Source organism: Melanerpes formicivorus, unplaced genomic scaffold, assembly GCF_026170545.1.
Source record: "Melanerpes formicivorus ecotype bairdi unplaced genomic scaffold, bMelFor1.0.p_v2 SCAF_8, whole genome shotgun sequence".
In the NCBI taxonomy this organism is placed as follows: domain Eukaryota; kingdom Metazoa; phylum Chordata; class Aves; order Piciformes; family Picidae; genus Melanerpes; species Melanerpes formicivorus.
The window spans coordinates 26,866,124-26,936,744 of record NW_027142360.1 but is presented as its reverse complement, the minus strand read 5'-3'; the positions used below and the strand labels follow the sequence as shown (position 1 = coordinate 26,936,744).

Genomic DNA, 70,621 nt, shown 5'->3' with positions numbered 1-70,621 from the left:
AGGGAGACCTTAGAGCAGCCTTCCTGTACCTGAAGGGGTTCCAGGAGAGCTTGGAAGGGACTTATTATAGGGTCCTGTAGTGATAGGACAAGAAGGAATAGATTGAAGCTTGAGAAGGGCAGATTTAGACTGGAGATTAGGAAGAAATTCTTTCTAATAAGGGTAGAGGGACACTGGACCAGGTTGCCCAGGGAAGCTGCCCCCTCCCTGAAGGTGTTCAAGGCCAGGTTGGATGGAGCCTTGAGCATCACACATATCTATGCTATACAGACAACTGAGCATTCAAAACTTACAGTGGGTGATTAAAGGGTCTCTGCAACCTCTCACCACACCAGTGCTCAGCTCATGTCTGATCTGAATCTGTCTTGCTGCAAAAGACCCCAGTGTCTGTGTGTCCTCTTATCCATGATGCAGGAATCCCATCAGTCACTGTCTTCTGTGGAGCTCTCTTGGCATACCTGTTATCATCTGCCTTTCCAGCTCCTCCCTTGCAGACTAAACAAACCCAGCTCTCTCCCTCTCAGCTTTTCCACACAAGTCTTATTTTCCAACTGTCTGTTTTGTAGGAAACCACAGGGCAGCTTACAGGCTTAACTTGGAAATCCTGGAGCAAGCCACTACCATCTCTATACTGCAAGTAACAAGGAAATATCAAATAATGCCAGACAACAGACAAGGCGTTTCAGAAGGGGGCTTCATAGCTTGATAGCACCTGAAAAAAGCTCTTGTGTGTAAAGGGTTTTGGTGCTCTGGATACTCTCAGGCTGGAAGATGGTAAACATGCAAGGGAACTCTGGAAATACCACATTGGCTAGGCTGAAAAATAATCTCCCCTTCCAGATTGCTGCCCAGGCAGCTGCAGCTGCACAAAGCAAATTTAGGTCTTCAAGCAGAAAGCTGCAAAGTTAGAGGATCACACAGGTTCCTCCCCAGCCTGCCCTGACGCTCTGCATGCTGCAGCAAGCACCTTGCCCAGCGTTTGAAAGGCTCACCTCACCCCTCATAGAATCACAGAATGGTTTGGGTTGGAAGGCACCAAGGTTGGAGGAGGGCTTCAACAACCTGTGTGCTCCTGGAAAGGGGCACTGTTAATCTGAACTGGTTTTGTTTTCACGTTCATAGATTCGTAGAATGGTTTAGGTTGGAAAGGACCTCAAAGATCATCTTTGTTTCCTATGGTTTAAATCCACATGGTTTAGCCTCTTTGTCCTCTTCCCTAGCCACAATTTCTGACTACACTGGAGACAGGATGAGGGCCCCATTGACCCATGACCAGGTTTTCTAACCCAGAACACATCTGTAAAGGAAGAGCAAAGCAATCTCTGATCCTACCGCATCTGATATCCCCCTGCCTGTGACCTTCTTTCTACTGCACTGGGCTCCCAGCCCCTCTTTGCCTTCAAACTACTCCCTGACTTCTTATTCCATTCATTCTACTCTGCCTCTCTGCAGTCTCTCCCTCTTTCCCAAAGCTGCTGCTTGGTTTCCCCCCACCTTTCCCACCCAGCATGCACACGTTGCACTTTCTGGTTAGCTAGTAAACCCTGATTCCATTTCTGACACACACCCCCCACCTCCTTCAGCCAAGCTGCATTTTAGTGAAGTGCCTGCAGACATTTCTCATGTTTCAGCCAAGAGCAAGCTCCAGATTTACATTGCTTGGGTGTGACATGGAGTCAGCAACCAAAGTATGTTCCCTTGAGCAACTGAGTTCCTATAACCCCCAGCTCATGGGCAGGTACTTGCTGGGATATTCTGCCTGCCAGTGCTCACTTTAATTCCACTGATGCCTGACAGCTAGGCATGCCTCTCTGCACAGACTAATATCTTTCCCCTTTCCCTTCTCCTCTTTTTCCCCTCACTTTTAATTTAAACCCACACACCTTACTCTTTTTTTTGTTTCCCACCATGGCAGCAGCAGGTTTGCAGGGATCACCTGAGAATACCCAGGCTTTGTGACCTTCCACAGGGAGTTTCACAGCTGCCCACATGTCCACAGAGCAGGAGGTTTCATCTAAGAAATGGTGTGGGGTTGTCTGATTTTCCAGAAAGATGTTTCTCAAGAAGCTCTTGGCTCATTAAAGCCAGGATCTGGACCACAAAACCCATCCTGCATCATGAGCAGGCTTGTGCAATTCTAGGCAAGACCAGCGAGAGTTTATGGTCTGACATGATAAAAACCCCCTTAAAAGTTTGTATACAGAAGGAGTTCTTCCACCTGAGCTACAACAAAGCTGGCAATGTGCTGTAATACAGCACTTGAGGGCTCTGGCAGTCCCAAAGCAGAACCATAACTGCAGTCCTGCTTTGCTAACATGAGCACTTTGAAAGCAGCTCTAGTGTAATGGGTAAAAGACCTGTTAGAAGGGAGTGCCTTTGATCAAGAGATCTCAGACCACATCAGTCTACCTCACTGTCTCCTAACAACTACCTCTGGAACACTCAGAACAGGGCCAGCTCATGCCAAGTGCAACGCTCCCCATGGCCAACCACTGGCACTGCCTTCCCTTTATCATCTGGAGGAGGCTGGGGGCTCAATGGAAGTCTCTCTCCTCTTAATGCCTCACAGATGACTTTGCTGGCATTTCTTGCAGTTCCTCCCAGAAGAAGTTTATGAGGTGCTTAGGGTTCAGTTCTTGCTGAATCAGTGCATCTTCATTCAACAGCAAGAGCAAAATGCACTTCCATTAGCAGCTTCAACTGAGGTCAATTAAAAGCAGCTCTTCTGCTGCTCATAGCCTCTTTGCCACTTTGATTTGGACTCTACTGCCAGTGATATCTGAGGGCAATGGTTCTGCTTCTTTATCAGGGCACACTCCTGTATCTGGCAATGGCAGCCCAGCAGAGCAGAGTTTAAAACAAACACCCATGTCACAGAACCATGGCACTGGTGAGGCTGGAAGAAACCTTTGAGATCCCCAAGTGTAACAGCTCACCCAGACCTCACAACCCCACCACCCCTGCTAAGTCACCACCACTAAATCATGTCCCTCAGCACCACAGCCATGTGTGTTTTAAATCCCTTCAGGGATGGGGACTCCACAGCCTCCCAGGGCAGCCTATCCCAGTGCCTGAGAACCCTTGCTGGGAAGAATGTTTTCCTAATCTCCAAGCTGAACCTCCCCTGGCACAACTTGAGATTGTTTCCTCTTGTCCTGTCACTTGTTGCATGTCTCTTCTCTTAGGCAACCAGCACCTGAACAAGAGGACACAGTCTCAAGCTGTGCCAGGGGAAGTTTAGGCTGGAGGTGAGGAGAAAGAGGAGAAAGTTCTTCCCAGAAAGAGGAATTGGCCATTGGGATGTGCTGCCCAGGGAGGTGGTGGAGTCACCATCCCTGGAGGTGTTCAAGCAAGGCTTGGATGTGGCACTTGGAGCCATGGTGTAGTTGTCAGGAGGTGTTAGGTATTAGGTAATACGTTGGACTTGATGATCTCTGAGGTCTCTTCCAATTTGGTTGATTCTATGCTTCTATGTGAGGAGAGACCAAACCCTACTTCAGTCCAGCATCCTTTCAGGGCTTTGTAGAGGGTGACAAGCTCTCCCCTCAACCTTCTCTTCTGAAGGCTAAACAGCCCCAGTTCCCTCAGCTGTTCCTCATCAGATTTGTGCTCCAGGTCCCTCACCAGCTTGGTTCTGTGTCTCTGAACACACTGCAGTGCCTCGATGTCCCACTTTGAGTGAGGGACCCAAAACTGACCACAAACCCAGGAGAAGCTCTCTGTGTGTGTACAGTGGAAATGATCAGATTTGGCATTTAGTGGCAGAAAAACTCTGAATCATTAACCACTACCAACAGTGTTTGGTGTCAGTGATGGAGCAGTTCACTTCCTATGACACCAGGCCTCAGAATGACAGATTGGGGCAGAGCCCTACACCCATGGAGAGGCCAAGTCCTCCTGCTGATATCCACATATTCCAAACTACCCCCTGCTGGGAAAAGAGGACAATGGAACCTCTCCATACTTCTGGCTTCAATTTAAATTCATTTCTTTTCTTGTTGTCCAATTTCCTGGCTGCAGTTGTGTTTGTATTTATACTCTCTCATGCGTAAATTGCATTCCCCTGCTAAATCTTGAAGCAACTGCCATGCTTCCTAGCTGCCTTTGATGACTCCCCATGGTTGAGGGGAGTAAAAACTGCCTTTCCTTTTGCTGCTACTGGTTCCCACGTTTCTAGCTTTAGTTTTAGCTTGTCAGCTCTCTGTTCTACAATGAGTTTGGAGGGGGCACACAGAGTGCTAATATGAACTTAGCAAATGCAAACACTAGTGAGTAAACTCAGACAGTTTCCTTTGCTATCTCTTTACAAAGGTTGCTTCCAGAGATTCAGTGGGCTTAGCAACAAAACATTTCCAGAGGAAGTTTGTGATGGTTAAAGATTGCTTTATGTTGGAAGGGACCTTTAAAGATCATCTGGTTCCAACCCTTCTGCAGTGAGCAGGGACATCTTCGTAGACTCATGGACTCCTAGACTCATAAAGTCATAGAGTCATAGAATCATGGAATCATGGAATCAGAGAAACATGGATTCATAGAATCATGGAATCATAGAACCATGGACTCATAGAATCATAGAGTCATAGAATCATGGAATCATGGAATCATAGAATCATGGAATCATAGAATCATGGAATCATAGAACCATGGACTCATAGAATCATAGAGTCATAGAATCATGGAATCACAGAATCAGAGAAACATGGAATCATAGAATCATGGAATCATAGAATGATCTGTGTTGGAAGGGACCTCCAAAGCTCATCCAGTCCACCCCCTTCTGCTAGATCAGGTTGCCCAGAGCCCTGTTGAGCCTCCCCTTGAATATCTCCGGGGGAGCCACCTCCCTGGGCAACCTGTTCCAGTGTTCCACCACCCTCATGCTGCAGAACTTGTTCCTAACATCCAGTCTCGATCTACTGTTTTTTAGTTTGAAGCCATTGCTCATGCTGTCACTGCAGGCCTTTGTGAACTGTCTCTCTTCATCCTTCTTGTAGCCCTCTTCAGGTACTGGAAGGTGAATATTAGATCTCCCTGGAGCCTTCTCTTCTCTGGTTTGAACATCCCCAGCTCCCTCAGGCTGTCCTTGTAGCAGAAGTGTTCCAACCCCCTGATCATTTTCATGGCCCTTCTCTGGACTCACTCCATCAGGTCCATGTCCTTCCTATATTGAGAGCTCCAGAGCTGGACACAGTACTCCAGTACTCTTCCACCAGCCCAGGTTGCTAAGGCTTCATCCTGCCTGGCCTTGAACACCTCCAGGGAGGAGGATTCCACAACCTCCCGAGGCAACCTGTTCCAGTGCCTCCCCACCCTCACTGGAAAGAATTTCTTCCTAGTATCCAGTTTAAATCTCCCTTTTCCCAGCTTAAAGAGAAGGGGAAGAACCTTTATACTTTACATTGGATGAAAGGGAAATAAAAGACTCCCCAAAGTAATGCTGGAGAGGTTTTACTCCAGGATTAGAATCAGGCTGGATAAAAACCCTGGGCAGTGATTTGATTTTTCATGTTGATAGCAGTATTTCTTGTTTAAAACATCACACAGCCTTTTCCTTACAAACTACTGGGAAGAAAAATGTCTTTTTTTTCCCCCTCAATGTTTTCTCATAAAGCAAAAGAAGTAGAAGGGAGGGAAAAAAAAAAAAGGAATAAAAGTCAAGAAGCCTAAAGAAAAAAAGAAGTGGAAGAAGAAAAATTAAACCAGCCTGGAGTCAATGCAGGGCAATAATAATAATAATGATATTCAAACCATTTTCATAGCTCAGCCTATTAATTCTGGCAGTTTTCTCATGACCTCTCATATAATCTATTTATACTGTGTCTGCCTGAGTAATATGTGACTGAGAAGGGGGTTTGTTTTACTTCTACATCATACTGGGAAGCGTTCATTGCCCTCCTTTAAATAAGCATTTGAGAGCTTCCTGCTTCTGCTGAAAAATCAGGGGAGGGGGGGAGGAAATGAAAGCAAGCAGCTTGCTTTCAGATTATGTGCAAAGCTGAATGAGTTTGGGGGGCGGGAATAGCCACATTGAATTACCTACTCAACCACACACTGAATTATTTGCTCTGCCTCCCATTGAAGGAATGGAATGGAATGGAATGGAATGGAATGGAATGGAATGGAATGGAATGGAATAGAATAGAATAGAATAGAATAGAATAGAATAGAATAGAATAGAATAGAATAGACCAGACCAGGTTGGAAGAGACCTTTGAGACCATCCAGTCCAACCTATCACCCAACACCATCTAATCAACTAAACCATGGCACCAAGCACCCCATCCAGGCTCTTCCTAAACACCTCCAGTGATGGTGACTCCACCACCTCCCTGGGCAGCACATCCCCAGGGCCAATCTCTCTTTCTGGGAAGAACTTCTTCCTAACATCCAGCCTAAACCTCCCCTGGCACAGCTTGAGACTGTGTCCTCTTGTTCTTGTGCTGGTTGCCTGGGAGAGGAGACCAGCCCCCACCTGGCTACAACCTCCCTTCAGGTAGTTCTAGACAGGTCTCCCCTGAGCCTCCTCTTCTCCAGGCTAAGCAGCCCCAGCTCCCTCAGCCTCTCCTCCCAGGGCTGTGCTCCAGACCCCTCCCCAGCTTTGTTGCCCTTCTCTGGACGTGTTCCAGCAAGTCAACATCTTTCCTAAACTGAGGGGCCCAGAACTGGACACAGGACTGAAGGTGTGGCCTCCCATTGAATTGTACGCTCAGCCTCGTGGTGACTAACTTGCTCCAATCTATAGATAAATGTGTAGGTAAATAGAAATAGATAGTTAAATATATGGATAAACATAAATATATAGGTAGATAGAAATATGTAGATAAATATAAATGCATAGCTACATATAAATATAGAGATAAATATGTGGATAAATACTAATAGATAGCTAAATATATGGATAAATATGAATGTATTTGGAAATATGTAGGTAAATACATAGTTAAACATAAATGTAGAGAGAAATATAGAATGGAATAGAATTAACCAGGTTGGAAGAGACCTTTGAGACCATCCAATCCAGCCTATCACCCAGCACCATCTAATCAACTCAACCATGGCACCAAGTGCCTCATCCAGGCTCTTCCTAATCACCTCCAGGGATGGCAACTCCACCACCTCCCTGGGCAGCACATCCCAATGGCCAATCTCTCTTGCTGGGAAGAATTTCTTCCTCACATCCAGCCTGAACCTCCCCTGGCACAGCTTGAGACTGTGTCCTCTTGTTCTGGTGCTGCTTGCCTGGGAGAAGAGACCAACCCCCACCTGGCTACAACCTCCTAGAATAGAATAAAATGGAATGGAATGGAATGGAATGGAATGGAATGGAATGGAATGGATTGGAATGGAATGGAATGGAGTGGAGTGGAGTGGAGTGGAGTGGAGTGGAATGGAATGGATTGGAATGGAATGGAATGGAATGGAATGGAATGGAATGGAATGGAATGGAGTGGAGTGGAGTGGAATGGAATGGAATGGAATGGAATGGAATGGAATGGAATGGAATGGAATGGAATGGAATGGAATGGAATGGAATTAACCAGGTTGGAAGGGACCTTTGAGATCTTTGAGTCCAACCTCTCATGATATGTAGATAAATCTGTAGGTGACTATAAATGTGTAGGTGAGTGAGCAGCAAAATTGCTTTCAGTGGTCTCTGTGCCACACACACAAAACCCAGTGATGTTCTCCTTGTGCTCAATCCACCCTGCCTGCCACTTGGACCTTGTTTGCTCCAAGCCTGCTTTTTCACATGGAGCAGCTTTGAAGAGAGAATTTGCCTCAGAACAGCCCAGGTTCCTCCTGCCAGACAGGACTGGGGGGTGGGGGGAAATAAATAAATAAACTAATTCTCAGCATGAGAGAAAGAAGAAAGCAGCAGAACTCTGTGGGAGTGTTCAAGGTACATATTTCTTAAGCCTCCTCGGTGAATAATGGGGAAAGATGTCAGAGAAATATATGAGCTAAGGGAGGAAAACTTTAAGTGATTCAGTCTGGCAAGCAAGAGCTGTAGCTTGAATTTTAGCCTTTCTCCATCCAGCATTCTCCTTCCTCCTTTTTCACTTTTCCCCCCAAATTTTCTCTGTTAATCTATATTACTTTTAATTCTTCTTCTTCCCATTCAATCTTCTGCGAGTGACATCTATTTATTTCTTCTTTTTTCCCCCCAAATTTTCTCTGTTAATCTATATTACTTTTAATTCTTACTCTTCCCATTCAATCTTCTACAAGTGACATTTCTTTATTTCCTCTCCCCCCCCCTCCCCTTCCACTCCCAGATGCCATTTATTATTTATAGCTGGAGCATACACTTCTATTTTTTTTCCTCCCCCCCCCCCCCCCCCCAGTTCTTCAAGGGACAGATTTTTTGCATGCTGGAATGTCTCACATTTGGTAGCATTGCGATGAGCAGAAGCTCTTTGCCTTTTCCATATCCACCCTCCAAGTAAACCTCTCTGTTGCAAGCTGGCCTTTCAGTGCCAGGAAAGCCTCTGCTGCCTCCATACAACTCTGCAGTGCTGCTCAATGGACAGGGTGAAGGGAGGTGATTCTCCCTTCTCTGTGCCACTTGCCTGAGAGCTCACCTGGAGCTCTGTGTCCAGGTCTGGAGCCTCTGTTCCAGGAAGGATCTGGAGGTGCTGGAAGGTGTCCAGAGAAGGGCCATGAGGATGAGCAGAGGGCTGGAGCTGCTCTGCTCTGTGGACAGACTGAGGGAGTTGGGGTTTGTTCAGTCTGGAGAGGAGAAGGCTCCCAGGAGACTTAATTGTGGCCTTGCAGGATCTGCAGGGGGCTCCAAGAAAGCTGGGGAGGGACTTTTGAGGGTGTCAGGGAGGGATAGGACTGGGGGGAGTGGAGCAAAAGTAGAAATGGGGAGATTGAGATTGGATGTGAGGAAGAAGTTGTTCCCCCTGTGAGTGTTGAGAGCCTGGCACAGGTTGCCCAGGGAGGTGGTGGAAGCCTCATCCCTGGAGGTGTTTGCAGCCAGGCTGGAGGTGGCTGTGAGCAACCTGCTGTAGTGTGAGGTGTCCCTGGCTATGGCAGGGGGTTGGAACTGGCTGCTCCTTGAGGTCCCTTCCAGCCCTGACAATTTTATGATTCTATGATTTGAAGGTTCCTTGGTGATTCTTCCCTGCCTACAAATCACAGCAGTGTGTGTCCCAGGGTGAGTATGTTCCCACATCCCCTAACTGGTTCATGTTGAAATGAGTTGCTAAAAAACTTTGCAGCCACATTTTTAGGGTACCAGTGAAGAGGAAAGCTCAGGCACAGCAGCACTGCAAATTCACTCCATGTATGTTGCACTGCAAATTCAGGCCATGCATGTTTGTACTACAGACTCGTAGGAGAAGGCAGGAATCTGACCAAGTTAGATAAACCTCAAGAGCCCAAGCACACACAGAGGTCAGGCTGGATGTTAGACACTTCCCTCCAGCCCAGGTTGCTCAAGGCCTCATCCAACATGGCTTTGAACACCTCCAGGGAGAGGGTATCCACAGCCTCCCTGGGCAACCTGTGCCAGGGTCTCTCCACCCGCACTGTGAGGAATTTCAGCCTAAGTGTCCTCTCTTCCTGCTTCAATCTATTCTCCCTACAAGCCATTCTCACTACAAGCCATTGTTAAAAGTCCCTCCCCGGTTTTTTTGTAGCCCCCTTCAGGTCCTGGAAGGCTGCTTTAATGTCTCCCTGGATGTTCCCCAGGCTGAGCAGCCCCAAATGCAGAGACAGAGGCACAGACCCTTCCCTCATGGTCGTTTTTCTCCTGCTCCACTCCTTTCCTTCAGGACTTTCCCCAGCATTACACTCACTAGCTCCCCTTGAAAAAATAAGTTTGCTCTCTGTAGTGACTAAACTGGAAGTGAAGGATGACCTGGCTGTCCCCATGTGTTTCATAATCTGGGAATAGGCAGTTCAGAGCTGGACAGGATGTGTCTCATTTTGAATGCTGGTTCATAACCCCTGAGTAACAGAGGACATGCGAGGAGTGGAGTTCCAACAGTTGCATGAATTACTGTCAGCCTTTTCTAGGGCATTGTGTAATCCAGCTGGGATGATGAAGCTTGCCCAGAGCATGATCTAAGGGCCATCAAACTGAGAATTAAGGGTTTGATTGTTTGAGTTTGTTCTTTTGTTTTGTTTTTTCCCCTTCTGAACCTTGCAAATGGTTGGACTCCAACTGGAGATACTGCAACACAGAAAGAAAGGCCAAAATCTGCTGAAGCAGCTGCTTGCTTGAAATTCCATCTCCTCTTGCCTCTCTCCTCTGCAGTCATCACTCCCTCTTTTGTGGCTGACACTCCCAGAGTGACACTCTTCCTGGGAATGCCTCTTTCATAGTAACTTCACAGTAGCTTCCTGGTACCTTTGGTTGGCAACATCACAGAATCACAACACTGGCAGGGGTGGAAGGGACCTCAAGGATCAGCCAATTCCAACCCCTGCCAGGGGCAGGGACACCTCACACCACAGCAGGTTGCTCACAGCCACCTCCAGCCTGGCTGCAAACACCTCCAGGCATGAGACTTCCACCACCTCCCTGGGCAGCCTGTGCCAGGCTCTCACCACCCTCATGGGGAACAACTTCTTCCTCACATCCAATCTCAATCTACCCGTTTCTACTTTTGCTCCATTCCCCCCAGTCCTATCCCTCCCTGACACCCTCAAAAGTCCCTCCCCAGCTTTCTTGGAGCCCCCCTACAGATCCTGGAAGGCCACAATTAAGTCACCTGGGAGCCTTCTCTTCTCCAGACTGAACAGCCCCAACTCCCTCAGTCTGTCCTCACAGCAGAGCAGCTCCAGCCCTCTGCTCAATGTCATGGCTCTTCTCTGGACACCTTTCAGCACCTGCAAATCCTTCCTGGAACAGAGGCTCCAGAACTGGACACAGAGCTCCCTGTGTGGTCTCAGCAGAGTGGAGTGGAAGGGGAGCATCACCTCCCTGGCCCTGCTGGCTCTGCTTCTCTTGCTGCAGCCCAGGCTCTGCTTGGCTCTCTGGGCTGCAGGTGCTCACTGCTGACTCCTGTTGAGCTTCTCCTCCACCAGGCCCCCCAGGTCCTTTTCTTCAGGGCTGCTCTCAAGCCAGTCCCTGCCCAGCCTGGGATTGCCCTGACCCAGATGCAGGACCCATCTGCCAGCACATTCTTTCCTTCATGTGAGAGATTTTTCCCGAGGCCAGGAGGCTGCTGACACTCACACAGCAGCCAGGCAGGAGCAAAATGTAATCCTGTCTGTCACCTGAAACACAACAAATGGGCCACCTGAGTACTGCTGCAGAAACAGTCTGCATGCTAGCACCTATTTCCTTCACTAATTAATGATCAGCAGAAATGTCAAGAGGTTGAGGATTATCCTTGATGAGGCCACAGGGCACTGAAGGAAACTTTGATACTCAGAACATCCAGACATGACATTTCTGCTTCTTTAGCTACCTTGTTAGGCTGTGCCTGGGTCAATATTTACCAGCATCGATGTTTACTAAGCTTGGGTCAATATTTACTCACATTTTGAGGAGAGGAACTCCATTGCTATGGGGAAGAGCAGTTTACTACAGGTGACTGGAAGAAATTCTTCTGCATGGAGTGGGAAGGAGAGGGCAGACAGGCAGGGGTATGTAAGAGACTGCAGCAGCCATGGAGTATGCCATGCTAGTAAAGCCCAAGCATGAGATAGAAAGATAGAGGAGGTGGAGAGGGCCCTTGAGAGGCAGCCAAAGAGTGGCTCTGATTTCAACCCTTCCTAATGGGGGTTGGCACTTACCTAGCTGGCTCATGAGGACTTTGAGGCAGATTTGCCTGCCCTTCCTCCTTACCACAACCTCCACAACAGTGATAATCAGTCCTGGATCATCATGGCTGGGATGTGCTAGAAGGCAGCCCAAGAAAAGTGTCTCTTTTTCTGTAGTGGAAACTTAGAGTAAGAAAGAATCTGAATCTCTGGGCCACCAGGTTTTTACAGGACAGATCCTGTCCTCCTGCTTTAGTTTTGGTCATAGGTTCATAGAATGGTTTGGGTTGGAAGGGACCTAGATGATGATCTGGTTCCAACCCATCTGCTGTGGGCAGGGACACCTCCCACCAGCCCAGGTTGCTCAAGGACTCATCCAGCCTGGCCTTGAACACCTCCAGGGAAGGGATATCCTCAACCTCTGTGGGCAACCAGTTCCAGAGTCTCCCCATCCTCACTGGAAAGAATGTCTTCCTCATCTCCAGCCTAAATCTGCCCTCCTCCAGCTTCAATCGATTCCCTCTCATCCTGTCACTCCCAGCCCTTGTCAAAGTCCCTCCCCAGCTTTCTTGTAAACCCTTTCAGGTACTGGAAGGCTGCTCCAAGGTGTCCCTGGAGCCTTCTCTTCTCCAGGTGTCATTCTGCAGGACAGATTCCAGTGCCATTCTGGATTGCCATAAATGCTACCCTTTCTTTCCCAAGCTCCTTAAAAAGAAAAGCTTTTATTTCCACCCCAGGGGGGAGATTATGTTGGCTCCCCATTCTTCTGAGCAGTCTGCAACCTGTGCTGGGAGTGCTGGGTGCCTGCTGTGGATATGCCTCTCTCCCAGCCCAGTCTAATGCTCCAGCAGCTCTTCCCCAGGGTATGTCAGCTCCTTACAGGGCATCTGAAGAAAAGGACCTGGGGGATCTGGTGGGTGAGAAGCTCAGCAGGAGCCAGGAGTGAGCATTTGCAGCCCAGAGAGCCAAGCAGAGCCTGGGCTGCAGCATACCTACCCTCCAAGTAAACCTCTCTGTTGCAAGCTGGCCTTTCAGTGCCAGGAAAGCCTCTGCTGCCTCCATACAACTCTGCAGTGCTGCTCAATGGACAGGGTGAAGGGAGGTGATTCTCCCTTCTCTGCTCCACTTGGCTGAGACCTCACCTGGAGCTCTGTGTCCAGTTCTGGAGCCTCTGTTCCAGGAAGGATCTGGAGGTGCTGGAAGGTGTCCAGAGAAGGGCAATGAGGATGAGCAGAGGGCTGGAGCTGCTCTGCTATGAGGACAGACTGAGGGAGTTGGGGATGTTCAGTTTGGAGAAGAGAAGGCTCCCAGGAGACCTAATTGTGTCCTTCCAGTGTCTGCAGGGGGCTCCAAGAAAGCTGGGGAGGGACTTTTGAGGGTGTCAGGGAGTGATAGGACTGGGGGAAATGGAGCAAAACTAGAAATGGGGAGATTGAGGTTGAATGTTAGGAAGAAGTTGTTCCCCATGAGGGTGGTGAGAGCCTGGCACAGGTTGCCCAGGGAGGTGGTGGAAGCCTCCTGCCCGGAGGTGTTTGCAGCCAGGCTGGAGGTGGCTGTGAGCAACCTGCTGTGGTGTGAGGTGTCCCTGGCCATGGCAGGGGGTTGGAATTGGTTGATCCTTGAGGTCCCTTCCAACCCTGACAGTTCTATCATTCTATGATCTGCTCCTCTCCTTCCTGCAGAGACTTCCACTGGTCCCTGGCAGGGCAGTCAACAGCAGGCAGGCTTCTTGTCTTCTCTGCTGCCACTGCCCTGTGGAAGATCCACACAGCAAGCTGTGAGCAGATGAAGCAGATGCTACCCATCAAAATTTAATAAAAGGGCTCTTACATAAAGAGCATTAAGATGCAGTTCCCTGGAACCTTCTGGGAAGCAGCATTTGGAGCAGCATGCAGCCCTCTGTCTTTGTTGAACTGGAGCAATAGAAGCCTCTAGAAACCAAGACTGTTCTAATCATCATCTTTTCCAATAATGACTAAGCTGCAATCAAAGTAGGTCAGACCTGGAAGGAGAAGTTATCCATGCCAGGCCCTCTGTGTGCTCGTGGGTCTTGACATGCCAGGCTGGAGTCACGTTGCTGGTGGGCTGGTTGGTTGTGTTGGAAGTTGTTGATCTTCTGAGTGACAGAGCAGGGGGCAAAGAGTGGGGCTGAAGGAATGCTTAGAATCATAGAGCTGTTTAGGTTGGAAGAGACCTTTGGGATCATCAACTCCAACTGCTCGCCTAGAGCTCACAGTCCCACAAAGCCACTGCCCCTAAAGTGTCACAAAGACACTAACCCACACCCCACAGCACCACCTCCCGGCATCTTTTCAATCCCTCCAGGGGTGGAGACTCCACCACCTCCCTGGGCAGCCTGTACCAGTGCATGAGAACCCTTTCTGGAAAGAAACTTCCCTAATGTCCAACCTGAGCCTCCCTTGGCACAGTTTGAGACCATTTCTTCATGTTCTGTCACTGACTGCTGTGAGAAGAGAGCAAACAGCACCTTGGTCCAGCCTCCTCTGTGGGAGCTGTAGAGGGTGATGAAGTCTCACTTGATGTTTTATAACTAATGTGGGGGTGGGTCTCTTGCCAAAAGAGGTTGCTCAGGGAGGTGGTGGAAATCTCATCCCTGGAGGCGTTTGCAGCCAGGCTGGATGTGGCTGTGAGCAACCTGCTGTAGTGTGAGGTGTCCCTGCCCATGGCAGGGGATTGGAACTGGCTGAGCCTTGAGGTCCCTTCCAGCCCTGACAATTCTCTGATTCTATGACTGAACTCTGAAGTAAGAACAGCTTTCAGCCCCAGAGCAGATAACAGAATGAATGCATCCTGATTTTACTGGGCAAGGATATGAATGGGGTTTGTGAAGCAAACTGACAACAAGTTTACCCTGACCTGTTCCTCATCACAAATCTTCTCTTGAAATGTTTTTAAACACCAGATGCAGCTGGTGACCAAGGTTCAAGCAACTGACAGGTCTCAGATGCAGCCAAGATTTCAGCAAGCCTCATGGCAATACTTCTGGACAAAGATAAGGCTTTGTTGTAAGCAGAAGAGTTTGGAACACCAAAGGAACTGCTAAGAACAGGCGGGGGAAAGAAGTTAACTTCAGGACTAGGAGTGGAAAAAAATGAACCTCAGATTTTAGAAGGAACTGCTTAAATAAACCATAATATATGACATCTGATTCCACCTTCCTGCAACAGTGACCAAAACCAGCAATCAATTATTCTACCAGGCTTTATTCCACCAAAGGAGAACAATACTAAAGGCTACTTTGATGGCCCACCTTGGAATCAAATGAGGGAAATAGTTTAACCTCCCATTTTCTTGTGTTTGTGCAAATCCAGGCTTTGTTTCTGCACAGTTTCCCCTTTTGACAGGCTTTCATTTCAAGCTTTGCACCTGGCCTTAGCCTAGGGGCAGAAAGAAAAAGGATACAAGTCAAAACACAGAGAGACACGAGCCTCCAGGATCTAGGTATGACAGCTCGCAGCAGGGGGAAGCTACACGTGTTCACAAGGCGTTTGGGATGGCTGAAGGAAGAGCAGCCCTTGGCTTTGCTCTCCTTTCAGCTTGCTGGGCTTTCTAAATGCAGGAAATGCAATTCACTTCCCTTCTTCAACAGAGGAAATGCAGTGCAGGTCCCTTTTAATGGAAGGAATGCTGCTCACTTTGAATAGAGGAAATGCTGTTGAGTTTCCTTTTTGAATAGAGAAAATGAAGCTTGGTCTCCTTTTTAAATAGAGGAAATGCAGTTTGGTTGCTTTTTAACACAGGAAATACAGTTTGGTTTCCCTTCTAATAGAGGAAATGAGGCTTAGCTTCCTTTTCCAATAGAGGAAATGCAGTTAAGTTTCCTTTTTAAATAGAGGAAGTGCAGTTTGGTTTACTTTCTAAATAGAGGAAATGCAGTTTGGTTTCCTTTTAATAGAGGAAATGCAGTTTGGTTTCCTATTTAAATAGAGGAATTGGAGTTTAGTTTCCTTTTTAAATGGAGGAAATGCAGTTTGGTTTCCTTTTTAATAGAGGAAATGCAGTTTGGTTTCTTCTTTAAATAGAGGAAATGCAGTTTGGTTTCCTTTTTAAATAGAGGAAATGAAGTTTGGTTTCCTATTTAAATAGAGGAAATGCAGTTTGGTTGCCTTTTTAATAGAGGAAATGCAGTTTAGTTTCCTTTTAATAGAGGAATTGGAGTTTAGTTTCCTTTTTAAATGGAGGAAATACAGTTTGGTTTACTTTCTAAATAGAGGAAATGCAGTTTGGTTTCCTATTTAAATAGAGGAATTGGAGTTTAGTTTCCTTTTTAAATGGAGGAAATGCAGTTTGTTTTCCTTTTAATAGAGGAAATGCAGTTTGGTTTCCTTTTTAAATAGAGGAACTGCAGTTTGGTTTCCTTTTAAAATAGAGGAAATGCAGTTTAGTTTCCTTTTTAATAGAGGAAATGCAGTTTAGTTTCCTTTTAATAGAGGAATTGGTGTTTAGTTTCCTTTTTAAATGGAGGAAATACAGTTTGGTTTACTTTCTAAATAGAGGAAATGCAGCTTGGTTTCCTTTTAATAGAGGAATTGGAGTTTAATTTGCTTTATAAATAGAGGAAATGCAGTTTGTTTTCCTTTCTAAATGCAGAAAAATGCAGTTTAGTTTCCACTGCTATTTGCATCAAAGCAGACATCACCAAAACAAAATATGAGTCAGAGGGAAAAATAATATGAATAAACATAATTTAAAAGCCTACCCCCCCCCCAAAAAAAAATGCTATTTAAAGCTCATTTCCTCTCTGCTTTGTTGTCCTGGTGAGAAAGCAGTAAAAGGAAAAAATAAAACCCAGCAAGGTTTATATAAGGCAGTTCTGACCACAAAACGTTAGCAATGGTTCTCCTAATGAAAACAGGATTCTCATCTCTATGAAAACCATGCTGCAGTTGGAAGAAATACATTTCAACCCACCCCCCCCCCCCCTCTATCCCCCCTATTATTAGCCAGGATAATTGTAGATTACACTCTAGACTGCTTGGTTTGACAATGATTAGAGCCATAAGCAAAGGCAGGTTGATATCTGTTGAAATAGTTTTAGCTTAAAGTTACTCCTTCCCCACCCCGCCACCCCACCCCTCCCTGGTTGTTTTTTTTTCCCTCTCTGATACCAATCTCCACTTTAACTAACTCCAAGATGAATTTTTCTATCATTTCCTTGAATTGCAAAGACTTAGAAACAAGAGGAACAGCCAAACATTTCTTTTTTTTTTTTTCCCTCTCAGTAATGAATCAGAGAGGGAAAAAAAACCCCCAACCTACAAAACCACAACCCCACAGGGTTAAACCTCCACCCCCCAAAAATAAATAATCTTCCTAAATCTATGTTGTAGGGACATAAATAAAATGAATGAAGATGAATTATAGGGAAGCATCTGGTTTGTAGTGTAAAAAAAAGAAAAATAAATAGAAGTAGTTTGGGATTCTGAAAAAGAAAGAAAGCAAAGGAAAAAAAGGAGAAGGAGGGAAAGAAAGCAAAAGAAAAGGAGGGAAAGAAAGCAAAAGAAAAGGAGGGAAAGAAAGTAAAAGAAAAGGAGGGAAAGAAAGCAAAGGGGGGAAAAAGGGAAAGGAGGGAAAGAAAGCAAAGGGGGGGGGAAGGGCAAGGAGGGAAAGAAAGCAAAGAAAAAAGGAAAAGGAGGGAAAGAGAAAGAAATCAAAGGGGGAAAAGGGCAAAAGAGGGAAAGAAAGCAAAGGGGGGGAAAGGGAAAGGAGGGAAAGAAAGCAAAGGGGGGGGAAGGGTAAGGAGGGAAAGAAAGCAAAGAAAAGGAGGAAAAGGAGGGAAAGAGGGAAGGAAAGCAAAGGGGGGAAAAGGCAAAAGAGGGAAAGAAAGCAAAGGCAGGGGGAAGGGAAAGGAGGGAAAGAAAGCAAAGGAAAAGGAGGGAAAGAAAGCAAAGGAAAAGGAGGGAAAGAAAGCAAAGGAAAAGGAGCGAAAGAAAGCAAAGGGGGGGAAGGGAAAGGAGGGAAAGAAAGCAAAGAAAAGGAGGAAAAGAAGGGAAAGAGGGAAAGAAAGCAAAGGGGGGAAAGGGAAAGGAGGGAAAGAAAGCAAAGGGGGGGGAAGGAAAAGGAGGGAAAGAAAGCAAAGGGAAAAAAAGGAAAAGGAGTGAATGAAAGCAAAAGGGGGGAAAGGAAAAGGAAGAAAAGACAGCAAAGGGGGAAAAAAGCAAAAGGAGGAAAAGAAAGCAAAGGAAAAAGAAAAGGAAAGGAGGAAAAGCAAGCGAAAGAGCTGATAAAGTGCCTGGCTCCAATACAGGAGACATATCATTACCATATGATCTAATGTGGGTGTCAGCCTGGATTGTGTTCATTGAGAGAAACCTTAGTTTTTAACTGTGCTATGGAATAGAAGCAGGAGGGTTTTCCACCAAGTGACAGTCACTGAGCTGAACTTACCCCCTCCTCCTTTCCACACCTGCAAAGTCCTCTCTCTCTCTCTCTCTCTCCCTCTCTCTCTCTCTTTTTTTTTTTTTTTTTGGTGCCTTTTTTTTTTTTCCTTTTTTTTTTTTTTTTTTTTTGCCTGGCTTGAATATTTAGTTTAATTACATCTCAGCTTTGAGAGCTCCTGTTGCAAATCCCTGGATTAAAAGGTATGGTTTTCAGTCATTCTCCTCGACTCTGCCGCGCTAACAAAACTCCAGGGCAAGTCTCCGGGGCAAGAAGTAGCTGAATTTGAAAGGGGGAAAGCAAGTTTCGAGAAGTCCTGCTGGCTGTTTAGCAGCCTGAAGCTCTGCATCCAGCACTTTTGTTCCTGGGGAAGAGGAGAAGGCATTCTCCAGGACGCTGCAGATTTCCCACTGTTTGTTTGCCTGCTCTATCTCTTGTTTGGATTTGTAGAAGCGCTGCTGTGGTCCTTTCTATTTGCCTTACTGTAAACTTTCCTCCTTTTTTCCCCCCCTTTGCAGCAGCAGCAGCAGCAGCAGCCCTTACATTCTCTGCTTGCAGAGAGAGGGTAGAAACTGAGTTGTTACGTTCCTCTTTTAAGCTGCACTCTGTGAGTTTCCTCTCCTTTCATTCGGATTGCTTCAGCTAGGGTCTGCCTATGAGTGAATGTATTTGATTTCAGGTTTAAACCCCCCAATTTCTGCAGCAGATAAAAGGGGCTCAGTGCACGGCTTTGAAATGTTAGCTCCACGCTACAGCACAGGAACGAGGGGCTCTCCTTTAACTCTCGCTTGAAACTCTCACTTAGAGGAAGCTTCTATGAATGGAATAAACAGAAGAGCAAATTCCTGGAGGAGAAAACTCCTGTTAGGAGAGTTTGAATCTCTTGGGGCAACTTTTGTACGTGCATGTTGAGACTTTATTGCAGAAAGATGGGTAAGGTATTAAAGTGTTGGGTAAGATATTTGAGTAACGGGTAAGATGTTTTAGTAGTGGCTAAAATGTTTCAGTAGTGGCTAAAACATTTCAGTAGGGGCTAAAGTGATTCAGTAGGGGCTAAAATGTTTCAGTAGGGGCTTAAATGTTTTGATAGTGGCTAAAGTGTTTCAGCAGTGTCTAGGGTGTTTCAGCAGGGGCTAAAATGTTTCAGTAGTGGCTAAAAAGGTTCCATAGTGGCTAAAATGTTTCAGTACTGGCTAGAATGGTTCAGTAGTGGCTAGAATGGTTCAATAATGGCTAGAATGTTTCAGCAGTGGCTCAAATGGTTCAATAGTGACCAGGATGTTTCAGCAGAGGCTAAAATGGTTCAATAGTGGCTAAAATGGTTCAGCAGTGGCTAGAATGCTTCATCAATGGCTAAAAAGGTTCAGTAGTGGCTCGAATGTTTCATCAGTGGCTAAAATGGTTCAGCAGTGGCTAGAATGTTTCAGCAGGGGCTAAAATGGTTCAATAGTGGCTAGAATGTTTCATCAGGGGCTCAAATGGTTCAGCAGTGGCTAGAATGTTTCATCAGGGGCTCAAATGGTTCAGCAGTGGCTAGAATGTTTCATCAGGGGCTCAAATGGTTCAGCAGTGGCTAGAATGTTTCAGCAGTGGCTAAAATGGTTCAGCAGTGGCTAGAATGTTTCAGCAGGGGCTAAAATGGTTGAGCAGTGGCTAGAATGCTTCATCAATGGCTAAAAAGGTTCAATAGTGGCTAGAATGTTTCAGCAGGGGCTAAAATGGTTCAACAGTGGCCAGAATGTTTCATCAGTGGCTCAAATGGTTCAGCAGTGGCTAGAATATTTCAGCAGTGGCTAAAATGGTTCAGCAGTGGCTAGAATGTTTCAGCAGTGGCTAAAATGGTTCAATAGTGGAAAAGTTGCTTTGATTTTGTTGTCCTTTTTGAAACGGCACACATTGCTTCACTTGGTCTTGGTGGCATTTTGAGAGATTTCTGACAGTAGGTGAGCTAATAAGCAACTAATGGAAACCTCAGCATTAAGCTGAAGTGACAAGAAGACCACCAGTACAGCAGTGACGTGAGCTGCTGAAGCCTGTTGCCAGTGGTATTTGAGACTGGAAATGTGGCCAGATCTATGCTATAGTTTCCTCTGTTTGTGGAAAAGTCTTCCTCAGTGTAAACACATCATTAAAGCAAATTTAACCAGCTAGGTCCTGCAGACATAAATATTGTGTCATAGACCTTTAAGAATTCCCATTTTTTTTTCTCTCATACTTTTTCCCCCCCTCCTCTTATATTTTTTTCTCCTTTTACATTTTTCTCCCTTCTTACAACTCTTCTCTTCTCCTTTTCTTTCTCTTACACTTTTCCCTTCCTTTTACATTGTTCTCCTCGTACATTTTTGGTCCCACTTATGCATTTTTTTCCGCTGTTACATTTCTGTCTCCTCCTATATTTTTCCTCCTCTGGCAGTTTTTCCTCCTCTAATTTATTTTATTGTTCCTCCTCTCATTTTGTGTTCCTCCTCTCATTTTGTTTTCCTCCTCTCATTTTGTTTTCCTCCTCTTATCCTGTTTTTCCTCCTCTTATCCTTTTTTCCTCCTCTTATCCTTTTCCCTCCTATCTTTTTTCCTCCTCTTATCTTTCTCTCTCCTCTTATAATTTTCCCCCTCCTCTTATCACCTTTTCCCCCTCCTCTTATCACCTCTTCCCCCTCCTCTTATCATCTTTCCCCCTCCTCTTATCAACTTTCCCCCCTCCTCTTATCATCTTTTCCCCCTCCTCTTATCATCTTTCCTCCCTCTTCTTATCATCTTTCCTCCCTCTTATCATCTTTTCCCCCTCCTCTCATCATCTTTTCCCCCTCCGTTCATCATCTTTCCCCCCTCCTCTCATCATCTTTTCCCCCTCCTCTTAATCTTTTTCTGTGCATGCAATGCAAATATTTCTTCCCAGTTGAGTTTTGTGTATGCATTTTTCTCTGTTTATGCTCTTTTACATGTGCAAACAATAGGAGCAGAGTATGCATAGGAACAAAGATATGCAGACACATACCTGTTCCTCTTTCCTGATTAATATGCAGCTTGTGTCTGCTATTTTCTCTGCTTTGTCCTCAGATTAGATCCTTGATAGCCTTTGTTGTCCTACACTTTTCCTTTAGACACAGCTTCAGCTGGTTTTGTTCCAGTTTTGACAAAGCAGGGCCCAAAGTAAAAGGCCTACTACAGGATTTAACTGAGATAAATGAAGTCATCCAAATTAGCTTGACCCAGAAGTGTGAAGGCACTTCCAAAATGTCTTTGTATCATTTTTGGGAGGGGGTTGTGCAGGGTAGTAATTTACCTCCAGGATAAGATCCTGATCACACACTCTTGAGGATGGGAAGACACTGGAATAGGTTGCCCAGGGAGGTTGTGGATGTCTCCTCCCTGGAGGTGTTCAAGGCCAGGTTGGATGAAGCCTTGAGCAGCCTGGGCTGGTGGAGGTGTTCCTATGTGCAGGGATATCCTCAGCCAGATCAGGTTGCCCACAGCCCTTTTGAGCCTCAACCTGAAGACCTCCAGGGATGGGGCATCAGCTGGACAACCTGTTGCAGTGTTCCACCACCCTCATGGCGCAGACCTTGTTCCTAACATCCAGTCTAAATATACTCTTATCTAATTTCAAACCATTTCCCTTTGTCCTGTCACTGCAGGCCTTTGCAAACAGTCCCTCTGCAGCCTTCCTGTAGCCCTTTTTCAAGTACTGGAAGGCTGCTCTGAGGTCTCCCTGCAGCCTTCTCTTCTCCAGGCTGAACAACCCCAGCTCCCTCAACCTGTCCTGGTAGGAGAAAAAGCATTAATCCCAGCTAGGACCTAGAGAAGACATTTCAGAAGCTGGCAAGTGGACATTTTGCCTTTGTCAGAAGGAGAAACTTCTGATTTCAGGACTTTTAAGAAAAGGCTCCTGACTAAATGAGAAGTTCATCTTTCTGGCACTTGGCAACTTGAAAGCAGCTTTCTTACTGACTTACTTTTTTTCTGTGGGTTGTTTATGGATCCATGAGGGTTTGTAAAAGATCAGTTTCCTTACAGACAATAAATTAATGCTAAAGGAAAATAATGCTCAGAAAACTGATCTCCACAGCCTTGGTACAAAACCTGCCAACAGCTGGGGTGCAGTTTCCACTCAGTGAATATGCAAGGAGTCAAAATCCATCTAGGGCTAGATCCTGAGAAGACAGCTTGAAGAAGTTGTCCTTCTTAATGTCCTTAGCAAAATATACTTGTGTGAGGTTGCTCCTCAGCATGAAATCCTGCAGGAGGAAACCTTGAAGTCCCATCAGAAAGTGTGCTGGAAACTCCACAAGCATCAACTAAAACGTGCAAAGGAGAGGATTGTCAGGGTGAATTCTTTGCTATCATAAAATCCCCTGGCCAAAAAAAATGTGGAAAGCAAGCCCAGAATATCCAATGGAACACCACATTGTATTCCATTTTATTGTGCTGTTTAAGAAGTATAAGTTCATTGCAGCAACCAAAGACTTTTCCCTTCTCTCTCTCCCCCTCTCTGCCCTGTCACTAGATCCTACTCTTTCTCAGTCAGGCTGTAATCTAAAACACACAGCAAGCTGGCTCTTAAATATATATATCTATATAATACATACATATATATATATAAAATACATAAATACATTTCTCAAGTCATGAAATACTGCACCAGAATGAGTTTGGGAACCTCAGGTTCCTCCCCAGGGGACAAGCAGCTCCTTGCTATGAAACAAATGCTAATGAAATGTAATCGACTGTGACGTTGGCAGGACATAGACCCATGGAAAATGTGGCTTATTGTTTTGACTGTTTTGCATGACAAAGTTGTCAGCACTGCCTGTCCTCAATGACTGTTACTCCAAGGATGCAAACAGATGTGTTTACAGTTGCCTTTAAAGTGCTTTGTAAGGACAACAACAACAACAAACCCCTATTGACCAGCAGTTCCTGAGCTCCTATCACATAACTGTCCTATTTTCCACAGTTCAGTTTTCATTTATTGGAAGGAACAGTTATGCAATTGGTGGATGTGCTGGACCTCCTCCAGCAGGAACTGTGCAGCTATGGGATGCTGCTGCTTTGGTTGTAAATCTCCTGCTTTGATCCCTAGGTCCTGCCCAGAATCGATGAACTAAGCCATGAAGCTGGCTCTTTTCTTCATCCTGCTACTGCCAACGTGCTTGGCCAAGCCCTTCCACCAGCAAGGCCTCTTTGACTTTATGCTGGAAGATGAAGGCTCAGCTGATTTGCCTTCAACAGACGATTTGGTCATGTCTGGATTTGGACCAGTGTGCCCCTTCCGCTGCCAGTGCCATCTCCGCGTGGTGCAGTGCTCTGACCTAGGTAAGCCCGAGACCATCTCTGCAGGATTTATGTTTGCAGTCTAGCCAGGGCTCTGCAGCTGGGATGTTGTGTCTTTAATCTCTCTGGGAAAATTCTGGTGGCTTTAAAAAGCCCAACCCTTGGGCAGCCTCACTTCCTTGCTCAGGGAATTAGCAGCGTTCATGTGGTGAGCAGGGACTGCTGCTGCTGCTTCCCTCTGCACGGCGAAGAAAGTCAGGTTCTGGGAGACAGGAGAAGAGAATTCAGAACCAGGTCTAGGTGACCACAGTGAGAGCCAGCAAGTAATTAAGAAGTGGCAGGAAAGCCTCCAAGAAAAGGGGAGATTGGAACATCTGTGGGGGAGGAAAGGCTGAGAGTCCTGAGGCTGTTCAGCCCTGGAGAAGGCTGAGAGGGGATCTAATTGATGTTAGAAATATCTGAAGGGTGGGTGTCAAGAAGCAGGGGCCAGGCTCTTATCATTGATGTTCTGTGACAGGGCAAGGGGCAATGGATACAAACTGGAACCCTGGAGGTTCCACCTCAATTCCTTTGGTGTGAGGCTGCTGGAGCCCCACAGCAGGCTGCCCAGAGAGGTGTGGAGCCTCCTTTCCTGGAGTGTTTCAAGACCCATCTGAGTGGTTTCCTGTGTGACCTGCCCTAGGTGCTCCTACTTTGGCAGGGGGTTTGGACTGGCTGATCCCCAGAGGTCCCTTCCAACCCCTACCATTCTGTGATTCAATGATTCCATGTGAGGCTGCTATGCCCTCCCAGTCTGCTACTGGGATTTTGTCAAGGAAATATGCATTCTCTTAACTGGAATGGACTGTGGAAGGGGGCCACAAAGCCCTGACAAGGTGGGCATTTGTTGTGATCACACACCAAGTTTGGTTGGTGTCTTTAGTGTATATCCTAGGTAGGTGCATTTCATTCCTTCCTTGGAAGGCCACAGATTTCTCTCACAGAAAAAGAGACTTTCCAAGGCTGTTGCTTCACATGCCTGTTCAATGAATTCAAGTGAGGTGAGGTGTGTGGATGGAAACACTTCAAATGGTTCTAAACTGCATAGCCCAAGCTGTAAGACTCTTAATCATACTGCTTACTAGCATAGAAATCATCACTTTTCCATTGCAATACAAGAGCTTGGAATAACCAGCTCTGAATCATATATACTGGAACCAGCTCCTTGGAGCCAAGAGTTTGGAAGCACTCCAAAACAATGAACGCATTTTGGAGCTCCTTATTAAAAAAGAAGGGAAAAAAATCTTTCTTAGACACTGTTCAAGCTGAAACCATGAGAACCTGTCTCACAAAGTGCCCTTCCTCCCTCCTCACATCCCCTGTCAGAGCAGCAGGCTGCCAAGCCATGGCTGCCATGCCTGTAGTTGACTTTCCCATGCAGAATTCTCCAGTCATGAAGATGACTTCAGGGGGACCGCTCTTGGTCTCAGCCAGAATTGTTCAGTCTAAGCCAGTGTGCAGTACAGAAAATCAGTTCCAGTTGGGTTTGTTCACAAGGAAGTCAGGCAGTTTATTCAGGGGACAGACAAATAACTTCTCTTATGATTTTAGAGAGCAAATTGTGGGTTTTTTGTTAAGTAACAAGCTTCTCTCAGCTGTTTAAATGTCTAGCTGGGTGTTTCTAGTTCCCTGTGCCATAGCTTCAGCTTTGATAGCTGTGCTGTAGGATTAGCTTCCAGCCTGGTGAGGAGGAGGCTCCGGGAGACCTTAGAGCATCCTTCCAGTCCCTGAAGGGGCTACAAGAAGGATGGAGAGAGACTGTTTGCAAAAACCTGCAGTGACAGGACAAGGGGCAGTGGCTTCAAACCATTTAGGTTGCATGTGAGGAAAATATTTTTTACTATGAGGGTGGTGGAACACTGGAACAGGTTGCCCAGGGAGGTGGTTGAGGCCCCATCCCTCAACAGGGCTCTGGGCAACCTGGTCTAGTTGAGGATGTCCCTAGACCTCCCACCAGTCCAGGTTGCTCAAGGCCTCATCCAAACTGGCCTTAATCTAGATGAGGATGTCTCTGCTGACTGTGGGGAGTTTGGACTGGATGAGCTTTGGAGTTGCCTTCCAACCTCCAGGGATGAGGCTTCCACCACCTCCCTGGGCAACCTGTGCCAGGCTCTCACCACCCTCATGGGGAAAACCTTCTTCCTAACAACCAATCTCAATCTCCCCACTTCTAGTTTTGCTCCATTCCCCCCAGTCCTATCACTCCCTGACACTCTCAAAATTCCCTCCCCAGCTTTCTTGTAGCCCCCTGCAGATACTGGAGGGCCACAGTTTGGGTGATAGACAGTAGCAAACAGGGAGCAGGGAGTGGGGAAGAGGCTGCTCCACATGCCATGAGAGCATTGGGTTTGATTGTTGTTAAACTGGCTCATGCTGATGGAATTCAAGTTATTTGGGGAACTTGTCCCCAGTCTGCTTCAATTCTGCAGAATGTAAGGAGCTAAGGAGCTTTCACTTGGGAAAAAAAAGAAGTAGAGATAGCTGCACAGGGACCCTTTGTTGCTCTACAGCCTACTGCTTCTGGGTTCCTGGAGTCCTCATCCTGGTGAAGAGACTCAGAAAATGCAGCAATTAAGCCCCCAGGACTGTGTTTCTCTGCTAATTTTGAGAGGGCTGATAAGAAAGAGATCTATTTTGAGCTCAGTGGAAAGCCAGAGGCTGCAGACACTGCCATGAAAAGGTTGTGCTTTTTGAAGTGGCTGGGATGATAACATCCAGCCTCTGGGCATGAAGGAAGAGATGATATCTCCCAGGGCTTAAAATATGCAGCCCTGGAACAAAAAAAGAAAGCATAATTCCCTGGCAGAGCTCAAGCAAGTAATAACCATGTGAGTTCCTGACCATGGAGGGTGGAGAGACACTGGAATGAGTTGCCCAGAGACTTGTGGCTGCCTCTCGCCCTGGAAGGGTTTTAGAGCAGGCTGGATGAGGCTGTGAGCAACCTGGGCTGGTAGAAAGTGTCTAGTAGAAGGGGTTGGAACTATGTGGTCTTGAAGGTTCCTTCCACCTCAAGCCATTCTATTTATGACTCTCCATTCTATGATTGATCCAGAGTTCACCAGCCTTGCCATGAGGTTTGATCCATCCTTGTCAGGTGTGACTGTGGCAACCCCTGATGGGTTGTGGCCCAAGTGGGAGGCTCACCAGGGTGCAGGTTCCATGGCCACCCCTGTGGGCAGGGACAGGACTGCTGTGTGTGCAGCCTTCTTGCAGGCAAATCTCCCCCTGCTCTCCCCTCTGCCCCCTGCTCTCCCCTCTGCCCCCTGCTCTTCCCTCTGCCTCCTGCTCTCCCCTCTGCCCCCTGCTCTCCTCTGTTCTGCCCTTGAGTTTATTTCTGAGTCTCAGACAGGGGCAAGGTCAGATTTACCTACTGACTTGAGGAAAGCCAGGAGCTGGCCCCAGGAACTCAAACTGTTGTTGAAGGCTGTGGAGGTCCTGCCAGGATGACCCTAGCACACTCCTGGGCTGTGGGGTGAAGGGTGCTTGGGAAGGCAGTGTGCACACAGGAGCCATGCAACCCATGACAGTTCCATTTCTCTGCTAGCCATCACCTCTCCATTCAGCTCCAGGTGCTTCCAACTCAACTAAATTAGCTTCCATGGCACCTCGTCCCATGGGCACTAACTGAAGGAAACTTGCAGGCAATTAGAAGAGTCCTCCCAGGGATATGTTAAAAGCTCACTAAAACCAATTCCCATGTAGGGAAGTGGAAATCTGGATCAGGACCCCTCCTACTACACAGTCTCTGGGGTGGAAGGAGAGCTCTTTGCAGCCCCCAGCCCCTGGATACTGAGGGCATGCCCAGAGCAAGGCAGGTGAAGGATCCTGACGTGGGCTGCTTGTGTCTCCTCTTCCTCACCATGCTTCCTTTTGTGCCCAAAGGGACATTTGCTCTTTGTAAAGCCCTGCTGCTTAAGGAAAATGCCAAGTGAGCTACAGGAATAAACTCCAGGGGAACCATCACATCCAGGGGCCAGAGATCAGCTTTAGCCCCTTGTGTGGTGAGCACTGGAGGGGAAGAATAAAAGCAAATAACAACAACATTTAATAAAAACACTGAGGGGAAAAACATTTTGCCCAGTGGTCCAATTACAGCCTTGTCAGCTGAATTCCTGTGCTGCTCAGCTCCAGCCCCATCTTCCTAAGCACATAGCTCAGAATTCATTTCTTGTGCCTCCAAGCCAAGAGCTGAGTTAGCAGGAAGCAGAAGGCTCCCTTCTCACACCCCAAAGAAGAATCCTCTCTGAGCTGTGGTTGCTGACAGCTCCAGAGCAGAGCCCCAGGTGCCTGCCTGCTCTGAGGTGCATTGTCTTGGTGCTACAGGCTCGAGGGGCTCAGCAAGGAAGGCCACCACAGTCTCAAGCTGTGCCAGGGGAAGTTTAGGCTGGAGGTGAGGAGAAAGTTCCTCCCAGAAAGAGTCATTGGCCACTGGGATGTGCTGCCCAGGGAGGTGGTGGAGTCACCATCCCTAGAGGTGTTCAAAAGAGGCTTAGATGTGGCACTTGGAGCCATGGTTTAGTTGTCAGGAGGTGTTAGGTATTAGGTAATAGGTTGGACTTGATGATCTCTGAGGTCTTTTCCAACCTGGTTGCTTCTGTGATTCTATGATCTTTATTGTTGCCTCTTCTGAACCTGCCTCCTGTTGCCAAAAGGGAGCCACAGCTTCACTTTCCGAGCATGGCTCAGCAGAAGGCATTGCTGTGCTAGAGCCAGACTCTATCCACAGGGACCACAAACATTCACAGATTGCATCAGGTTGGAAAGGATCCTCAAAGGTCATCTTGCCCCGCCCCAACTTGCAGGGAGAAGGGAAACCTCCAACTAGAGTAGGTTGCTCAGGATCACATCAAGTCTGATCTTGAGTATCTCCAGGGATGGAGTCTCAACCACACCTCTGGGCAACCTGTTCCAGTGTTTCACCACTCTCATTGTGGAGAACTTCCTCCTGATGTCCAACCTAGCTCTTCTCTGCTCCAGTTCCAAACCCTTGTCCCTGCTCCTATCCCCACAGCCCCTTCTGAACAGTCCCCCCCCAGCCTGCCTGGAGGTCACTCAGATACTGAAATGTAGTTACAAAGTCTCTCCAGATCCTCCTCTTCTCAAGGCTGAACAGCCCAAACTCTCCCAGCCTGTCTTCATACCAGAGGTGCTGCTGCCCTGTGGTCATGTTCATGGCCCTCCTCTGGACCTGCTCCAGCAGGCCCATGTCCTCTTTTCTTGGGGTCCCACAGGTGGACACAGTACTGCAGGTGAGGTCTTACCAGAGCACAGGGGCAGAACCAACTCTTGTCGTGCTGGACACACTTCTTTTGATGCAGCCCAGGCTGCCACTGGCCTTGTTGGCTGCAAGTGCCCACTGCTGGCTCCTGTCCAGCTGCTCACCTCCCAGCACCCCCAAGTCCTTTTCTGCAGGGCTGCTCTGAACTTCATCACCCCCCAACCTGTCCTAGGTGCAGGACCTTGCACTTTGCCCTACTGAACCTCACGAGATTCTCCTCAGCACATGTCTCCAGACTGTCCAGGTCCCTCTGAATGGCACCTGTCCTGTCCTTCCATCTTACCAAGTGCACCACTCAGGCTTGGTATCATCTGCAAACTTGCTGAGAGTGCAAGCATCTTCTTTATTTATGAGCACCCACTGCAGCTGGGGAGTAGCTGATCTAGCTGGTCAGGGGCTGCTCTTCATGTTCTAAACCAATAAATACAGGGAAGAGGAGCAGTCTGTTGGCCAAGCCTTGGAACAGCCCTAGCAAGGATTAATTGTGCCATTTAAAGACTCATCCTCCCAAAGGGAGGCTCAAGACAAGGTTCCTCCCAGAGCTCTCTGGTAGCAGGAGGACACATGAGCGATTACTCAACCCTGCAGCAGATGCAGAATGCTCCAGAAGTACATTCAGAGGAGGTGGTCAGGGCTTTGTTTCCACTTCAGAGAACTCTGCCAGCCCCTTATGAAGTGAGCAGTGTTCTGCAGGGTGCAATGAGATCACCTCCCCTGGAGGCTTCACAGGATGCAGGGAGGTCCCTCCAGCCCTCTTGCTAGGAACATCGATGGAGGTTTTGTGGTCTCCCAAAGGTGTGTGAGAGATGGATGTCAGTAACCAAAGCTCAAGCAGTGCTACAGCTCAAATTTAGCTCTCAGCTCAGAAATGCAGGGGTTCTCCAGCTGTGAAAGGAAGGAGGGTGCCTTACAGCTCAGCATGGGTGTTGGAGGGTGTGCTGGAAAAGCACTTGGAGGTCAGTGGGTGAGAAGCTCACAGATAGGTAAAGAATAAAGGAATGAAAGGTAAAAAAAAGGGGGAAAAAGTAGAAGGATCTGGTATCTGAACACAGGCAGTGTCTAACCTGCATTAACTGCTGGCTTTTCAATACCTGACCCATTGATTTGTGGGCAAAAGCTGATGAATCTCACTGTCTAAAAGCTCCCAGGAACACCTGAAAGCTCAGCTGCTGATCATGATTCCATGTGGGAACCTCAAGTCTCATTACACAGCAAAATATCTCCTTTAGGATCTGCCTTGATTTGGACTCCTGCTGTCAGCATCAAATCTCTTTCAAGAGAATAATATGAACCTCATTGGTGATCAGTCTCAGTTGTTTCATGAGTTCAGGAGAGCAGAGGATTACTTCATGTGATGCACTTCATTTCAGAATCCTTGCCATTATATGAATCATGGAGTGGTAGGGAATGGAAGGGATCTCTGGAGATCACCCAGTCCAACCCCCCTGCCAAAGCAGGATCTCCCAGGGCAGGTCACACAGAACACAACCAGCTGGCTCTTGAAAGTCTCCAGAGCAGGAGACTCCACAACCTCTCTGGGCAGCCTGCTCCAGGGCTCCAGCACCCTCACACCACAGAATTTTTTCCTCATGTTGAGGTGGATCTTCCTGTGTTCCAGTTTGTGCCCACTGCTCCTTGTTCTGTCACAGGACAGCACTGACCAGAGCCTGGCCCCTTCTTGACACCAACCCTTCAGATCCCCTCTCAGCCTTCTCTTCTCCAGGCTCTCAGCCCCAGGGCTCTCAGCCTTTCCTCATCACGCAGATGTTGCAGTCCCTTCAGCATCCTCACAGCCTCCATTGGACACTCTGCAGTAGTTCCCTGTCCCTCTTGACCTGGGAAGCTTCAAGAGAAGGCTGGGAGGGGATCTGAGCAATGTTTACAAATATCTGAGGGGTGGGAGTCAAGCAGCAGGGGCCAGGCCCTTGTCACTGGTGTCCTGTGACAGCACAAGGGGCAATGGGTACAAACTGGAACCCAGGGAGCTCCACCTCAACATGAGGAAAAACTTACTTGGCTTTGGCACTGTGGAAAATGGTTTAATGGCCATGGTGGTGTTAGGTTGGCTGCTGGACTTGAGCATCTTGGAGGATTTTTCCAACAACCAAAGCAATTCTGTGATTCAATGAACATGGATTGGAACATCTTGGGTTGTCAAGAGAAGCTGTAACAGAGATTACTTTTAAAAGGAGAGAAGATTTCAGATTCAGGAAAGGAAGAAAGGAAGAAGCAACTTAAGAACTGAATGAAAATCTTACTGTTTTCAAGGCTAGGGGGTGACATTTATTCTCTTTTCTATGTTCTTTGAGTCTGAGAGAGCTGGGTTTGGTCTGCCTTGAGAAAGGAAGGCTTAGGGAAGACCTTATTATTATGGACTTGTGCATAAGAGGTGGCTCCCAGGAGGATGGAGACTCCCTTTGTACCAGGAGTCCCATGGAGAAGACAAGAGGTGATGGGGACAAGTTACTGCTGGGGAGATTCCCAGTGGGCTCCAGAGGAAAATTTTTCACCATGAGAACAGTTAGAGAGTGGAATCATCTCCCAAGGGAAGTGGAGCATTCCCCTACACTGGACAGGTTTACAACTCAGCTTGGCAGTGTGCTGAGCCAGCTCACTGCAACTTTACTATCACCTAGAAAGATTGGACCAGATGGTTCTTGAGGTCCCTTCCAAGCTGGCATTCTGTGAATCCTATGGCAGCAAGTGTAGATCTTCCAGGCTGGAACTGGTTATTGCAGTGAAGGCTGCCCTGGGGAAGGTCTGTCCCTCAATAGCTAACAAAATAAACAGGCAGCAACCCCAAAAGTATGTAAGAGTGCAAGGCTATGTATACCACACACCATCTAGCAGGGAGAGAGAGTGACAGGACTGCAGACTCCTCCATTCCCTCCCATTGCCTATGAGGAGAGGCTGAGGGAGCTGGGGTTGCTTAGTCTGGAGAAGAGGAGGCTCAGGGGAGACCTTCTTGCTCTCTGCAACTCCCTGAAGGAGGTTGTAGCCAGCTGGGGGTTGCTCTCTTTTCCCAGGCAACCAGCACCCCAACAAGAGGACACAGTCTCAAGCTGTGCCAGGGGAGGTTTAGGCTGGAGGTGAGGAGAAAGTTCTTCCCAGCAAGAGAGATTGGCCATTGGGATGTGCTGCCCAGGGAGGTGGTGGAGTCCCCATCCCTGGAGGTGTTTAGGAAGAGCCTGGATGAGGCACTTGGTGCCATGGTTTAGTTGATGGGATGGTGTTGGGTGGTAGGTTGGACTGGATCATCTCAAAGGTCTTTTCCAACCTGGTTAGTTCCATTCCATTCCATTCCATTCCATTCCATTCCATTCCATTCCATTCCATTCCATTCCATTCCATATATTCTTCACTCTGTGAAGACACAGTCCCAGCAGCTCCTTCCATTGTTTGCTTGCAGAAAAGCAGGTTGGAAACAATCCTACATTTAGGGGAGAAAAGAAAAGAAGAAAACTAACCCAAAAAGTCCCTGTTATGTTTAGAAGGACCCAAAATAACCAGAAACATATCTCTGCCCTCAGGTCATAATCAAGGCAGGGCTGTGCAATGACCATGTGGTCAGAACAGGAAGGGGTAAGTTTACATGAAACCAGAGAAGATCTCTCCCCCTACCAATGACTCTTCATGGCTGCTGCAAGATGTTAGTGCTAATTAGGGTAAATGTTAGAGATTAAGGGAGCCAGCCTGAAATTGTCATCTGTTGCCTGCTGCTTGAACTGCAGATCAGGCAAACATCAACTGATCAAAGATGATTGGAGGGCTGGAGCACCTCTCCTGTGAGGACAGGCTGAGAGAGCTGGGGCTGTTCAGCCTGGAGGATGGAAGGCTCCAGGGAGGGCTCAGAGCAGCATCTCAGTATCAGAAGGGGACCTACAGGCAGGCTGGGGAGGGACTGTTGAGAAGGGGTTTTAGAGGTAGGACAGGGAGCAATGGTTTGAAACTGGAGTAGGGCAGATTTAGGTTGGAAATTAGGAGGAAGTTCTGCACAAGGAGAGTGGTGAAGTACTGGGAGAGGCTGCCCAGGGATGTGCCCTGGAGACATTCAAGACCAGACTTGGTGTGTCCCTGTGCAGCCTGATCTAGCTGGGAGGTGTCCCTGCTGACTGCTGGGCCAAGATGAGCTTTGAGGGTCCCTCCTAGCCCACTGCAATCTGTGAATCAGTTTCTATTACTCCAAAAGATCATTCAAAACATAACTTGTGAGAGAACTTGGACTTTTCCTGGGCACTGGCAAGCTCTCTCCTGCCTACTTGTAAACCACTTGTAAGAAACCAACGTTTCACCTTAATGCATGAGTACTCAGGGGTAGGAAGGAGGTCTGCTTTGCATCCTCTCTGCCTCAAGCCATTCTGCACAGGGTGCTGGCAGACTGCAGGTATCACACAGGACAGCTGCTGCTCTCGGTGGAGATGTTTTGTGTCTGTAACCATGACAGTGGGAAATGCAACACTGATGACTCTAGGAGTGGAGGAAACTCTTACTTGGTTCTTTGCCCCTAAATACTTCAATCTCTGAACTCTGCTGCTTATTTTAGAATAGTTATTCTGCCTTCCTAAAATGCTTCAGTGCCCCTTAGCAAAGTATTAACTAGTGGACAGCAAGTCCTCCACAGGACAGCAATGTGCCCTTGTGGCCAAGAGGGCCAAGGGCATCCTGATATGCATTCAGTGTAGCCAGCAGGTCTAAGGAGGTTCTCCTGCCCCTCTGCTCTGCCCTGGCAAGACCACAGCTGCAATACTGTGTCCAGCTTTGGGCTCCCCTGTTCAAGAAAGACAGAGACCTGCTGGAGAGAGTCCAGTGGAGAGCTGTGAGGATGATGAAGGGGCTTGAACATCTCTGCTATGAAGAAAGGCTGAGAGCCCTGGGGCTGTTTAGCCTGGAGAAGAGAAGGCTGAGAGGGGAACTGATCCGTGTCTCTAAGTGGGTGGGTGTCAAGGTGGAGGTGCCAGGCTCTTTCCAGTGGTGTCCAGTGGTAGGACAGGGAACAATGGGTACAAACTACAACCCAGGAAGTTCCACCTCAACATGAGAAGAAACTTCTTTACCATGAGGGTGCTGGAGCCCTGGAGCAGGCTGCCCAGAGAGGCTGAGGAATCTCCTTCTCTGGAAGCTTTCCAAACCCACCTGGATGTGTTCCTGTGGGACCTGCCCTAGCTGCTTCTGCTTTGCCAGGGGGGTTGAACTCAATGTTCTCTGGAGGTCCCAGCAACAGAACAAGAGGACACAGTCTCAAGTTGTGCCAGGCTGGATATTAGGAAGAAGTTTTTCATAGAGAGATTTGCCATTGGGCTGTGCTGCCCAGGGAGGTGGTGGAGTCACCACCCCTGGAGATCTTCAAGAGAAGATCTGCCTTGGTGTAGTTGATTGGATAGGGCTGGGGGATAGGTTGGGCTGGATGATCTTGGAGGTCTCTTCCAACCTGGTTGATTCTGTGACTCTAACCCCTACCATTCTGTGATTCTGTGACTGCAAACCTTTACAATCAAAACCCAGAAAGGACACAGCAGTTGCCTGCTTTTCAGTTTCAAGGGCTGACCAGAAGTTGTTTGATTTTCAGCTTCAGGAATAGACCATTACTGTTAGGAATTAGGTTTTGGAGCCAGGAGGCTGTATCTATCTGTACCCAAAAAAAATGTGACTAGGGCTCCAAAGTAATTCATAACATCTGTAGCTTGCAAGGATCTGTTGTGCTTCGAAATGTGTGCTCATTACACAGAGTGGGTGGAAGTGGAAAAGAGCAGCTCAAGCTATCCCTTCAGCTTGAAGCCTTTGCTGGGGATTCCAGCCCAGTGCAATCTGTGAATCTCTGCTTTTCTACTTCATAATAATGAGAGAATTATGCCATAATTATTGTGCCTGAATTTCACACAGGATGCAGCAGGGTGGGAGGGACCCTCAAAGGTCATCTTGCCCAACACCCCTGCAGTCAGCAGGGACATCTTTAACTAGATCAGGTTGCTCAGGGCCACATCAAGTTTGACCTTGAATATCTCCAGGGTTGGGGACATCTCCAAGGATGGAAACTTGTTTCTGTTTTCCCCTGTTCCTCTCCCTGTGCTAATGTCTGAGGGAGCAAAACCAGTCCAGTGTAGCAACGTTATCAGTAGCTCTACCTTTGTGAGAGGCCACCTCAGCAGGGGATGGAGATCATTTTCTCATCCTTTCCTGTGGGAAGGGTCAGAAGCCTACAAAAATAACAACCTGTGGTTAAAACAAGTCCAAGATGGATCTTACTGGCAGATGAGACCAAAAAGCAGGGGAGGAAGGGGGGGGGAATAAAAGTCTGACAAATGGTTGTGAATCATCTTTAAGAAGATGTATTTTAAGAGTTTCATGGGCTCCAATGGGCACAGCTCTTTTTATACCTCTTAGGGGGAAAACAAACAGCACTGCTGATCTCCTAGCAAGCCAGGGCAAGGGGGAAAACAAACTCTTACTTTGAAAGTGGGAGAGAGGAGGCAGCTGGGTGGCTGTTTCTCTGCAGAGAAAGACAATTGTTTCTTATTTTATGGATGGTAGGATGCAAATAATGAACACTGCTATTTGAACATCACACACACACACAGAGCAGAGAACAAATTTCCAGTAAATACTGAAGCACATAGCCTGGGAAAGCATCAGGGAACTTTTCTAAGTCAAAGCATTCAAAACTGAATTAAGCTCCTTGCTCTGCTTCCAGAAACCAGCCCTTGAGTCCTGTTATTTTCCATGACTTAAATATCCCGACCCCATAAGCTTGCCATCTGCCTCCTTCACCCCAGAGTCCACTCAGAGCCTTGCTAAGGGCTTACACCCCCAGGAGGGCTGCTGCCTGTCGGTGGGATGAGGCAGAGCTGGGCTTTGGAGCAGGGGAGAGCACCCAGCAGCGTGCAGAGGCGACGCAGGCAGCTGCTGGAGAGGCTGCTCCATGGATGATCAGGGTTGGGAATTACATGCAGCGCAGCCCAAATTCCTCAGCTGGCAGCAGCTGTTTGTGGAAACTGAAGGAGTCTTGAAAAGAGCCCCATTTTATGGCCCCTGTGATAATAATCCTGAGTGTTGCAATATAATAACACATGTAGCTGAGCTACGCTGCTCAGATGTCTTCCTGCCTTTTGGCCCCTTCTCTCCAGCTGGGGAAGGGAAGGGTTCTCCAGAAGAATAAGCCCCATCCCTGCTTGTTGTAAGCTGGATAAATAGAGGGAGGGGGGTGGGAAACACCCAAAATACTCCAAACAAACAAAGAAAGGGGGAAAGAAAAAAATACCAAGCCACAAGCTGCGTTGTGTTGTTCAAGTGGTTCAGAATTGGCACTGCTCACATAGGATTATGTTGGCTCTGTGGTCTCAGAGCCTTGCAAAGATGCAATTCTCAGGGAAGTGTCCTCATCCCTGGGCTGCAGACTCAGACTCCCATTTGCTTAGTCTCCCTCCCTGGCCCCATAAATCTTGCATTCCTTTTCTGCCTAGTCGTATGGCTTGAGCAGAAGGATGGCTCCCTGCCAAGCTGCAGAGGAACTTGTGCCTCTCACTTCTGAGAAACTGGAGTAAAACCCCTTCAGAGCAAGGAGGGCTCAAAAGCCACCCTCACCCTTCTCCTTTTGTAGGTTAAACAGTTCCACAGCCACTTGGTCACAGCTCCTGCAGCTGGGCGAGCTGCTCCCTCAGCTGCAAAAGTAACAAAGGCTGTCTTGTACCCCCAGACCCCAACCTCCCTCAGTCCCTCACACTGCTCCTGAATCCTTGCTCCATCTCCTACACCTGTTTGGCTGCCTCAGTGGCAGCCTGCTGCTGGGGCTGGTGCTCCACAGATGGCTAACCATTGAGTGATAGTCTCTCAGGGACTGCAGAAGGGCTGAATGATACCAGCTTTGTCTCTTTGCCTGATGTCCAGTCTCCTACTACCAGAGAATCACAGAACTGAGATCACTGAGTCCAACCAGCAACCCAACACCACCATAGACATTAAACCCTGTCCCCAGGTGAAGACCTCCAGGGATGGGGACTCCACCACCTCCCTGGGCAGGCTGTGCCAATTCCTGACCACTCTTGCAGCAAAGACATTTTTCCTCCTCTCCATCCTAAGCCTCCCCTGGCACAATTTCAGGCCATTTCCTCTCTCTCTGTCTCCTGATACTAGGGAGAAGAGCCCAACCCCCACCTCACTCCAACCTTCCAGGGAGCTGTGGAGAGCAATGAGGTCTCCCCTCAGCTACTCTGCCCCAAGCCTGTAGTGTTGCTTGTGGGGTTGTTGTGAGCCAAGTACATATCCATCAGCCTGCTGAGCAATAGAGCCTTCTCTCCTCAAGTGCTTGGACCTTCTGATCTCAAAGGTCTCTTCCAGCCTCAACAGTTCTATGCTTCTGTGAGGTGAGGCTGTCACAGCTACCCAGCCTGACACCCTAATTTCCTTAAGAAACTGGGGGGTGGGGGTGGGGAAATTACACTCCACACAGAGAGGATCCCACAGAGACCAACCTGATTTCTGCAGAGGTACTTTTGTCACTATCCTCCCATTAAGGATGGATTCCAAGGTCTTTTAACCTCCCTCCACTAAATATCTCCTAGGAGCCTGTAGATGAGCCTCTCAGTGCTGCCACAAGTGAGCCTGAGCTCTTAGCTGTAGGAGGGAAATCTGTTGATGATCCAGGGATGAGCAGGGACATCTCCACCTGGATCAACTTGCCCAGAGCCCAGTCAAGTTTAACCTTGAATGCCTTCATGGATGGAACCTCCCCTACATCCCTGGGCAACCTCTTGCACTATCTCACTACCTGAAGAACTTCCTCCTTATGCCCAGCCTGAATAAAGCTGGGCTTTTGAGTACCATAATTTCCATTACACTGCCATCATTTCTAGGCTCTGTCTAAACATGGAATTGGGAGGGGTAGAGCTTTACCATTTCTCCTTATTTCTCTACAAGCAGTGGATTTTAAAAGGTATTTACCCACTGAAATGATAACTGGCAACAGTTTTGTTCAGCCAAAAGAGCCAGGGGAAAAAAAAAGAGCATTTTCAATCTAACAGGCATGGCAAAAGCAGAAGGATTTAAGTCTTTAATCACTTCTAAGTTAATGCTTCACAACCTGAAATATCAGTTCTAAGTTGATCTTAGGAGCCTGAAATATCAGTTCTAAGTTGATCCCAGGAGCCTGAAATATCAGTTCTAAGTTAATGCTTCACAACCTGAAATATCAGTTCTAAGTTAGTCTTAGCAACCTGAAATGTCAGTTCTAAGTTAGTTTTAGGAGCCTGAAATATCAGTTCTAAGTTAGTCTTTGCAACCTGAAATGTCAGTTCTAAGTTGATCCTTGGAGCCTGAAATATCAGGTCTAAGTTGATCCCAGGAGCCTGAAATATCAGTTCTAAGTTAATGCTTCACAACCTGAAATATCAGTTCTAAGTTAGTCTTTGCAACCTGAAATATCAGTTCTAAGTTAATCTTAGGAGCCTGAAATATCAGTTCCAAGTTAATGCTTCACAACCTGAAATATCACTTCTAAGTTAGTCTTAGCAACCTGAAATATCAGTTCTAAGTTAGTTTTAGGAGCCTGAAATATCAGTTCTAAGTTAGTCTTTGCAACCTGAAATATCAGTTCTAAGCTGATCTTAGGAACCTGATATATCAGGTCTAAGTTAATGCTTCCCAACCTGAAACGTTCCCAGGAGCCTGAATCTATTCACATCAAAAGGCAGACAGCTAGGAGAGATGCTTTTTCATATGGCTTTTGTAAGAAGGAAGCTTCAATGAGTAGAAAAATCCCAGCCAGGAGCTGGAATCCGTGAGTAAACTGTTCTTCAAATGATTGAGAAGTGACTCAGTTGACATTTCCCAACACCACTTCCCCTTTCAGTTGGTGTTGCATCAACTTCACTGGAAAGCAGAGGCAGGCACTGGAAGGCAGTCATACTGTACAGGATGGTTTCAGAAGTGTGTGGCACTCCCAGGGCTTTCTCAGAAGTGAGTAGCTCCTCTCCAATCTGCACAGGCTCCCAGACAGAGGAATCCAGGGATTCTCCTGGGAATCAGTAATTCTATCCCGGGAGCCAAGAGCCATTTCAGCTTCTAGGATTACAATCTTCTTGACTCAGCTCAAACCCTGTCATGCTCTCATGTTAGTTCAAGCTCCTCCATTCATCTCAAGTCACTGTCTGCTGACCTGTCCTGACTTGAGCAGTTTGAAGGTTTGCTCTGCAGGCACTGAATCTCCAGCACAGGAACTGATTTGCGCTGCACCAATGCTCCTCCTACCTCTTTCCATCTGTAGATGCACCTGGGCCTGCAAGCTGAAGCACAGCTCTTGAAGGCAGCACAGATGTGACAAGTGGTGAAACACTTGGATCCAGTCCACACCTCCTAAGCACTTTAGTCTTGCTGATGTAACCAGGCAGTGTCCAGGTTCATCCACTTGTAAACCCTCCCTCCACTGGAGAGCTGGTGCAGCTTTCAGCTGGAGGATGTACTAAACACTGCTCATTGCTCTCTCTGACCTGGAGGATGTACTAAACATTGCTCATTGCTCATCCTGACCTCTCTAGAGTTTATGGTCAAGTTTTGTAGTACTTAACGTTAGAATAATGCTCTTTATGTAGGTGTAAAGGGTTACAAATGCCTCATTGCTCCCTACTACTCCCTGAAAGGAGGTTGCAGTGAGATGGGGGTTGGGCTCTTCTCACTAGGATCACATGATGAAGAGGAAATGGCCTGAAATTGTGCCAGGAGAGGGTTAGGTTGGAGAGGAGGAAAAATGTCTTTGCTGCAAGAGGGGTCAGGGATTGGCAGAGGCTGCCCAGGGAGGTGGTGGAGTCCCCATCCCTGGAGGTGTTCGAGGAATGTGTGGCCATGGCACTTTGGGATGTGGTTTAATGGCCATGGTGGGGTTGGGTTGCTGCTTGGACTGGGTGATCTTAGAAGGCTTTTCCAACCCAAATAATTCCCTGATTCTCTGATCAAGCCTTTCAATATTAGGAAGTGCACATTAGTGGAGATCTAGTGGAGGTGCAAATACTGAAATGAATCCTGGCACAGATGGTCAGGGCACAATTCTGTGATTCTATCTGAAGCTTGACATGCACAGTTGGAAATGTGCTTTGAAGATTCATCTCTGGCAAATTGTCCCTTCAGTGGCAACACAAAGTGTACTCCAAGAGCATCACATGAGGCACAGCTCTACTGCTCTGGTGTGCCCTAATTTCTGCTGTCAGCACTTGTTTACAGGCACCAGCCTGGTAATATGAGTGCTCTGACAATCAGGACTGAGTGGTGTTACTCTGCACACAAATAACTTGCAGCTGGTGTTGTATTTACCTGTGGAAAATGCTCCACAAGTTGCTAGACTGTAAGAAGTCCTTGTTACAAAATGATGGCCTTGAGGAAAAAAAGAAGTGGTGCTTTGGGGGAAGGAATTTTTAGCTGCTGACATAATTCCTGTCTGCTGAGGACAAAAACATGTCCAAAGGCAACCAACATAGGAATTACACACTATCATATTTAGACACATTTGGAACTCTAGTCCTACACTTTGAGAGTTTTGCAAACAGCCTTCAGGAGCAATGAAGTCCAGGAGGAAAAGTTAGCTTAAGAAAATGAAGAAGCTTGGTCTGTATCACATCTTCCTGCACTGAACATCAGGAAGGTAAACAGGATGAGAGATGAGCTTCAGCTTTTGCCATTTTATGTTTGGTAGAAGCTTTTACTAATTCATCCCAAAGTGGATGCTGATGTGATGAAAGCTCAGCCAGGTTAATCTGTATGTGCCCTCCATGGAGGTGTTCAAGGCCATGTTAGATGAGACCTTGAGCAACCTGAGCTAGTGGAAGGTGTCCCTGCTCATGGCAGGGGGGTTGGAACCAGATGATCTTCAAGGTCTCTTCCAACCCAACCCATTCTATGAGAATGGAAAGAGAAGGGAATTTTTTCCTAACTGGAGAACCACAAAGATGCCTGGGGGGCTGGAACACCTCTCCCATGAGGACAGGCTGAGGGGGCTGGGGTTGTTCAGCCTGGAGAAGAGAAAGCTCCAGGGAGACCTTAGAGTAGCCTTCCAGTGCCTGAAGGGGGCTATAAGAAGGCTGGGGAGAGACTGTTTGCAAAGGCCTGCAGTGACAGGATGAGGAGCAATGGCTTGAAGTTAGAGAAGAGTGGATTGAGATTGGACTTTAGGATCAAGTTCTGGGCCATGAGGATGGTGGAACACTGCAGCAGGTTACCCAGGGAGGTAGATGAGGCCTTGTCCCTAGAGATATTCAGGCTGGACAAGGCTCTGAGCAACCTGATCTAGTGGAGGATGTTCCTGCACACAGCAGGAGTGTTGTGTTAGACCTTTGGAGGTCCATTCAACCCAAACCATTCTGTGACTCTAAAACCTCCCAGGTAATGACATGTATTGCCATGGCAATGCCATGTATCAGCTATAAATATTTAGGTTTCAAAAGATTGGATAGATAGATAGATAGATAGATAGATAGATAGATAGATAGATAGATAGATAGATATAGATATAGATAGGTAGGTAGGTAGATAGATAGATAAATAGATAGATAGATAGATAGATAGATAGATAGATAGATAGATAGATAGATAGATAGATAGATAGATAGATAGATAGATGGATGGATAGATAGAACCATAGAACTGTTGAGGTTGGAAGGGACCTTTGAGATCACCAAGTCCAACCACTCACCTAGAGCTCACAACTCCACCTCTGCTAACCCACAGACACTAAACCACATCCCTCAGCACCACATGAAAACAGGATCATGGAGTCCCCCATCACAGTGGGGAGACACTGGTGATGCTTGCAGAGAGACATAGAATCATCGAATCAACAAGGTTGGAAAAGACCTCAAAGCTCATCAAGTCCAGCCTGTCACCCAAGACCTCATGCCTGCTAGACCATGGCACCAAGTGCCACATCCAATCCCCTCTTGAACACCTGAACATCTTTCCCACGAGGCTTCAAAGAGAGCTTTAGTAGGGCTTGTTAAAAACTTTACTGGCAAAAAAGCTCCTTCTACCCAGGGAAGTCCACTTCTGTCCATCTAGAGAGCTTCTTAGCACCTCTCAATTTTTTTTCCCTACCAACCAGCCATTCATTTAGCATTTCACATGAAAATAAATTAAAGTAAGTAAAAATTATAGTTAATCAAAAAGATTAGTTAGGAAAGAGAGTGTTAATTTTGTGGCAAATCAGAAGGGCTCTGAAAGGTCTCCTCTGTTCCAAGTCCCAGTATGAAAGGCAAGCTGGGTAAGGCAAGTGTTATTTAACACTAAATAATTTCATTTCCATGACTTCATCGGACTTACATATCAGCTAGTCAAGAAAATAGTCCCAGAGAGAGGCTTTAATTTAAAGTGTCTGATGTTCTTTTGGCAGTTGTAGTGAAACCCAGAGATTTGTTCTCCAGAAAGCTTGGACACAGTTGCAGATGAAAGAAAAAAAAAAGAAAGGAAGAAAGAGGGGAGGTGGATTGTGAGGCTGTTAAGGAGGACTTCAAATCCTGCAGTCCAACAAACTGGTTTGGGGTTGTTTGGTGGGTTTTCCAACCCCCCCCTCTGGAAATGATTATCATTAACTATCGTTAATGCCTCCTACCTTTTAAATAGCAGGAAATGTTCCCTGTCCACAAAAAGCTAAGAACCTAGTGAAATGAATAAATCCCGTGCTCCTTTCTCAAGGCAATATTGTTTTATCCACACAGTTCAGTGGAACGAAATGGCTTTGGAAATTACCTCCCCACCATCACCACCCCCCCCAGCCTCCCGACTCAAGCCTTTGCTTCAAGCTCTAACTCAGCCACGTTCTCAGAAAGCCAAAAAGGGCATAATGGTGATGTGGATAAATAACTTTTGCTTGGACACAGCAAAATAAAACTCCCTTTGACTGGCTGGGGACAGAAATACTTCCAGATAAGTCTCCATAAGCTTCGTCAGGAAATGAGTTCTAGAAGCGGTGTTTACCGAGAGGTGAATGCTGCTAAGCAACAAAGCACTGACCCTCCCTCCCCCCCGTGAAAGCTTTCATTCAGTCAGATGTCTTCATTCTCTTCCCTCTCCCTAGGTCTGGAAAAAGTGCCAAAAGATCTCCCTCCTGACACAACTCTGCTGGACTTGCAGAACAACAAAATCACTGAAATCAAGGAAGGGGATTTCAAGAACTTGAAGAATCTTCACGTAAGTGTGGACGCGAAGCAGCCTCTGCCAAAACAAATGGGGGGGAAGCCTGGCTTTGGCCTGGCACTCAGGGTCTGAAGGCCAACTGATTAAATGCTCTGTGATCTTCCTCCACCAGCCCAGACTATTTGTTTGCTTTCCCATTCCTCTCTTGCAAACTCTCTTCTCACACCACAGAACTTTCTCAGCCCTGTTCAGCTCCCATCCGTGTAGTCTCCTGCTCTCCACCACAGCTTCTCTTCACCTCTTGATTTTTCAGCCCCGTTGGTGCAGTGACTTGGTTACTCCTGTTTAAAAGGCAAAACCACCTCATCCCTGCCACCTCATTCAGTTATTGCTGTGTTCCTTCCCCTCCCACCTCTGAGCTCATGGACATCTCTGGATATTCCTTGGTTGCCAGCAGTTTTGCTGTGCCAATTTTAGTTCCAGAACCTTATCAGATCAATTTTTCTGCACCCCTGTGCTGCTGTTTTAGCAGAAACCTTCTCCTAGCAAAAGTCCATCCTCATCCTCCTCTACCTGCCTGTCTCTTCCAAGGCTGTGGTCTGTTTTCCTCTCTGCTGAAATAGTTTCCTTCCCTGGTTTCTATGACTGCCTTTTTCCCCCCCTGGTTCACCTCTTCTTGTCCAAGTTTCCATCAGACAGCTACCTTCCTGCGTTTCCAAACCTTTGTTGCTCTGTCTGAGGTTCTCCTCCCAGATTTCTATACATTTTATTGACATCTTGAAGTTCACACCTCATAGTCAGACCTCACTTTTGGTGAAGAGTCTCTTTCTTTCCAGATCAGAAAAAAAAAAAAGACTATTAACTTCTCAGCCTTTGAAAATAATGCCCCAAATTCAGGCCTGTTTCTCAAAAGATTCTTCTCCATGCCCTTCACCAAGCCAATTCCTTCTCTGTATCAACCCATTTGCTCCTTTTTGATTGTAACCAACCCAAACTAGTTGACTTTGCTCTCCTGGCCCCTCACAGCCTCCTTCTGTTCTGATTTCTTCATTCACTACCAGGAAGGCAGCTCCCACTTTTTTTATCCATTTGTGATGCCAATACCATCACCCAAACAATCATCATTTGCAAGGAGATTCTGCATTCAGCCACTCATGCTTGGGGCAGAACAGATATAACAATCCTGTAAATACCTCCTTCATTACTTCCAAATTTCCTCCTAAATTCTTGTTTTAATGCAAGATCCAGAAGAAAAAAGGTTTTTAACATGTCTAGCAGTGGGCACAATGCCCCTCTGTGGCTGCAGGGATAAATCATAGCATCATGGAGTGACAGAGTCATGAAACCCTAGAATCATAAAATCACAGAATCATAGAATTATAGAGTCATAGAATGAGAGAATTACAGAATCATAAAATCACAGAATCATAGAGTCATAGAGTCATAAAATCACAGAATCATAGAGTCATAGAATCACAGAATCATAGAATCATAGAACCACAGACTCCTAGAATCATGGCATGACAGGGGCTGATAGGGACCTCTGGAGCTCAAATCCACCCCTACTGCCCTTGCAGCATCACCTAGGGATCACAATAAGATAAAAGATAAGATAACCATGATGAGATTCATGGCATCTAATTTTAGTAGAGCTGTCTGAGCTATTCACATCGCTGTCTAAGCTCTCCAATCAGCAAAGAGAAGCAGGTCCTTCGCATCACTCTTCATCTGATTTGGTTTTGAATAGGAAGAACTTGTGCCCCAGAATGTTGGTTTTTTTCCCCCTTCTGCTTGGCTACTGAACTGATTTGAAAGCCTAATTCCTGCCCACTTAGATTGGTTTTCTTCCACCCTGGAGAGAAGTTGCTGTGTTTTCAGTGAAGATCATCTGCCAGGTGTTCAAGCCCAGAAAAGTCTTGCCAGTGAAATTAATCTTTCACAATCCTTCATGACACTGCAAGAAACAAGTCAGAGCAGGGGAAGTGGTACTGCAAATGAAGAGCACTGTCCTCAGTGACTTCTGCCTTCTTGACCCCCACCCTTCAGGTATTTGAAACCGTTGCTCAAATCCCCTCTCAGCCTTCTCTTCTCCAGGCTAACCAGCCCCAGGGGCTCTCAGCCTTTCTTCATCACTCAGATGTTGCAGTCCCTTCAGCATCCTCATGGCCTCCATTGGACTCTCTCCTTGCCCCTCTTGAACTGGGGAGCCCAGAACTGGACACAGTACTCCAGATGAGATCTCTCCAGGGCAGAGACGAGAGGCAGGAGAACCTCCCTTGACCTGCTGGCCGCGCTCTTCTTTATGTACCCCAGCATACCATTGATCTTCTTGGCCACAAGGGCACATTGCTGTCCCACGGAGAACTTATTGATGTGTTGCCTTTTTTGTTCACCAGAGGACTTCTGAGAATAGGGGAGAGAAAAAAAAATGGAGACAGTTTAGGGCTGAGGAATGAGTTTTGCAGTTTCAGAAACCTGTCTGATCTTGTGTAAAAAAAAAGAACTTGCTTAGGGTTTAGACCTGTGGCAAAACAATCAGAGAGGCACTACTGGAAAAGCCAGGAAAAAGGAAAAAAAACACATTTTCTATGAAGCTCTCAGGATTTTCCAGGCAGGCTGACACTTCTGGAGAGAGTACAGTGCTTAGACCTCATGCACAGGAGAAAAATTAGCCCATGAGTAAGCTCTCATGCAGGGTGTAAGGAGGAGTCTACAAAAACAGCCACAAGGAGGTGGATGCTGTGTGGTAAAGCCAAAGCAAACCAGCAGAACGCCTGGCAGCTGGAAAGAGAAAGGAGGTAGAAGAGGCTGCTTTGGGTTAGATCACTGCAAGAACAGCACAAACAGCAGGAATTGATCCTGTTTTTCCAAGGGGGATTTGTCAGTGGCAGGGTTTGAGTACAGCAAAAGGAGACAAATGCATCACTGGCCTGAAGTGAAAGGGAGCACTGCTGAGTGTGAAGCAGCAGAGCTCTGCAGAGCCATGGCAGGAGAGACCCTGCACAAAAGAGAGGAAAGAATTAAACTGTTCATTGATGACCAAATCACAGAATGGGTTGGGTTGGAAGGGACCTTAAAGATCATCCAGTTCCAACCCCCCTGCCATGGGCAGGGACAGCTCCCACACCAGAGCAGGTTGCTCAAGGTCTCATCCAGCCTGGCCCTGAACACCTCCAGGGAGGGCACATCCACAGCCTCCCTGGGCAGCCTGTGCCAGTGTCTCACCAGCAGCTGGAATTCTGTTCAGAGACCTGCTTGAATCCAGGGGCTCTGGGTTCCTTCAAGGCTAGCAGTGCTTATGATGGTTTAAACTGCATCTTAAACTGAAGAGTCCTTTTGCAGAATTCTGCCTCCCAGTAGAACATCATTGGAGCAGAAATTCAAATGCTGGTTTATATTTTTTTGTCTTCTTTGTTGATTTTTCCCCCCCTTCTGTGTACATAGAGTTGTTCTGATCCCTGACCACTCTTGCAGCAAAGAAATTATTCCTCATCTCCAACCTAACCCTCCCCTGGCACAATTCCAGGACATTTCTTCTCATTCTATCACCAGCCCCCACCTCACTGCAACCTCCTTTCAGGGAGCTGTAGAGAGCAAGGAGGTCTCCCCTCAACCTCTTCTTCTCCAGACTGAACACCCCCCAGTTCCCTCAGCCCCTCAAACCTTGACTTTATATCCAGGTTATGAGTCTGACTGAACAACTGAAAACATAAGGCAAACAAAAAGGCTGAAATTCATTCTCATGATCATTTGGAAGCCAGAGCCCTGAGCTTGCAATTTTTAAAGCATTTGTGTTTGTAGAAGAACTTTAATAAACCCCAGGTAATAATGCTGTGCAGAACCCAGGAAATTAAAGAAATTCCACTGGGGCAGTGGATTGATTTTTCAGTTTAAACCCTGAGGGACACATGCATCATTAATGACTTGGCTTAGACGTGAGTACCATCCCCAGCTGGCACTCCAGATGGATCATCCTCTCTGATGGCTTCAAACTATCCTAAACTAAGAACAACAGAAGTAGGGATGGAAACCCCTCACAGAATCACACAGAATCACAGAATGGTAACAGGTTGGCAGGTGGGGGGCTTGGTCTCTTCTCCCAGGCAAGCAGCACCAGAACAAGAGGACACAGTCTCAAGCTGTGCCAGGGGAGGTTCAGGCTGGATGTTAGGAAGAAATTCTTCCCAGCAAGAGAGATTGGCCATTGGGATGTGCTGCCCAGGGAGGTGGTGGAGTCACCATCACTGGAGGTGTTTAAGAGGAGACTGGGTGAGGCCCTTGGTGCCATGGTTTAGTTGATGAGATGGTGCTGGGTGATAGGTTGGACTGGATGATCTCTGAGGTCTTTTCCAGCCTGGTTAATTCTGTATTCAGTATTCTGTGTTTCTGTAGATGCTGCCTCAGAGCAATCCTCTGAGCTTCTCACATAAAGAAATTACACCAAAGAAAATCCACCATAAGACACCATCCTCTGCTGCCCATCCCCAGCCAGGGCAAAGACTGCAAGCTTTGATAGCCCCAAGGAGAGCAGCCCTGGGGTAGCTCCTGCCCGGCTGCCACACGCTCCCTCTGCAGCTTGTCAGGCTGTGGTTGGACAACAGTCTGCCAACAAGTGTTCCAAAATTTCCCTGAATTGTGAATCCTCCTTTTTGTTTTGGGAATAAATATTTGAGGCAGAAACCAGGCCAAAGGGAGCTAAAATGGCAAGAGTCCCACTGGCTGCCCCGAGCAGAGCCAGCATCTATTCCTGGCTTACAGTGAGTTTTTACTGCTCTATTTTCCTGCCTACACTAATACCAGAGGTGTTGCAGTGAAAAAAACAGCTTTGCAGCAAAGCTTGGATTGCTTCTTTCTTCCCTCTCTCAGCATGGCTTAAACTGCTGGTGGTGGCAAGGTGGTCTGTAGGTATTACCACAGTGTTATGTTATAATAGAGTCACAGAATGGTAGGGTTTGGAAGGGACCTTTGTAGAGCACTGAGTCCAACTCCCCTGTCAAGGCAGGGTCACCTAGAGAGGGTCTCTCAGGGGCATGTCCAGGTGGGTTTTGAATGCCTGCAGAGATGGAGACTCCACCACCTCTCTGGGCAGCCTGCTCCAGTGCTCCATCACCCACAGGAAGACATCCAGATGTGTTTTGAATGCCTGCAGAGATGGAGACTCCACCACCTCTCTGGGCAGCCTGCTCCAGTGCTCCATCACCCTTAAATTAAAAAAGTTCTTCCTCATGTTCAGATGGAACTTCTGTTCCAGCCACACAGTCTCAAGCTGCACCAAGGGAAGTTTAGGCTGGAGGTGAGGAGAAAGTTCTTCCCAGAGAGAGTGATTTGCCATTGGGATGTGCTGCCCAGGGAGGTGGTGGAGTCCCCAGCCCTGGAGGTGTCCAAAAAGGGCTTGGATGTGGCACTTAGAGCCATGGTTTAGTTGTCATGGGGTGCTAGGTATTAGGTACTAGGCTGGACTTGATGATCTCTGAGGTCTTCTCCAACCTGGTTTTCTGCTCCCTACCCTCCTGTACAAAAGAAGGGAGAAAGGAGCAGAGGATGTTGCTGTTAGACTTAACCAAATCAATGCAGCCAAGGTCAAGCAGAAACAAGTTAGGATCTCTCCAGAGTGAAGAAGCAAGAAGGGGAGGAGGAAATTGTTTTGCTACAACCAATCTTATGGTAGATTTTTTTCCACTTTACTACTTTTCTCCTCAAGATCTGTGAAAACATTTTAAAGGCACAGCCTAAAACTACCACAGGGGGGGAGGAAGGATGCAAGGGAAGTACATTTATCTTAGAAGGCAGAGATTTTTATGTCCACTAAAAGTGGAAGCCTCTTTCCCCCCCTCCCCCTGTACAAAACCTTTAGTTGCCCTTTAATAAGATTGAATCTCCTGGCCCAGGATGGCATCTGGGCTTTATTCAGGGTAGCCAGGCCATGTGGCACGGTGGCTTGGTTTTTTTTGGGCTGACATCCTTTGGTCAATAGCTCTGCCTTGCAGATGTTTTCCCTGGGTTTTTCTCCTCTGGTTCCTGTTTTCACTGACCTCTAAATTCCCCTGAGCTGCTTTAATTTTCTTTTTGTTTTGGTTTGGTTTAAGTTTTGTTACATGCAACCCATAAGGGGCACATTCTGAGGAAAGCAAACAACATTGCTCCAAGGCTAATAGCTTGGGTCTGTAAGGCTTGCATATAATGGAGTTATTGTGAGGTGGGAAAGGAGCTCAGGGGGGTATGGCTTGGCCAGGTGCTCTGCTGGTTTGTTATCCTCATCATTTGCTGTTGCTCCAGGAGACAGCAGAACTCCTCTTGCAGATTCTGATGTGAGGGGGTTTTATCATGTTATTATTTGTTTGCTGCTTTACAGCTGCACAGCAGTGAAAAATGTTCGTGGGGTTGTGCCTTTGGATAGCCTGGCTGCAATGAAGGCTCTTTCTCTTCCCCTAGTTACAGAATCACAGTGGTCTGGGTTGGGAAGGACCCTCCAAAGGTCACCCAGTCCAACCCCTCTGCACTCAGCAGGGACATCCTCCACTGGATCAGGTTGCCCAGAGCCCTGTCCAGCCTTACCTTGAATATCTCCAGGGATGAGATCCCAACCACCTCCCTGGGCAACCTGTTCCAGTGTTCCACCACCTTCATGGTGCAGAACTTGTTCCATTTGCATGATCATAAAGGCTGAGAAGAATTTAGTTTACCTCTTCCCCCCTCTCTCTGCTCCCCCCCACCTCCTTTCTTTTAATGAATCAACTGTCCTATCCTGTCCAACCTCACCATGAATATCTCTCATCACCTGCTGTTGCTCCAGGAGACAGCAAAACTCCTCTTGCAGATTCTGATGTGTGGGGTTCTCAATTTGTTGGCATTTTTTGGCTCCTTTACAGCTGCACAACAGTGTGGGAAAATTATGCAGGTTTAAAATACCAGGAGCAGGGCTTTGCAGGGCAGGGTGGAAGTGGGAAATGGTAATGAGGTACCAAAAACACATGTGAAAGCTGTAGGCTTGTGATACCTTCCCACCCTGCCCCACCACAGAACCATGCTGTGAGGCAGGATTTTTGAGCGTACCTTTGACAGATGCCAACATTTCCAAGTGAGACACCTCCTGAATCTTTGAATCAAATAAAAGTTCTGGATATCAGAGGATCAAAGAATCCTAGAATCACAGAATGGGTTGGGTTGGAAGGGACTTTAAAGAGTTCTAAGTTTCCTGCCATGGGCAGGGACACCTCCCACCAGTCCAGGTTGCTCCAAGTCTCATCCAGCCCCCATTGAACACCCCCAGGGAGGAGGCAGCCAGAGCCTCCCTGGGCAACCTGTGCCAGTCTCTCCTCACCCTCACTGCAAACAATTTCTTCCAGTCTAAATCTGCCCTCTTCAAGCTTATCCCTTGTGAAAAGCCCTTGTGAAAAAGATCTACCTGCAGCCTCTAAGAGCAGCAGGAAAGTGGTGATGATGTGGATACATTTATTAAGCTGGGATGCAGTGAGTTGAAGAACTTTCTGTTCAGGAGAAAGTGGTTAAGATGGTTGTGTGATGGGGAGGGGCAGGTCTGAGTATCCTCAGAAGAAATAAAGCAGGAAACAAAATGAAATAAGCTAAAATAAAGGGTTTTTTTAGAAAAACAAAATAAAACAAAGCAAAATAAAATGAAATATGGAAAAAATGCAATTAAGAAAAAAGAAAGGAGGAAAAAATGAAAGGAGGAAAAATGAAATGAGGAAAAATGAAATAAGGAAAAATGAAATAAAAAATTAAAAAGAAAAAAATGAAATGAGAAAAAATAAAATAAGAAGAAATAAATAAGAAAAAAATAATGAAATAAAAAATAATGACACAAGAAAATATGAATTAAAAAGGAAATAAGAAAAAATGAAATAAGAAAAATGAAATAAAAAATGGAATAAGAAAAAATGAAGTAGGAAAAAAATGAAATAAGAAAAACTTAATGAAATTAAAATTGAAATAAAAATGAGATAAAAATAAAATAATAAAAAATGAAATAAGAAAAAAATGAAATAGGAAAAAATGAAATAAGGAAAAATGTAATAAGAAAAAAATTAAGCAAGAAAAAATTTAAAGAAGAAAAAATGAATTAAGAAAAAATGAATGAAATAAGAAAAAATAATGAAATAAGATAAAATATTGAAATAAGAAAAAATGAGTTAAAAATGAAATAAGAGCAAAATGAGACAAGAAAAGGGAAATAAAAACTGGAATAAGGAACAATGAAGTAAGAAAAAGTAAAGAAATAAGAAAAAAGAATGAAATAAAAGATTAAATAAGAAAAAATGAGATAAAAAATAATAAAAGAAAAAATAAATAAGAAAAAATGAAATTAAAAAAATGAAATAAGAAAAAATTAATGAAATTTAAAAAGTGAAATAAGAAAAAATGAAATAAAAATGAAATAAGAAAAAATAATTGAATCAAGATAAAATGGAATAAGAAGAAATGAAATAACCCAAAGTCACTTTAAGTTAAAACAAAGTCAAATAAACCAAAATAAATCACATGGAACTGATACTGCTCCTCCTGTGTGAAGGTTTTGTTCTTCACAGCTTTCAGCTGGAGCTTTGTGCTGATTCCTGGTTATCAATTCTGGATGGTAAGAGGAGTTGCAGCTGCTCCAGGGATGAAATATTGGCATTTGTGATGTGGGCTTTGGTTGTCTCGCACTGTTTCAGAAGTCCTTAAGCTGTTTCATTGCTGCATTGCATTCCAGCTCACTAGATGGACTATCAAAAGACACTAAAAATGAATCATGCTTTTCAGCTCTTTCATTCCTAAAGTAATTTCCCCACGGATCACTTGAACTCTGTCTCCTTTGTTATTGCTCCCCAGGCTTTGATCCTTGTTAACAACAAAATCAGCAAAATCAGCCCAATGGCTTTCGCTCCTCTGAAGAAACTGGAAAGGCTTTACCTGTCCAAGAACAACCTGAAGGAGCTCCCAGAGAACATGCCCAAGTCTCTGCAGGAAATAAGGGCTCATGAGAACGAGATCTCCAAGTTGAGGAAAGCTGTCTTCAATGGACTCAATCAAGTGATTGTCTTAGGTATGAGCATAAGAATCTAAAGCAAAATCAACTCAATCTCCCCTCTCTTCTCCCTCTCTTCTCCTCCCTCTTCTCCTTCCTCTCTTCTCCTTCTATTCTTCTTCCTGTATTCTTCTCCCTTTCTTCTCCCTTTCTTCTCCTCCTCTTCTTCTCCTCTTCTTCTTGCATTCTTGTCCTCCCTCTCTTCTCCTATTCTTCTCCTCCCTCTTCTCTTCCTATTCTTCTTCCTGTATTCTCCTCCTCCTCCTATTCTTCTCCTATTTTTCTTCCTTTATTCTTGTACTCCCTTTCTCTCCTCTTCTCCTCCTCCCTCTCTTCTCTTCCCTCTCCTCCTCCCTATTTTCTCCTCCCTATTTTCTCCTCCCTACTTTCTCCTCCCTACTTTCTCCTCCCTCTCTTCTCTTTCCTCTCTTCTCCTCTCTGTGGTTTTATACAGAAAGCCAAGAAATGCTCCAATACATTGTACCTCCACACTAACTTTGACTTAAAGGAGGTGGGTACCCCCACTGCAGCACAGCTCACCACCCTGTTTTGTTGGCAGAACTGGGCACCAACCCCATCAAGAGCTCAGGCATTGAAAATGGAGCTTTCCAGGGGATGAAGAGGCTCTCCTACATCCGCATTGCAGACACCAACATTACCAGCATCCCCAAAGGTGAGAAACTTGATCTATATTCAATCACCCCAAGGGAGGGGATTCTCCCCCTCTACTCTGCTCTGCTCCAGACCACACCTGGAGTATTGTGTTCACTTCTGGAGCCCTTATTACAGAAATGACCAGGAGGTGCTGGAAGTTGTCCAGAGAAAGGCCACAAGGATGACCAGAGGGCTGGAGCACCTCTCCTATGAGGACAGACTAAGAGAGTTGGAGTTGTTCAGACTAGAGAGGAGAAGGCTTCCAGGAGACCTAACTGTAGCCTTCCATGATCTGAAAGGGGTTACAAGAAAGCTGGGGAGGGACTTTTGAGGGTGTCAGGGAGTGACAGGACTGGGGGCGATGGAGCAAAGCTAGAAATGGGTAGATTGAGATTGGATGTTAGGAAGAAGTTGTTCCTCATGAGGATGGTGAGACACTGGCACAGGTTGCCCAGGGAGGTGGTGGCAGCCTCATCCCTGGAGGTGTTTGCAGTCAGGCTGGATGTGTCTGTGAGCAACCTGCTGGAGTGTGAGGTGTCCCTGCCCCTGGCAGGGGGGTTGGAACTGGCTGATCCTTGAGGTCCCTTCCAACCCTGACAGTTCTGTGATTCTGTGATTCTATGTATAACAGAGTGACATCTAGTCAACTGGAAAGAGATGATTATGGAAGCTTTTTGCCTCAGTCCTTAGCATATCCATTACTTGGCTGCTTTATTTGAGGCTCAGTTGGGTTTTATTGCCTTGGAAAACGTTGGTTTCCTTTCATGAGAAGCTCTGCATGAGAGGCACTCTCCAAAGTAAGCCATTTTCTGTCATTTTGCTTTCAAGTCTCACAGCTGAGATACAAAGCTGAATAATGTCTTTTTTTCACCTCCCATCTCTGGTTGGTGAGGCAGATCAACATTACACAGATGGAATTTCAAGTAGGATTAACTGAGGTTCTACAAGCAGCAAATCAACCATCCACAAGCCTGTGACATGGGAGCCAAAAACTCCTCTTGCTGTACAAAAGAGAAATGTGCTGGGTTTAAAAATACTTCATTCTAAGCTGCTAAAAACGAGAACAAATTCAGCACAGGATCACAGAATTGTTTCAGTTGGAAAAGGCCTCTAAGGTCATCAGGTCCAACCATCAACCCACCACCACCATGGCCATTAAACCATGTCCTAAAGTGCCATGGCCACAGGTTTCTGGGACACCTCCAGGGATGGGGACTCTACCATCTCCCTGGACAAGATTAAAAACCAAAAGTGAATCAGAAAATAGCCCACAAAAAATAACCAGAATGGCTCCACGTTGGAGGAAACCACATTGAATTGATTTATATTGCAGCCAGCAGGTTGGTTTGAAGCGGCTGAAAGCCTCTTGAAAGTTAATATTAGTTATTGTTTCTGTCTTTCCACGTTTCCTGCTTGGGATTGTTCCTTTGAGGGACAGCAGATAAGTAAGAATTTTTGTTCCTCCCCCTGATAAACAGAATTTGCAAGCTGGTATGTGCCTTAGCTAAACTAGCATTCCTATTATTCTCCTTCATCTTTATGAATCTCACTTTCTTCTGCTGCTACTTGTTAAATACCTAGGTGCAAAATCCTTTTCCTTCATCTTTGTGAACCTCATTTCTTCTGCTGCTACTTGCTAACTATCCAGGTGCAGAATGTTTGTGGGTTTGTGCCTTTGGATAGCCTGGCTGCAATGAAGCCTCTTTCTCTTGCACTAGTTACAGAATCAAAATCGTCTGGGCTGGAAGTGACCTCCAAAGCTCATCCAGTCCAACCCCTCTGCAGTCAGCAGGGACATCCTCCACTGGATCAGGTTGCCGAGCCTCACCTTGAATATCTTCAGGGATGGCACCCCAACCACCTCCCTGAGCAACCTGTTTCATTGTTCCACCACCCTCATGGTGCAGAACTTGTTCCACCACCCTCATGGTGCAGAACTTGTTCCATTTGCATGATCATAAAGGCTGAGAAGAATCTAATTTACCCCTTTCCCTCCCTTTTCTTTTAATAAATCAACTGTTCTGTGATGACTTCAGGAGCTTGCTCTTATTTCATGCCAGATGGACTGTTCCTAGCTGTTCTCAATTTCCCTGACTGTGGAAGTGCCTTGTTTCATTCACTGAGTTGCTCTTGGCCATGCCTAAGTAAAAATTGCTCTTGTCACTGTGAAAAAGCCTCAGTAGGACACAAGTACAATATAATGATATATATCTATAGAACTTGTAATACACTATGATGTGATAAATAAAAGAACTAAAGCCAATAATAAAGCTACCTAATAAATAGAACAATAAGTATACATAATCTATGCATGTATTATATGCTAATAAATGTAATAATGAATAGGAATAATAGAAAATGTACTCTACACTGATAAATATAAGTAATAACTCTAATACTAAGTATAAATCATCTGTAATAAATGTATTCCATACTAAATATAATAAGTCTAACAATTCAGCTTTCTCCAAAGGTGATTTGATGACCTTCTCTCTTTCAGGCCTTCCCCCATCCCTTACTGAGCTTCACCTTGATGGCAACAAAATCAGCAAAATTGATGCTGAAAGCCTGTCTGGACTCACTAACTTGGCCAAGTAAGAAGCAATGCCTTTTCCTCCAGTCTTAGTTGAAATGGTAACCACAACACAGAGAGTTAGGAAACAGAATTCTATGTTTTATTATCATTATGATTGAATAAACTTCCTCCCCACTTCAAGAGGGACAGGGATCTGCTGGAGAGTATCCAAGGGAGAGCTCTGAGGATGCTGAAGGGACTGGAGCACTGCCTGATGAGGAGAGACTGAGAGGCCTGGGGCTGGTTAGTCTGGAGGGAAGAAGACTGAGAGGGGATCTGATCAATGTCTATCAATATCTGAGGGGTGGGGGTCTGAAAGGAAGAGACAGGAACAGGCTCTGCTCAGTTGCACCCAGTGATAGGACAAAGGGCAATGGATGGAAACTATAGCACAGGAGGTTCCACCTCAACATGAGGAAGAACTTCTTCACTGTGAGGGTCACAGAGCCCTGGAGCAGGCTGCCCAGAGAGGTTGTGGAGTCTCCTTCTCTGGAGACTTTCCAGACCCATCTGGAAGTGTTCCTGTGTGACCTGTGCTGGTTCTGCTCTGGCAGGGGGGTTGGGCTGGATGATCTCCAGAGGTCCCTTCCAACCCCTAACATCCTGTGATCCTGTGCAGCAGTACCTAGCAGGAAAAGCTTTGAAGGGCTTGGGTGTTGATTTAAGAGAACAAAACACTTTGGGTCTTTTCTAACAACACTTTCCAGCTGTTTCCACTTGTGAGTGATGTATGCCCAGGACAAGTGTTCCTCTGATTTGTTTGTTCAAACAAAGAAAAGGGAGAGATAAAGACAGCAATCAGAGTTTTAAATCGTTCCATGCTTCTTGCATTGCATTTCCATCTTTGCTTTAGGTCATTTCCTTGGGACACTTCATTGCTCATGCAATTTGCCTTGGGAACTGAGGAACAAAAGCAGATGGGAACCAAAACTGCTTGCAAGTTTCCTTTGTTGCTCAAGGAAGGCAAATCTGCAATGAGTGTCCAGGAAGGTCACCAAAAAATAACCATAGAATACAAACGGAAAAGTGCCAGTTTTGTTCAGATTGGCTGCAAAGTGTGAATCTGTGAACAGATTGCTGAGGAAGTTTCACTGAAGTGTAGGAAAATGTAAGGAGAATTCCCAAAGGGGAGTTGTAAACTTTCAGAGTGATTGGGAAATTAGCTCAAACCAGATGACATGCTAGAATGTTATCCAGGTGGTGTAATATTGGGCTTGGGATCAAAATAGAGATGTATTTGATTTAAAAGGTCACTCATCAGATTACTGGACCTAACCACTCTGCTCAGCATAATGAAGGGAGAAATCATAATCAAAGAAAGATTACTGAGCACCAGGAGTTCAGTTTAAGACTGGTTCTATTCTTTCCATTCCATTCCATTCCATTCCATTCCATTCCATTCCATTCCATTCCATTCCATTCCATTCCATTCCATTCTGTTCTATGCTTGGGCAGCAATTTAGTGCAGTAGGACTCACAGAACCATAGACTCACAGAATAGAACCATAGAATTGTTTGGGTTGGAAAAAACCTCTAAGATCACCCAGTCCAACCATTAACCCAACCCTACCATGGCCCCAAGTGCCATGGCCGCAGGGTTCTTGAACACCTTCAGGAATGGGGACTCCACCACCTCCCTGAGCAGCCTGTGCCAGTCCCTGACCACTCCTTCCAGGATAGATTTTTCCTCATCTCCAACCTGGCACAATTTCAGGCCATTTGCTCTCTTTCTCTTACCTGAGACTAGGGAGAAGAGACCAACTGCCCCCTCACTCCACCTCCTTGCAGGGAGCTGTAGAGAGCAATGAGGTCTCCCCTCAGCCTCCTCCTCTCCAGACTAAGCAATATATGTATTTATACTCATATAAGCAAGAAGAGTTTTTAATTCTTCCCCCCTTTTTTTTTCCCCTTTTAATTCCCATGGGAAAAAGCAAAGGGACAAAGACCACATTCTTTCCTAGCACTCTTAATCCCCCTGCATTTTACACAGTCATATTCACAGAGTGCATCAGTTTGGAATCACAGAATGTTAGGTTCTGGAAGGGACCTCTGGAGATCATCCAGGCCAACTCCCCTGCCAGAACAGGATCACCTAGGGCAGGCCACCCAGGAATGCATCCAAGTGGGTTTTGAATGTCTTCAGAGAAGGGGACTCCACAACCTCTCTGGGCAGCCTGCTCCAGGGCTCTGTCACCCTCAAAGTAAAGAAGCTCCTTCTGATCTTTAGATGGAACTTCTTATGTTCACATTTATCCTCATTACCTCTTCCCCTGTCCCTGGGGACCACTGGGAAGAGTCTTGCCCTAGATGATTCCCCACTCCTCACAATATCCTGGAGCAGATCACACAGGAACACATCCAGGTGTGTTTTGAATATCTCCAGAGAGGGAGACTCCACAAAGGTCATCTTGTCCAGGTTTCACCTTTATAGAACTAATTTCCTCCAAGGACAACACTCCTGGTGATGACAACCCCTGCAGAATCACCACTGAATTCCTTACTGCAACACAGAGCTTTATAACTTAGGGGAGCCCCTTGAAAACATCCTGTAGTTTGGTAATTGCAACCAAACTAGTGTTAACAGAAAGACACAGGTAGCAGGGCATGGGTTGATGGTTTGATGGCCATGGTGATGGCCTTAGGTTGATGGCTGGACTTGATCTTAGAGGTTTCTTCCAACCAAAACTGTTCTATGATTCTATTAACACAGAAATGGGTAGATTGAGATTGGATGTGAGGAAGAAGTTGTTCCCCAGGAGGGTGGTGAGAGCCTGGCACAGGTTGCCCAGGGAGGTGGTGGAAGTCTCATCCCTGGAGGTGTTTGCAGCCAGGCTGGAAGTGGCTGTGAGCAACTTGATGTACTGTGAGGTGTCCCTGTCTATGGCAGGGAGGCTGGGGCTGGCTGATCCTTGAGGTCCCTTCCAACCCAGGTGATTCTATGATTCTAAATACACAGGTAGCAGGGCATGGGTTGATGGCCATGGTAGTCTTAGGTTGATGGTTGGACTTGATCTTAGAGGTCTCTTCCATGGTTCTCTGATTCCATGGGACCAGATTTTTTCCAAAGTGAACACAAACTGTGCCAGTAAACCCAGACTGTGGCTGGTGATTTTTGTGATGAAAGCTCTGGGCTGGGCCCTAGGAGCAAACTGTATGCTCCACTTCTGTGCCCTGCTGAACAAATCATCCTGCATGACTGCCATGACTCATCTCCTGTTTCCAGTCTGTAACGTGGCTCTAACTACTTAAATGTCTCAGAAGGATGTGGTGAGGATTTCAGCTTCACAGCTCTGGTCACGCTGGGTTGTGTAGTTTGGACACACAAAACAAGAGAGTTACAGGCAGTAACAAGCCCCTAAAGTCATGCAAGAAACTCTTATGCAGCTTTTAAAGGCAGCCTGGTGCCATTGGAGGCTCACAGCAGGTTTTTACAGTGGGACTAAGTCATGTAGCTCATGGAAGCAAGCAGTACCATGGGCACAAGGAGAGCAGTGGTAATTGCAATAGTTGGGTTTAGCTGCCAGATGTATGGAAATATGTTTACCTAAGCTGCTTCTCCATGGTGACTTTGAAGCCCATGTATAATTCTGCAAAGCAGCCTGATCTGCTCTGCAGTGGTAGTGGAGAGAAGCAAGGAACCCAAGGCAGGAGGTTATAGAATCACAGAATGGTTTGCATGGGAAGGGACCTCACCCAGTCCAACCCCCTGCACTCACCAGGGACATCCTCCACTGGGTCAGGATGCTCAGAGCCTTGTTGAGCCTGGTCTCGAATATCTTCAGGGATGTGGCCTCAGCCACCTCCCTGGTCAACCTGTTGCTCTATTCCAGCACCTTCATGGTGCAGAACTTGTTCCTAACATCCAATCTCAGTTTGCTGTTCCCTCATTCCAAGGCATTGTCCCTCGTCCTGTCACTGCAGGCCTTTGGAAACAGTCTCTCTGCAGCCTTCTTGCAGCACCTTCAAGTACTGGAAGGCTACTCTGAGGTCTCCCTGGAGCCTTCTCTTCTCCAGGCTATGCAACCCCAGCTCCCTCATCCTGTCCTCACAGCAGAGGTGCTCCAGATGCTCCCCCCTAGAATTTGGGCAAGTTTAACATTGTCTGCTGCTTTGTTTTCAGACTGGGCCTGAGCTTCAACAGTATCTCTTCAGTGGAAAATGGCTCTCTCAACAATGTTCCTCATCTGAGAGAGCTCCACTTGAACAACAATGAACTTGTCAGAGTACCTGGTGGGCTGGGTGACCACAAATACATCCAGGTAAGGTTTGTCATACAGTTGGTGTTTGTGTTGTGCTTATGCAGTCTCAAGCAGAAGCATATTCAGAGTCTGTGCAAAAGGTGGATGGGTGCAGGGCTGATAAACTCTTGAGCAGGCAGGGGAAAGCTGCCTGTCACAGCAAGGCTCTTACTCTGATTTCTGTTTGGATGTGGTTATGGAGGTCTGCAGATCTTTGAGATCATCAAGTCCAACAGCTCACCCGGAGCTCACAGCCCCACCACTGCTGCTGAGCCACTGCCACTGAGCCACATCCCTCAGCATCACATCCATGTGGCTTTGAAATCCCTCCAGGGATGGTGACTCCACCACCTCCCTGGGCAGCCTGGGACAGTGCCTGAGAAGCCTTTCTGGGAAAATGTTTTTCCTAACATTCCCTGACCCTCCCCTGGCACAACTTGAGGTCATTTCCTCTTATCCTGTCTCTTACCACATGGGAGAAGAGTCCAACCCCCACCTCACCCCAACCTCCTTTCAGGGAGTTGCAGAGAGCAATGAGGTCTCCCCTCAGCCTCCTCTTCTGCAGACTAAACAACCCCAGGTCCCTCAGCCATTCCTCATAAGACTCTCCAGCTTAGCTGCTCTGCTTTGGACATGCTGCAGCACCTCAATGCCTTCCTTGTAGCAAGGGAGCTGAAACTGAACCCAGTATTCAAGGTGTGGCTTCACCAGTGCCCAGCACAGGGGCACGATCCCTGCCCTACTCCTGCTGGCCACACCATAGCTGATCCTGGCCAGGATGCTGGTGGCCGCCTTGGCCCCCTGAGCACACTGCTGGCTCGTGTTCAGCTGGCCATCAATCAACACCTCTGGGCAGCCTGTTCCAATGCCTGACCACCCCTGCAGTAAAAATACAATTTCCTAATATCCAAACTGAACCTCCCCTGGCAGAATTTCACAATCCATACTGAACTTTGGACACCAAATCATTTCTCTCCTTTGCCACAGCTTTGCACAGATTCACAGACTGCGTAGGGTTGGGAGGGAGCCTCAAAGGTCATTTTGTCCAACCCCCTGCAGTCAGCAGGGACACCTCCAAATAGACCAGGCTTCCCAGGGCCACAGCAAGTCTGATCTTGAAGGTATCCAGGGACAGAGCCTCAGCCACATCCCTGGGCCACCCTGGGTCAGTTATTTCACTGACCTCACTGTGCTGAACTTCTTCCTGATGTCCAACCTAAATCTGCCCTGCTCCAGCGTCAAACCATTGCCCCTGGTTCTATCCCTACAGACCCTTCTAAACAGTCCCTCTGGAGCATTCCTCTAGGTCTCCCTCAGGTACTGAGATGCAGCTCTAAGGTCTCCAAGGAGCCTTCTCTTCCCTGTGCTGAACATCCCCAATGCTTTCAGCCTGTCCCCACAGGGGAGGTGCCCCAAGCCTCCGACCCTCTGTGCGTCCCTGCGCTCCGGCAGGTCCACCTCGCTCCGGTGTTTCACTTCTGCACCTTCTGTCCTCCCCCCAGGTGGTCTACCTCCACAACAACAAAATTGCTTCCATTGGCATCAACGACTTCTGCCCCCTTGGCTACAACACCAAGAAGGCCAGCTACTCTGGCGTCAGCCTCTTCAGCAACCCCGTGCAGTACTGGGAGATCCAGCCCTCTGCGTTCCGATGTATCCACGAACGCTCCGCAGTACAGATCGGGAACTACAAATAGAGCTCTAAAGATTGGGGTGGGGGGGGGGAGGGGGTCGGTTGGTGTTTTGCAGCTGAAGTCTCTCTTCATAGGCCTGTCCAAAAGTAAAGGAGGAATTGTTGCTAACAAGGAATGCCAAGCACCAGAAGCTCCGCTCTAAAGTGGAGGTGAATCCATTGATGTAGAATAAAGGAATCGTTGCAGGTGAACAAAAGGTCGAGCATACCATACAAAAATACCCCAAACAGCCCAATTGCCAACTGTGCTTTAAACTGACTTAGCTCAGCCTTCTTGTGTTTGTTTTTTCCCCCCCCAGCATGCTTTCTGTGGTGTTTGTTTTGTGGCTTTGTTTTTGTTTCAGTTTGCTGAACGCTACAGGTTTCTCAGATGCCAGTGTATATGAGATTCGGAGTAAATATTGGTCCAAATATGATATAGAAAGACAAGAAAGAAAAAGATAGTGATTGAGGTTATTTTTATAGCCACACACAACACACACACACACAAAAGAGTAGAGGGCACAAAGACTCTCAGATCACCTTCAGACTTGAGGAGGTGAGAGTGACCTCCTCGAAGTTTCTTTCAGGCCCTGGAGGTTTAAGGTATCCAACTAGAACACGAAGCTAATTCTGAATGCAATCTATTTAGCAGAGGCAGAATCCAGTTGTTGCTAATGGCATTATCTTGGGGAAGAAGGAAAGGAATTCCTGTTGTACACATCAATAGTTCTTTAAAGTTTGCCATTCTTCTAGAGCAATGCTGTCCAGGGTTAGCCTAACATAATCCTAGGGAACAAAGGAAGGAGTAGTCTGCAGTGCAAAATAAAAAGGTACCAAACCTGTAACCTATGTCTGGAGCTTGGCTCTGGAAAGGCAAATCCCTCTGTCCCCTTAGTCACAAGGGTAGTTGTGCTGGCTTCAGGGAGGTTGCCTCGCAGAGCATGGCATTAGGGTTTAGTCACTGGTCTCAAGCCATGCATGTATCTAACCCCAAACATCACAGCAGTTCGCTGGTCCCTTCTTTCTGCAGTGCCCCTTAGCCAGCAGCCTTTACTGCTCTGGGGTTTTAAACAGAGTTTTCCCCCCTCAGATGAATTAGTGGAGTGTAGATTCTAAGCACACTCCTAAGCTTAGCAAAATAGGAAGTGAAATAACTGCAAGGCCTAGCTGGACATTGCTGGGACAGGATCCGTGCAAAGCGTCTCCTTAGAGTGACTTGAAGCCCTCTGCCAACTGGGATTCTTCAAGGCGTACCATTGGGTAGCAAAGCACATCACCAAAGGTAGGCTTGCCCATTCCTACTGTCAACCTACCAAGCTAAACATATACTCAATAATCAAAAAATAAAATGGAAAAAAAGACAAAAAAAAAAAAAAGAAAAAGGAAAAAAAAAAAATAGGGTGTCACCTTCAGAGAATCTTCTGCAGCCTCTTTAACGCTCCAAGGGCAGGCTCTCCAATTTGTAAAACTTATATGCCATTTATATTAAAGACTAATGTAATACAGGCAACCCCCCCCAGTCTCTGTCTCCTTTGTTTTGCCCTCTTTTTGGTTTTGATAGCACAGCCTTAGGGGGTGATTCAGCCTCCAGAATCGATCATTTGGGGCATGGCAGGAGAGCCAGCTCTGGGCCCCTCAGTTTAGGAAGGAGGTTGGCTTGCTGGAACGAGTCCAGAGAAGAGCAACGAAGTTGGTGAGGGGCTTGGAACACATCCCTGTGAGGAGAGGCTGAGGGAGCTGGGGTTGCTTAGCCTGGAGAAGAGGAGGCTCAGGGGGGACCTTATTGCTCTCTACAACTACCTGAAGGGAGGTTGTAGCCAGGTGGGGGTTGGTCTCTTCTCCCAGGCAAGCAGCACCAGAGCAAGAGGGCACAGCCTCAGGCTGCGCCAGGGGAGGTTTAGGTTGGATGTTAGGAAGAAGTTCTACACAGGGAGAGTGATTGCCCATTGGAATGGGCTGCCCAGGGAGGTGGTGGAGTCACCATCACTGGAGGTGTTCAGGAGGAGACTTGATGGGGTGCTTGGTGCCATGGGTTAGTTGTTGAGGTGGGTTGGATTGGTTGATGGGTTGGACACAATGATCTTGAAGGTCTCTTCCAACCTGGTCTATTCATTCTATTCTATTCTATTCTATTCTATTCTATTCTATTCTATTCTATTCTATTCTATTCTATTCTATTCCATTCCATTCCATTCCATTCCATTCCATTCCATTCCATTCCATTCCATTCCATTCTATCAAGCTGTGTGGAATTCCCTCACCTTAAGGAAGCTTTCCCTGCTCAGCACCCACAGCTCTTTGGTTTTTCAACTGGAAATCATTATATGCTCTTCACAGCAGCCATTTATTGTGGGTAATCAATAACTGGAAATTCTTGTGAATCACTAAATTCCTTGCACAGAAAAGGTGTTTGGAGCCCTTTCTGTTGTCTTTATAGACTCAATGATTTCCCCCCTCTCTGTTTGCATCTGCATATTTCTTCTGGGTTCTGCCATCTAGAACCACAGAATCAAGCAGGTTGGAAAAGAGCTCAGGGATCAGCAAGTCCAACCTATTACCTAATACCTAACACCTCCTGACAAGCAAACCATGGCTCCAAGTGCCACATCCATTATTCACTCTGTTATTCAGAGAGTGGTTTCATGTGGGTGCTAAAAATTGGTGTTTTAGTAGGGAGCAAAGGCACAGCCTTAGCTTGAGCAGCTCCACAGGGTTTGTGTGCACACAGAGACGCAGGTCAGCAGACACAGATGCAGTTTACAGGGAGAGAGATCTATGCAATGAATAAGAGCAATTGTTTATTCCATGAAGCTTCACCTAAACAGAAACACAAACTTCCCACCTCTCCAGCCATGGCTTTTAAATTTCTCCCTGTTGAGGCTTTTCCTTCAGATCAGGAGAAACTTCACTTCCCATTTGCCCAGCTGTGGCTTTAAATCTCTTCATGTCGAGGCTCTTCTTTGAACTTTGTGTCCAGAAGAAAATAGCTGAGCTTGGTCCTCCTGAGTAATCCCCATGGTGTGTCCCATACTGAGCTTCCTGCCCTCTGTGCTAAAGCAGAAGCTATTCCTCATGAAATGCATTCCCAGTAACAACCAAGGGCTGCACAGATCTCAGGACTTTGCTTATTCCCAGGCCTGTCAGACAGCACAGAATAAGCAAATCCTGTAAGATGAGAGCTCGGCAGGGCCATGGCACATTCCAAAGGTGAACACGCTGCTGGATTTCCCTAAGCTCTGCAGCCATACCTGCAGTGCCTGACTGACAGCACCCCATCCACACACAGCATCTGCAAGGACTTCAAAGCAGCTTCTCACAGAAATGCAGAACAGATGACTCTGCCTCCTGCAAACAATCCAACCAAAAACATAGGGGGGAAAGATAAAGAGAGAGAGAGAGAGAGAGAGAGAGAGGGAGGGAGGAAGGAAGACAGAGGAAGGGAGAAAAAGAGGGAGGGAGGGAGCAAGAGGGGGAGGGGGGATGGGAGAAAGGGAGGAAGGAAGAAAGGGAAGGAGACAGGGAAGGAGGAAGGGGAGGAAGGAGGAAGGGAGGGAGGGAGGGAGAACGGGAAGGAGGGAGGGAGAAAGAGGAAAGAAGGGAGGTAGGAAGGGAGGTAGGAAGGGAGGTAGGAAGGAAGGGAAGAAGGTAGGGAGATAGGAAAGGAAGAAGGAAGGGAGGTAGGAAGGGAGGGAAGAAGGAAGGGAGGAGGAGCAAGACAAGAGAAATCAAACTCAAACAAACCATGAACAGCTAGGCAGAAAGAAATGAAGTTTGAAGCAGAAAGCCTTTGGGCCCAACACTGCACATCCATGAAGTATGAAGACACTATAGAGTTGATAAAATCAATACAATCAATTCCCTGCTGCAGCCTAAGGGATCTTAGCCCTTTCCACAACCTTGGGCCACAGAGGGGTTACTGTAAGCAAGGGTATGAGGATAGAATATCTCCTCCTCGCTCTCCATCTCCCTTTTCCCTCCCCTCTCCTCTCCCTTCCCCTCTCCTTCCCCTTCCTGTCTCCCTTCTCCCTCTCCCTTTTCCCTCCCCTTTCCTCTCCTTTTCCCTCTCCCTTCCCCTCTCCCTTCCCTCTCCTTCCCCTTCCTGTCTCCCTTCTGCCTCTCCTCTCCCCTCCCTGCCTCCTTTTCTGTGCTCCTCTGTTTTCTTATGGGTTGTTCTGGTTTTATCTATTGCATTTATTTTATTTATTGTATTCATTTTGCCTTATTTTATTTTAATGTCTTAAAGCAATGCTACCTCTCAGGTTTAGGCTTCCCCAAAGTGCATACACTTTTGTGGTGTTGCTGTTAGCAAAATGCTATACTCCTAAAGAATGTTTCAACCCTCGACTACAATTCCATCAGGCCCTTTCTTGACCCTTGTCAAAATGTTCAGGTCAGAAGGGAGCTGCCTGGCTTCCCCCAGAGTGCACCAGGTCCTGGGCAGTCAGCCTCGATTGCTGCTGGATAAATTGCAGCAAATCTAATTCCATTTCCAGGAAAAGATCAACCTTTAATCTCTGGGTTTAACCTATTGCTCTGATTTCCATGCTCATAGATTATTATTTTTTTCCCAGTTCCCTCCACCAACTGCTTCTCAATTCCTCTGCACACAGCCTTTAGCAACAACCCTTTAGCTGATCACCTCTTTTTTAATGATTTTTTTGACCTAATAGTGAACCACTTTAATCTTTCTGCTCGATAGTTGTTTGGTTTTTTATTTTAAGTAGGTCGCATTGTCTACCTCTCAATCATCCAAATTAGCAGAGGCGAGTGCTTTAGTCCTCTGCAAGGGTTGATTTCAGGCAGCCCCTTCCCAGCAGCTGCGGAGGAGCTGGGGACGCCTCGCCGCAGCCTCGCTGACGCCGCCGCTGCTCCAGAGCGCCCTCTGGTGGCGCTGAGCGACAGCAACGACCTGCGCTGCGGCCGCAAAAGCCAGGAGCAAAGATCTCAGAGAAAGAAACACAGCATCAACCAGGTGGGACAAGAGCTCAGAGACCATCAAGTCCAACCCATTACCTAATACCTAACACCTCCTGACAACTAAACCATGACTCCAAGTGTCACATCCAGGCCTTTCTTGAACACCTCCAGACACGGTGACTCCACCACCTCCCCGGGCAGCACATCCCAATGGCCAATCTCTCTTGCTGGGAAGAACTTTCTCCTCACCTCCAGCCTAAACTTTCCCTGGCACAGCTTGAGACTGTGTCCTCTTGTTCTGGTGCTGGTTGCCTGGGAGAAGAGACCAACCTCCCTTCAGGTAGTTGAAGACGCAACAAGGTCTCCCCTGAGCCTCCTCTTCTCCAGCATAAACACCCCCAGCTCCCTCAGCCTCTCCCAGGAAGCTTTATGCAAAAAGGTGACAGAAATTCACATCCTTACTCTGCTGCTTTACTTTTTTACTTCTTTTAATCTTTTTCTCCCATTTTTTACCAGCTGTTTTTTTCCCCCTCTTTAATTTTTCCTTTCCCCCCTCCTTTTTACAAATCATGTTGTTTCTCTTGCTCCTTCCTTTTATTTTTGCTTTCCCCTCCCTTTTTAATTTCTTCTACTTTTTTCCTTCCCTCCCTTCTATTTTTCCTTTTTATTTTTCTTTTAATTTTTTCTTCCTTTTATTTTTTTCTTCCTATTTTCCCCTTTATATTTCCTCTTCCCCCTTTTCATATTTTTTCTTCCTTTTTCCCCTTTAAAACTTTTTTCCTTCCTATTTTTCTCCTTTTTATTTCCCCCTTTCCCCCTTCTTATCTTTTTTTCATCCCTTTTTCCTCTTTAAGTTTTTCCTGCCTATTTTCCCCTTTTTATTGTCCTCTTTCCCCCTTTTCTTCTTTTTTCCTTCTCCCCCCCATTTCCCCTGTTTTTCTTCATTCTATTTGTCTTGTTCTTTTTTTTACCCTCTTCCCCCTTTCCCTATTTTTTCCTTATTTCCTTTTTTCTTTTTCTCCTTTTCCCTTATTTTTAATTTCCCTCTCATTTCTTTAATTTCCCCCCTTTTTCCATTTCCCCTCTTTTTCCTTCTTAAAGTTTTCCCCTATTTTTTTCCCTTTTTGTTTTTCCTTTTCTTTGTTGTTTCTGTTTTCTTTTTTTCCCCTTCTTTTTTTTCTTTATTCCCCCTCCTCCCCCCTTTTATGTCTGTGTATCTCCTGAAAAAGGCCAGGCCCAAGAACAGAACTGCTTTGGTATCTGAATTAAACTGACACAAACACTCAGAAAGTTGGATTCAGCCATAGGCACTTTTAAAGGTGACATCGATCTGCCTTTGGTCTCCTGCTCTGGAAGTTCAGGGCTGAACCACAAGGCCTTGAGGCTCAGCCTGGATTCAGGTGCTTCAGAGGTTGTTAAACTCCACATTTTCCTTTCTGAGCCATACAGAGATGTAGCTCCCTGAAAACTGCTTTGTCAGGCTCTTTCCTCCCTCAGTGTGTACATTATGCTGCTGGAAAGCTTTGGGGGATTACCTCCATGTGGGTGTCCCAGAGCAGAAGAATGTTAATGGTCTGTTCCTGCCTGCTTCAAGTGGGATTTAAATCTGGGGAGGGGGGAAACCCAAGAATGGGCAAAGCTCTGAGAAACAGGAGTGTTTGAATGATCTCTATGAATAGAAATACATGCACACAGCTTCTTAGAGCATCACTTAATACTAAAAAAGAGAGATTCTATCCAAATCAGAGGATCTGCACTGTGAGGCTCAGGTTTCTGACTGCACACCTGTGGCTGTAGCAAGCAACACAGCAAAGCCTTTGGGGAATGGAGTTTGTACCTGCAAGCACAGAATCTCCTCCAAGATCATCCACTCCAACCATCAACCAAAGACCACCATGGCCACTAGACCACATCCTCAAGTGCCTTGCCCACACATTTTCCTTCACAGAATCACAGAATTGGTTTGGTTGGAGAAGACCTCTAAGAACATCAAGTCCAGCCATCAACCCAACACAACCACGGACACTAAAGCACACCATGGCCACAGGTTTCTTGAACACCTTCAGGGATGGAGACTCCACCAGCTCCCTGGGCAGCCTGTGCCAAGCCCTGACCATTCCTTCCAGGATAGAAATTTTCCCCTATCTCCAACCTAACCTTCCCCTGGCACAATTTCAGGCCATTTCCTCTCCTTCTCTCACCTGAGACTAGGCAGAAGAGAACAATCCCCAATGGCTGACCAGCTGTTTACACACATGGAAGGTTCCAATGTTTTCAGACAGAGGAAGTGACAGCTACAGAGGGACACTTAATTTGGAAGGGGAATTAAACAGAAGATGCCATCCACTGCCTACACACACATTAAAAGCCTTCCTAAACCACCTCCACCCAGAGCAGTACCATCCAAAGAGCTGTCCTTGGTTCACACTTAGGTGGAATCACAGATTCATAGAAAAAATAAGGTTGGAAAAGGCCTCAGAGATCATCAAGTCCAACTTATCACCCAGCACCTCATGAGTAACCAAACCATGGCCTCAAGTGAGACAAACACTTGCTAATGATGATCTCTGGGGATAAATGGTTGAAATGCTCAGGTATTGATGGGCAGCTCCTGCTGCTCCTAGCAGTTGGCAGACTGGGCAGCAGACTCTGTCCAGCTCTACTCTGTATCAATTGTTACAATTTAGGAACTTTTGGGGTTTGTATCTAAGATGAAATCAAGCAACATTCCAGGGGGATTTGTTTGTTGGTTTGGGTTTTTTTCCCAGCTTTTTTTTGTTATTGACTCAACAAGGCTGAAGCAGAGCAGCTCTCTGATGAGGACAGGCTGACAGGGTTGGGGTTGTTCAGCCTGGAGAAGGGAAGGATTCAGGGAGACCTTAGAGCTGCATTTCAATGTCTGAAGGGGACCTACAGGAAGACTGGGGAGGGACTGTTCAGAAGGGCCAGTGGGGATGGGAGGAGGGAAAATGGTTTGAAACTGGAGCAGGACAGGTTCAGTTTGGACATCAGGAGGAAGTTCTGCACAGTGAGGGTGGTGAAATACTGGTTGCCCAGAAATGTGGTTGAGGCTCCATCCCTGGAGACATTCAAGATCAGACTTGCTGTGGCCCTGGGCAGCCTGATCTAGTTGGAGATGTCCCTGCTGACTACTGAGGAGTTGGACAAAATGACCTTTGAGGATCCCTTCCAAACCAATGTGATCTGTGAAGCAGGGAATCTGTGATCAATCCTTCTCACGGCTTTTATCAGCTTTGTACTAGGATTTTAAGCAACATGTTGTACCCACATGAGAAAGCCTCCAGGATTTTGCTGCCACTTTTGCAAACTTCAGGTTTGGACAGGTTCCATTATTGCTTCCAGATGAAGGCTTTAATTGAGATGAATTAGGCTGGTGCTGTCCATACAGCAATTGTGTGGCAGCCTTCAAATCCCCACCTAAAGCCCTGGAAAATGGGTGCCCTGTGTCTGCTAGGAAGCCCTTTCAACAAGAAAACTCAAAAGCAATTAAGGTAATCATGCAGTATTCTGCTGATGAAGCCTTTCATCTTTTAATGTCAAGGTATTGAAGTTTTGTAGGCATCCAGATTACAAAGAATAAGCCAAATTTCAGGGGGGAAAAAGAAGAGAAGGATTTTCACAATACATAAAATGATCCTGACATGAAAGGCAGAACCATGCTAACTGTTGCTTGTCTCTAGACAACTGAAGTCCTTCCAAAGATTGATTTGTTACTCAGAATAATCCTTCAGAGTTTTGTCCCAGATCCACAGAATTTGTGACTCAAAGGTCATCTTGTCCAAACCCCTTTAGTCAGCAGGGAGATCTCTCAGATTCACAGATTGCATCAGGTTGGAAGGGACCCACAAAGGCCATCTTGTCCAGCCCCCCTGCAATAAGCAGGGGCATCTCAAATGAGATCAGGCTGCCCAGGACCACCTCAAGTCTGATCCTGAATGTCTCCAGGGCTGAGGCCTCCAGTACCTCCCAGGGCAACCTGTTCCAGTATTTCACTACCCACATGGAGCAGAATTTCCTCCAATGTCCAAGCTAAATCTGCCCTGCTCCAGTTTCAAACCATTGCCCCTTGTCTTATCCCCACAGCCCTTCTGAACAGTCCCTCCCCAGCCTTCCTGTAGGTCCCTTTCAGATATTGAAATGCAGCTCTAAGGTCTCCTTGGAGCCTTCTCTTCTCCAGGCTGAACAGCCCCAACTCTCAGCCTGTCTTCATAGCAGAGGCTCTCCAGCCCTCTGATCATCTTTGTGGCCTCCTCTGGACCTGCTCCATCAGATCCATATCCTCCTTGTGCTAGGATACAGTACTCCAGGTGAGGTCTCACCACAGCAAAGCAGAGGAGCAGAATCTCCAGCCAGAGCAAGCTGGAAGGGACCTCAAGGATCACCCAGTTCCAACCCCTCTGCCAGGGGCAGGGACACCTCACAGTACATCAAGTTGCTCACAGCCACATCCAGCCTGGCTGCAAACACCTCCAGGCAGGAGGCTTCTGCCACCTCCCTGGGCAGCCTGTGCCAGTCTCTCACCACCCTCATGGGGAAGAGCTTCTTCCTCACATCCAATCTGAATCTACCCATTTCTAGTTTTGCTCCATTCCCCCCAGTCCTATCACTCCCTGACACCCTCAAAAGTCCCTCCCCAGCTTTCTTGTGGCCCGCTTCAGATACTGGAAGGCCACAATTAGGTCTCCTGAAAGCCTTCTCTTCTCCA

General features: G+C 46.7%; 1 protein-coding gene across 2 annotated transcripts; it reads left to right on the top strand.

Moving 5' to 3' along the window:
* Positions 1-18,055: 18,055 nt before the first annotated feature.
* DCN (decorin) lies at positions 18,056-62,488 on the top strand. 2 transcript variants are annotated; one of them, XM_068142823.1, is made up of 8 exons: positions 18,056-18,320; positions 23,198-23,430; positions 42,753-42,865; positions 51,641-51,854; positions 52,396-52,509; positions 54,991-55,084; positions 59,186-59,324; positions 60,806-62,488. In XM_068142823.1, exons 2-8 carry the CDS (start codon positions 23,226-23,228, stop codon positions 60,998-61,000), a joined length of 1,074 nt encoding a protein of 357 aa, XP_067998924.1. In that variant the 5' UTR covers positions 18,056-18,320; positions 23,198-23,225; the 3' UTR covers positions 61,001-62,488. The 2 variants fall into 2 exon arrangements, with proteins under 2 accessions (XP_067998924.1, XP_067998925.1); XM_068142824.1 differs by lacking the exon at positions 18,056-18,320 and adding an exon at positions 18,657-18,724.
* Positions 62,489-70,621: the final 8,133 nt, after the last annotated feature.

Coding starts and splice junctions, on each gene's coding strand:
- DCN (XM_068142823.1), top strand. CDS start 23,226: ATGAAGCTGGCTCTTTTCTTCATCCTGCTACTGCCAACGTGCTTGGCC. Junction 23,431..42,752: donor GGTGCAGTGCTCTGACCTAG/GTAAGCCCGAGA, acceptor CCCTCTCCCTAG/GTCTGGAAAAAGTGCCAAAA. Junction 59,325..60,805: donor GTGACCACAAATACATCCAG/GTAAGGTTTGTC, acceptor TCCTCCCCCCAG/GTGGTCTACCTCCACAACAA.